The following is a 71,384-nucleotide window of genomic DNA, read 5'->3' as shown; positions in this document are numbered from 1 at the left end:
AAAAAAATATGGTAGAACCAGATACAGTGATGCACTCCTGTATAATTCCATCAATTCAGTTCAGGAGACTGAGGCAGGGGATCACAAGTTCCAGGTCAGCCTCTGCAACTTTGTGAAATCCTGTCTCAAAATAAATGAAAAGAACAGGGATGTGGATCAGTGGTAGAGTGCTCCTAGGTTTCATTCCCAGATTCCCAGTCAAAAAAAAAAAAAAAAAAAAAAAAAAAAAAAAAAGGACATGGTAGTGGTGGTTTTAAGAAGGAAAATGATAAAAAAAAAAAAAAATTGGAGGACTAGTTTAGGAACTAATATCTGTCTAAGGGAGTTTTAGAAAATAAAACAAGAAGAAAGAAGTTATCACAATTACATAGGAAAAACATTCCAGAAATGAGCCCTTTTCTGAAAGGGTTTCTCACAGTCACATGAAAACAACCTACACAAAGGCATATCATTTTTAAAGTTTAGAATACACAAAAGTAAGCACTTTGGGGCCTCACTGCATCCCCCAAAAAATATTTCCAGAGTGAGGAAAAAAATGGCCTCAGATTGGTGAATAAGAATGGAAGTATTTGTTTATTAGAAGTCATTAGTAGTCAAGAGGATAAGATGGTCAGAATTGGGAAAGGAGACTTCTCATTTTCCCATAATAAAGCTGATACTACTGTTTTACTTTCTTTCTATAATGTGCATATATTACTTTAACATCATTTCTTAAATTGAGTTATTGTCTGTTTTTTGTTTGTTTTAAGATATCAAACCCTGGGCTGTGCAAACACTCCACTACTGAGCTCCACCCCAGCCCTAGAAAATTCTTACAAGAGCTTGGTGCATTGGCACATCCCTGTAATCCTAGCAGCTCAGGAGGCCAAGGAAGGGGGATCCCAAGTTTAAGGCCAGCCTCAGCAATTTAGTGAGATCCTGTCTCAAAATAAAAAGGGACTGGAGACATAATTCAGTGGTAAAATGCTTCTGAGTTAATCCCAGTACCAAAAAAAAAAAAAGAGAGAGAGAATTCTTATAAGAAACTTAAATTTTCATGTTATTCTTGATGCCAATGTGTTAATTATGACCTACATTTCATAATTTAGATTATAAGAAGACCAGTCTAGCACCTTACGTGAAAGTATTTGAACAGTTTCTTGAAAACCTGGATAAATCCCGAAAAGGAGAACTTCTCAAGAAGAGTGGTAAGACAATGTTTTTCCCTTTTATTTAAATCCTGGTATGAGTAGTGTAAAGCATCCAGCAAATGAGCAATATTTGAGCTCCAGTCTTTGCTCTCCACCAAAATTTTAATTTTTAAAAAACTTTTTTATTTTTGTTACTGGAGAGCAAACCCAGAGGCACCTTGCCACTGAGTTACATACCCCCAGTTCTTTTTATTTTTTATTTGAGATAGAGTCTCACTAAATTGCTAAGCCTGATCTCAAACTTGCAATCCTCTTGCCTCAGCCTCCCAATTCACTGGGACTGCAGATCTGTGTCTCTGTACCCTGAAGAAATTTACTAATAATTTTTTACATATCCTTATTGTTTTTAAAAACTGAGGTTCCTTAATTTGGTTCAACACATATTTAGTAAACACTTTTTTTTTTTTTTTTTTTTCGGTACTAGGGATTAAACCCAGAGGTGCTTTACCTGAGCTATATCCCCATCCCCTTTTATTTATTGTGAGATATGGTCTAAGTTGCTGAGGTTGGCTTTGAACTCACAATCCTCCTGCCTCATCCTCCCAAGTTGCAGGGATTACAGGCATGCACCCCGCACCTGGACAGTTTTATTTTTTTGAGCTATGTCATCATCCCTTTTTATTTTGAGACAGGATCTCAGTAAATTTATAAGGGCCTCACTGAGTTGCTGAGGCTAGCCTCAAGCTCATGATCTTCCTGCCTACACCTTCTGAGTCTTTGGGATTACAGGCATGCACTGCTGCACCCAGTTTTTCAGGGTTTTTTTCCTAATATTTTTTTTAGTTGTAAATGGAAACAATACTTTTATTTATTTATTTTTATGTGGTGCTGAGGATTGAACCCAGTGCCTCACACATGCTAGGCAAGTGCTCTACCACTGAGCTACAGCCCCAGCACCCTGCACCCAGTTTTATTAAACATTTTCTATCTGTCAGTACTATGATGGACACAATGATGAATTATACAAAGATTAATTCCATATCATGCTTCTGTGCCCTTAAGAAGACTTGGTTCAAAAAAAACAATACAAGATGCTAAGAGAAATCAATCTGATTCAATCTGACAATTCATATGAAAAGGATGGCACTGGAACTTCTTTCAATGAGCTTTTATAAGAATTCTAGTCCTTGGAGTGGGAGTGTAGATTGATGAATCCCTGGGTTCAATTTCCAGTACCACAAAAATAAATAAACAAATATTTTTTTGGGGGGGAGGTGGGGGTTGAACTCAGGGGCACTCAACCACTGAGCCACATCCCCAGACCTTTTTTTGTATTTTTTTTTTAATTTATTTTTATTGTAAACAAATGGGATACATCTTGTTTCTCTGTTTGTACATGAAGTAGAGGCATACCATTTGTGTAATCATACATTTACATAGGGTAATGATGTTTGATTCATTCTGTTATTTTTCCTTCCCCCCCCACCCCTCCCACCCCTCTTTTCCCTCTATACAGTCCCTCCTTCCTCCATTCTTGCCCCCCTCCCACCCCCCATTATGTGTCATTATCCCCTTATCAGTGAGATCATTCGCCCTTTGGATTTTTGAGATTGGCTTATCTCAGCATGATATTCTCCAATTTCATCCATTTGCCTGCAAATGCCATAATTTTATTATTCTTTATAGCTGAGTAATGTTCCATTGTATATATATATATATATATATATATATATATACCACAGTTTGTTTATCCATTCATCAACTGAAGGACATCTAGGTTGGTTCCACAGTCTGGCTATTGTGAATTGAGCAGCTATGAACATTGATGTGGCTGTATCTGTAGTATGCTGATTTTAAGTCCTTTGGGTATAGGCCGAGGAGTGGGATAGCTGGGTCAAATGGTGGGTACATTCCAAGTTTTCTAAGGAATCTCCACACTGCTTTCCAGAGTGGCTGCACTAATTTGCAGTCCCACCAGCAATGTATTAGTGTACCTTTTTTCCCACATCGTCTCCAACACCTATTATTGCTTGTATTCTTGATAATCACCATTCTAATTGGGGTGAGATGGAATCTTAGGGTATTTTTGATTTGCATCTTTTTTTGTATTTTATTTAGAGACAGGGTTTCACTGAGTTGCTTAGCGCCTTGCAGTTGCTGAGGTCGGCTTTGAACTCGAGAGCCTCCTGCCTCAGCCTCCCAAGCCACTGGGATTACAGGCCCCAGCATAAATAAGTAAATATTCTAATCCTCAATGTCAGTATACCATTTCTTGAGGTATAAATAGGAATTTCACAAGCAGAGATTTGATGAGATAAGGACATATCATTAGAATAAGGCAAAGGGTGTTTTTGTTGGTTTGTTTTGGTTTTTGGTGGGGTTGTTTGATTTTTGTTTTGTTTTGGAAGGGCTAGGAATCAAACTCAGGACCTTGCACATGCTAGGCAAGAACTCCAGGAAAAGGTGATAGATTTATACAATTTGAAGAGAAATAAGAATATAGGCAAACGCTCTAACACGGAGCTACAAGCCCCCAGCCCAGAGTTTTTGTTTTTTTCCCTTTTTAATGTACTGGGGATTGAACCAAAGGGTGCTCTGCCACTGAGCTATATGCCCAACCCTTTTTATTTAATTGAGACAGGATCCCACCAAATTGCCCAGCCTGGCCTCAAATTTGTAATACCCCTACCTCAGCCTCCTACATAGCTGGAATTTGTAGGCATGCACCAGTATGCCTGGCCCAGGGTTGTTCAACCTTGAAGGAACACAAAAAGCACAGGCAGAAGTTGGAAAGCATAGTACAGGTAATCTGAGAAGAAAAGAAAAAAAGTGTTAGGAAGGGACATAAATCCAAAGACTCAGGCTCAAGCCAAAGTATAAGTATACTTGAATTTCAGACTTAGGAATTTGTGCTTAATTCAGTACAAACAGGCAAGTTATTAAAAGGCTTCTGAGGAAGAGAGTGCCATGATTTTAGCTACAAGAGTAAATCTGGAGAGAAGATCAGGGATAAAATTGAGTCTAAGAGGCCAGGTAGGCTATTGGCATTTATGACAATTCTCAAAAAAGTACCAATACTGTAACCATCCTTGAGACTTGGTAATGATTTGGAAGTGGGGAGATGAAACATGGAAATGTCACGGAAGCCAGGGGAAAAGTTTCAAGGAGATTCTCGATTATCAAATGATGAGGGTTCTGATAAAATCCTGTTGGACATAGTAACCAGGAGGAGGTACAAGAGGAAGTAATATTAAATGAGGAGTTTTTTGAACAGGACACACTTAACAGTAAGCCAAAAAGAAGAAAAGTAGGGCTGGGGAGATAGCTCAGTTGGTAGAGTGCTTGCCTTGTAAGCACAAGGCCCAGGGTTCAATCCCCAGCACCGCAAAAAAAAAAAAAAAGAAGAAGAAGAAGAAAAGCAGAGCAGCCATTCAGGAGAATGAATATAAACTCCTTTTCCACTTCCATTTTTGTTTGTTGCGGGGGCGGGTACTGGGGAACTGAACCCAAGTGTTCTACCACTAAGCCACACTGCTAGTCTCCACTTTTTAATTGTGTATTGGTTTAATTTAGTACCTAAGATAATGTCTTACTCATAGTAGATTCTCAAATATGTGCTTATAGAATGAACAGTGATGACTGCACTTGAAAAAGCCTTGTTGAGCGGGGAAGGGAAAAAATAATAGACTGAATCAAACAACATTACCATATGTAAATTTATGATTATACAAATGGTATACCTTTAACCTTTAACCCATGTACAAATAGACAAACAACATGTATCCCATTTGTTTACAATTTAAAAAAAAAAAAAAAAAAAAGCCTTGTTGAATGTGCCATTCCAGCTGGCCTTCATATTGCATACTGGTTCAGCCTGTAATGTGGACTTCAGCAAATGTTAAACAAATCTTTGTGCATGATGTGAGTTTAATAGAAGCATGAAGCAAGTTAGAATGTGAAAATAAATGGGTTTTATTTTCCTTTACTGTCCTCTGATAAAAATCTATTCTATTTTAGATTTACAAAAAGCTTTCTGAAGAAAACATCTCCCCTCAAACAAATGTGGATATCATCTATCTGCAAGCAAGGATCAAATACTTCGAGAGTCATTTAATAAATATGGCAGAACCATATATGTGTCTTAACGCTTACAGAATTTCCTTTTCTTGAGAAATAATTTATGTTGATAAGATTTCCTGAGGACACCAAAAAGACTTCTGTCAAAGTTCCTGAAAGTAATGAATAAGTGAAATGCAGATAATTTTGTAAAATTTAGTTATTATACAAAGATAATTCCAAAGCTTCTGGCACAGTCAGTTCTACCAGTTGCCAAATGGAGGGGTGAGAAGTAATATATGTTGAACTTTCATTTCATCTTACTGGATATTACCTCTGTATTTTGGGATAAATGACAGGTTTGTCCTTAAGTGATAGATACTTGTTAATTATACCTAGAATATATATTCAGTCACTTCCTAATTTTGTTCATTTATATTTTTATTGATATTGCCTTTTTAAAAATTATCTTAAACTGGGCATTTAAACACACCAAAACTTCAATTCACAAGATAGGAGTTAGGGCTGCGGATATAGCTCAGTTGGTAGAGTGCTGGCCTCACAAGCACAAGGCCCTGGGCTCAATCCCTAGCATGGCAAGGAAAAAAAAAAAAAAAAAGATAGGAGTTATTAGATGAAAATTATTAGGGCCAAGTAGAGTATTTTCTACAAATATTGGGAATTGTAGTTCCTACTTTTTCCCTTAGAGAGCAATTCAATTAGTCTACCATAAAAACAAAATTAGAATGAACAATTAACTTCACCAATATAAAAACCTGTTGTAGCTGGCCATGGTGGTGTAAGCCTCTAATCATAAGGACTTGGGAGGCTGAGGCAGGAGGATTGCAAGTTCAAGGCCAGCCTCAGCAACTTAGCAAGCCCCTAAGTAACTCAGCAAGACCCTGTTTCAAAATAAAAAATAATAAAAAGGGCTGGGGGTTGTGGCTCAGTGGGTAAGTGCTCCTGGGTTCAATCCTTAGTACCAAATAATAAATAAAACCTGTTTTGGGGAGCTGGGGTTGTGGCTCAGTGGTAGAGCTCTTGTCTGGCACATGTGAGGCACGGGGTTTAATCCTCGGGACCACATAAATAAATAAAATAAAGGTACTGTGTCCATCTACAACTGAAGAAAACTTTTTTGTTTTTAATTAAAAAAAAAAAAAAACCTGTTGTGGGCTAGGGCTGTAGCTCTGTGGCAGAGTGCTTGCCTAGCATGTGCAAGGCACTGGCTTTGATCCTTAACACCACATAAAAATAAACAAATACAATAAAGGCATGCTGTCCCATCTACAACTACCAAAAAAATTTTAAACATCTGTTGTGATTGTCAAAACACATGGACTTTTTACATATCTAGGTACTTAACTTTTAAGTTTTGTTTCATGTTTTATGTGATGGTTTCTAAAGTATCAGATTTCTCTTGCCTAATTTTACAAGGAATCCTACACAATAGTCTTAGCTTATATTCTGTCTTCTAAGAAACATTGAGAAGCAAGCTGTCAGGGTGGTGCTTCTTATAATATCAGGAAAATTTCTTTACATTTCCTTTAACATTGTTTCCAGTGTAGTCATAAAATCTTTTTTTTTTTCTTTTGGTTTATATAAAACACTTATAGTGGTGTCAACTGAGATACTTTGTATTTCTTCCTCTCTTTTTAAGATATTTAATATTTACTTTTTAAAATATTAAAGACTTATACAAAATTCCTCATTTGTGCTTCTGTGTATTATGGATCATTCTGTCTTCAATTCTAAAAACAGCCATTCAGTTAAAATTCTTGGATACAATGGACACAATGCACACATCTATAATCCCAGCTACTGGGGAGGATGAGGCAGGAGGATTACAAGTTCAAGGCCAGCTCCAACAACTTCAGGAGACCCTGTCACAAAATAAAAAGAAGTTTGGGATATGTATGGTTCAGGGGTAAAGTACCCAGGGTTCAACCCCCAGTACAAAAAAAAAAAAAAAAAAAAAAAGGAAGAAGTAGAAAGGAGTATTGTGCTTCCAATAAGAGACATGTTAAGCTTCCATTAAATGTCTTCAGTAGCTTTGCGCAGTGGCAGTATCATAGCCAATGAGGTTTATCCAAGGCGAGATTATTGCTAATTGAAAACTTTTCCCAATACCCCACCTTGACAACTTGAAATATTAAAAAAAAAAAAAAAGCTTCATATATAGTTGGAAAAACAAATACCTTGAAGGAAAGAATTCCACAGATACTGCGGTTTTAATGGATGGTTCTAATCAGTCTAGTGAGGGAGCAGACCATTAAGAAAACAATTCTAATACTGGAGTTGGGTAGCAGGAGCATACAGCATTATGACAGAGCATTAGAGAAAACACACACAAAAAAATGTCTTCAGTAAAGTATTTAAATAATTTAACATTAAAGCCCTTGGATAAAAGCTGGTATACTAGCCCATAAAATTATTAATTACAGAACACTGTTTTCATTAAAAAGAATAAATGTTACTAAAAAGAACAAATTTGAAAAAAGAACAAATGTTTGGTTCATGAAGAGAACAGAAACATGATCAAAGACTACTGACTTCCTTTTTCCCTGATTTGCCAATCCACTGATAGAAGTGTAGAAATCAAAGGTACAGAAACAGCTTCTAAAATCTTAAACTTGCCAATTTATAAAGAAACCCAAAGAAAAAGTACATCCTTCCTTGGCTATTCATTAGAACAATTTTTTTTAAAAGTCCATGGGCTTGGAGCTAAGATTGTAGCTCAGTGGTAGAGCACTTGCCTAGTACCTGTGAAGCACTGGGTTGGATCCTCAGCACCACATGAAAATAAATAGATAAAGGTATTTTAAAAATCCATGGGCTTGCTAAGGAGACAATTGGCCACTTTTCACCCTTTTTTTCTGAAGGTAAATGGACTACACTGAAAATCTTCCAGATCAGGTACTTATTTAGAAATTAATTCTATCCACAATTTTAACAGTAATAATAAACACTAACTTTTAAGTAATGTGAATATATTTAGTCTGCCTAACAATTGTATGAAGTAGCTACTATTAGCCCCATTATTCAGATGAAGAAACAAGCAAACATAGGTTAATTAAGTTGTCTAAAGTCAACCAGATGAGATCAAAAAGAAGTCTGACTTGAGTCTGTGCTTAATCACTCCACAATAGCCTCTCCTGAGAATTTCCAAATTTTCTATTCCTGATAAATTCTACTATCTAGATTAATCCTGGTCCACTAATCCTAATCTCACTTCATTATGGTAGAGGTTTTTTGGTTTGTTTGTTTTTTAATATTTTTATACCTTTATTTTACTTATATTTATGGGGTGCTGAGGATCAGACCCAGGGCCTCACATATGCTAGGCATGTGCTCTGCTACTGAGCCACAACCTCAGCCCTATGGTAGAGGTTTTGCGTGGGGTACTAGATAATTGAACCCAGGGTCACTTTACCACTGAGCTACATCCCCAACCCTTTTTATTTTTTCAGACAGGGCTTCACAAAATTGCTGAAGATAGCCTGGAATTTGTGATCTTCCTGCCTTTGGCTCCCCAGTCACTGGGATGACACCATTGAAAAGTAGAAATAAGCTAGGTTAAATCCCAATTATTTTTGGAAAAGATGATTTAGAACGATTTAAAATTAGGTTCTCCCCCCCAAAAAAACAATTATAGGCATACACTTTTTGTTTGTTTGTTTGTTTTGCTTGCTTGGTTTTTGCGCCACTGTGCCCAGTTATCTCAGATTTTAAAGCCGCTTTAATAGTGTTTTGTTTTGTTTTGTTTTGTTTTGTTTTGTTTTTTGTTTTCCAGTACTGGGGAGTGAACCCAGGGGCGCTATACCACCGAACCACATTCCCACCCTTATTTTGAGACAGGATCTCACGAGTTGCCCATGCCGGCCTCAAACTGTTTTTTATCCTCCTGCCTCGCTGGGATTAAGCCTGCCCATAGGGAAAGGGGTCGCTCGCCTCCCCTCTACTCCCCAGTTTTAAAATATCACTGCGTCTCTTAAAAGTCAGTCGTAATCGTCTTCAAGTCATTAGAACAATAGGGTTAGCTGATTTCGATAATTCAGGTTTGTATCTGGTCAGTTCTTTTTTAGAGCTCAGAAAATGGCATGGGAGTTAGGTAGCCTTTTCATTAACAAAACATTGGGTTTTACATTCTACTTCTGAACCCTGTACAGAGAATGGATTCTTAACGTGGGATCCCGGGCCCTTGGACAAGTTTCAGAATATCTAAGAAGTGCCCCAAATACCAAGCAAAACAGAACTGTTGTGTGCCTATAATTCTCCCCCGACCCCACACCCCCACCTCCCGGGGAGAGGAATCTGATTTCAACATCGTAAAATGGGATTTAACCTGGGTCATTTCTACTATCCAATGGTGTCAATACAATCCCTGGGGTTCGCTATTAGTTAATGCCGCATTTCACTGCATCAGAGTAGGGGAAACCTTAAACTGCTGTTGCTACTTTGCGGACCCGTGGGCGGGGCTCGCTTCTCCACGGTTTACCTTCGGGAAGCAAACATGCTCGCTGGAAAGGAAGGGGCGGGCTGTCCCAGGGCTGCCTGGCTACACGCAGACAGCTCCTTGCCAGGCCAGTGTGTCCGGTTCTGAATTCTTACCCTTATTTAGACCTCGTCACCACCCCCGCCCTACGAACAGCCGGCTGGGTCACTGGATAAAGGAAGTAGCTTCCAACAGCTCCTGACCCGGAATCGGATGATGGCCCCGCCCCCTCCGCGCCAGGCTTCCTTCTGCAACAGGCGTGGGTCACGCTCTAGCTCGCTCTCTTTCTGCCGCCATCTTGGTCCCGCGTTCTCCGCACAGTAAGTTCTGTCTGCGCTGCTACTCCATCCGCCACCATCCTCCTTTCTCGCGGGCTGAGCTGCCCGGGGGATTTAGAGTTAAGGAGAGTTGAAGTCTCTTTATGGCCACAGGGTTCCTACTCGTCCCTGGGTCTCCGGACAAAAGGGGGTCTGTAGTCGGTGTCCTGGGAAAAACGGGGCTTAAGGGCCCTACGGGCCAGGCCAGAGCCCGGGTATGAGGGGGACATAGGAGCCACTATAGTGTTGGGGGCAAAGGCTGAGTGCGTCTGTTGTTGGGAACTGCTTCGCGGGAATCCAGAGGAGGTTAAGGGGTCACAGCCTTAGAACCCTCAACACCGTTCTTACTGTGACAAGGGAGTGTTGGGAACTTAAGGTATCCTCTTTCGTCTCCTGGCTTTCAGAAGTCGCCAGAAGAGAGTCCTGGCGGCGCGGGGGGGACTAGCCCAGGTAGCGTGAATGTTAGGGGAGAGGGCTCAAGGTATCGTCTGAGGTTTTTCTCTTGGGTTGAGAATGCAGTGGTGATTGCTGGCCTTGTGGGATCAAGAGTAGAATACAACGAACCCCGAGCACTGGGAAGTCTGCTTTCTGCGGAACGTACTCAGTGAGGTGATTTGCTTTGTGGATATCTGAGGGTCACGTTTCCCACCTATTTTCAGTCGCTTTGGGGAAGGTTATCCCCAAACATCCTCATGATTTTTTTTTTCCCACTTAACAATCCTCCCTAGAGTTCTTAATAGTTGGCCCTGGGTTGGGCAAGTACATCCCTGTCAATTCAGGCCTCCTTTTTATTCCCTTTCTTCAGAAATGCCCGGTGAAGCCACAGAAACCGTCCCTGCTACAGAGCAGGAGTTGCCACAGCCCCAAGCTGAGACAGGTAGGTTCCTATATCTCCTGTACTGTTAATTAAGATTGACTCTAAGGCCATTTGGTGGGTGGGTCAAGTGACAAAGAAGAAATATACTTCTGCCTAATTTGCTACCAAAAAAGATGGGGTTGCAGCTTTACCAGAAAGGAGAACTTGTAATTCTGGAGGAACTTATTTAGGGAGCAAGAATAAAATTAGTATCTTTCAGATTTATGAGTGGTTAAAATTCCCCAGCCTGCTTTGTGAATTATTCCAAATGCCTCAGAAGCAGCTCTGCTGTAGAACTGCCACCTCCTGGGAAGATTGAGTGGGGAGGGGGATTCTATTCTAATAGGATTCATACCTATTAGAACTGGGTGACACACAGGCAGACCAAGGAGACCTGAGCTTTTGTGGTTCCAGCCAGCAAGTTGCATCAAGGTTTTAGATAGCAGAACTTGGCATTGTGCCTTCATCACATGTCTGAATGAGGTATGTGCTGGTGGTAAATGTGTCCTACAGAGCCTCAGAGTCCTAGGTTTGTTTAATTTGTTTTACTGGTTGATGCTGAGGTATTTGTTGAGTGCCAAAATAGTGCCTGGGCCATTGTCTGGAAACCAAAAATGAAATAAACCTCTCTTTGATCTTCATCATTGAAATTAATGGGTGTAGAATCTAAGGTGAAGGCAAGTTTTTAATTCCAGTTAAAACACATCTCTAGAAAACTTGAGAGGAAGCAATGAAAAGATGTAAAATGATAGTCTTGTTGGGTCAGTTGTGCAAACTAAATGAAGGGAATCTTAAGGTTATAACCTCTATCCTGTTTTTTTAATAGTAAATTTGATTTTTTAATACTATCTGTCAAGGGCAATTTCTTTCACCTTTTTTGGAGTTAAAGTTTGTTTGTAGTTGAAAACACTGAGGTTCTTCCTCCCCACCTGTCCATTTTAGCAGCTGAAGGGATTAGAACAGCTGCTAGAAAAGAAAAGGGAGGGGGCCCTCAGCCGGGAATGAGCAATAGAAAATCCTTTAACTACAAGAGATTTATGAAATGCGATGATAAAGGACTGATCTCTAAAGATCCTATAGTTCATTGCTAAATAAGACTTTAAACAGTGTCTCAGTCTCATTAAACCACTTAATTTTTCAAACGTGGAGACTGAAATTTGGATAAATTTAGAATAATCTGGTTCCAAACTTCAAAACTTGACTTCTAAAGTAACCATTAGTGCTATTAAACATTCTGATTAATACAGAAAGTATCTAATACTGAATACCTGTGATAACTCCTCAGAATTTTATCTGTAACTACAATTAAGTAGTCTGTTAGATGAATGGATAAGCTGATGCAGGAAATTGGTTGTGATGGCAAAGCAAGTTATTTGGGCTTTATCCCATCTTGAGGTCCAGTAAAAAGAAAAGATATTCTATGTCTTAAATTCTTGTTAATGTGTTTGAAAGGTGTGTATGTGTGTTTGTTTTGGTGGTGGTGCTGGGGATTGAACACAGGGCCTTAAGCCTTGCAAGGCAAGCAAGCACTCTGCGAACTGAGCTATATCCCCAGCCAGCCCCTTTGGTAGTATTTTTTACTGTAATCATAAGATCTTGATATACCAGTTCTCCTGAGCCACCTGACTTTAACTACATAGTCAGACACTGTAAGAATTAAGATTAATTGGTTGAATTGTGAATTTGGGTGCTATGGTCTCTCCCCCCTCCCCATTTTAACACTCCCTTTTAGGCATTGAGCATTTGTTGATTTAATTTGATGTTCTTCCTAAAAGCCACACATGGTATTTTTTCCCTCCTCTGGAAAACCTCTCGCTTAGTTTTACAATAGTGTCAAATATTGGTCTATTTTAACCGACCAGAATAAGAATACTTATTCAGATTAAGAGGTGAGGACCTGTTATATTATTTGCACTCTACAGCTTGCCTTCCAAAATAGAACCATAGTCTGGTTTAACAAGTTGGGTAGAATTTCATAATACACTCCCTACCCTAAGTGACTAAGCGCTCTCCCTAGAGGTCTAATTCATCTTGGATTGAAGTCTATAAAGAGCTAACATTACTGAGGAAGGGTAGAATATGAAGTCCAACCCATTTATGGCTCGGTTTTTTTGTTCTAGTGTTGTTGAGTAAGTAAACTGAGGCATAAGGAGGTAAAGGGCTGAAGAGTTTCCACTTTGATAGAATGAATTATGCCAGATACCCTCTTCCTAAAACTTCAGTTTAACAGAGTGATCTTTTTCTTGGCCTAGCGGAAACCTTTTTTTAAAAAAAAAACTTTTTTTCTCATTCAGCTGATTCCCTGTTAATACTGACTGCCGACAGCCATCCTTATTCCAGTGTTCAAAGCGTTTTAGTTTGTGATCCTTGGGTAGACATGGTAGCACAGCTAGTCCAGTGATAATTCCATTGACTGTGAGAAAAGACATAGGAATGAGGTTCCATTTCAGGAGGAAAGGGAAAGGCACAACTGGAAAAGGATAAAAAGTATGTTGTTCCCAACCCACTCTTGAACTTCTGTTCCCTAGTTAGAGATAAGCTACTTTTTAACTGTTTTCCCATCCTGAAATTGTTGATTTATTTTGGTAGAACTTAGAAAGTACGGAAGATAAGAAGGATGTATTCTCAACTTCACCACTGAAATGTTTGGGGAATTTTGGTGTCGCTTGTCACTGTTGTCTAATCTGTGTGGTGACTTTCATTCTCAGATTTAAAACTCCATTGTCTCCTGTGAGGCATGTTGTACCACATTGGGCTACATAACTCACTTTTTTTTTTTTTTTTTTTTTTTTTCCCCCTTTTCCTTCTTTATCTCTTTTTTGCTTTTCTCCAGCTGTGCTTCCTGTGCCTTCAGCCTTGAATGTCACTGCTTCCTTAGGGCAGTCTAGACCAACCCTTACCCCTCCTTGCTCCCTCACCCCTCAACAATGCCCTGTAGCAGTTGCTAACCAGCCTTCCCCATTTCCTTCTCCCTCTACTATTGCTTCAACCCCTTGTGAAGCTCCTTTTCCCCAGCCATCCTCTGGAACTGCCGTGCCTTTGGAAACTGTCCCTAACACCCCAACTTTCCTACCACACCTTATAGGGCCTCCCATCTCCCCAGCTGCCTTAGCTCTGGCCTCTCCCATGATAGGGCCAACTCTGAAAGGTGCCCATTCCTCTTCAGCTCCCTTGGCCCTCGTTGCATTGGCTCCCCACTCAGTTCAGAAGAGTTCTGCTTTTCCACCTAACCCTGTTGCCTCACCTCCAACAGTTGCTGTGGCTGAGTCAGGGTCAGTGACATGTCTACCAACTCCCATTACTCCCTCAGAACCAAAACCCTCTCCTATTCAGGTTCCCTCTCAAGTACTCCCTAATCCAAAAGCTACTACCCCAAGTTCAGGTCCTCCGGGTATAATCAATGCTACTCCTTCCCTTGTTGTAAATCCTCTGGCCTCTGTTCAATCTGCAGTAACCTCTTGTCCTCTGACACCATCCATTACTCCCTCAACCATTACTTCCCAGATTAAAGGTATCCCCATTTCCTCAGCTCTAATCCCACAAAACCCATTAAGCCTCAGCCTGAAGGGGCCTGTTAGTTCACCTGCTACCTTATCACTTTCAACTCAGTCTATTCCTGCAGTGGTCTCTTCTCAAACTGTGGCTCCCAGCATCCCATCAGTTTTCCCTAGCTCTCTGGGCTCTCATCTTGCACCTTTACATCAGAGTTCTTTGGGTTCTTCTCTCCAAACTTTAGGTCAGGCAGGTCCTAGTACATTGTCAAATCCTGCAGTGAATACCATTTCTTTAGATCATTGTTCCTTGGGGACCTCTTATCCATCTCAGAGATCTGTAATTCCTCCCCTTTCTTCCAGAAATGAGCTGGTTACTGGTACTGTGGCTGCTCTTCCAAAAAGGTCTCCAGCTTCCTCTCTGGATCTGTCTGTTGACAAAGGCCCCTCTACAGTGACTGGCATAGCCTCCTACCCTTCTGGCTCTTCAAATGTAACTACTACTATGTCATTATCTCCTTCAGCCTTGCTCATTCTTAAAGATTCTCCTAATGCCACTCATCAGCCTTTGGGGACTCAGATTCTTGCCTCTCCAGGAACAGACTTGAAAGAAACACCTATCTCCTCTGTTGGAACTACCCCACTTCTGATGACTAGCCCTTCTGTGATTTCTGCAGCACATACTACCCTTGAGGTAGCTGCTACTGTGTCTCCTCCAATTTCATCAGGTCCCATAAGTAGTGGAGAACCAACTTCCTCCACTGCCTTGGTTATGTCACCTGTGGCTCAAAAAGAGCTTCCTTCTTCTCAGATAGCAACTACTCTGGGTATACCAGTCTGTCCTCTGCCAGCTCTTATATCTCCAGCCCAAACAGGACACCCCACCAAGGAAAACCCTACTCTACTACCTTCGGCCCTCTCAGCCCCTAAAAATTCCTCCTCTTCCCAAGGTACATCATCTTTGGAGATAATTCCTCCTGAAAGCACTGTACCAAAGAAAACCCTTGTAGGGCCTCTCCCTGTAGCTGGGGCAGCCAGTGCTACTGCATCTTCTCTGGGTGTTAACTCCCCAACCTCTATAGTCAAGACAGATGCTTATACAAGCCCAGACCCTGTTAGTCTGCTTCTTAAAAGTTCTGTCGCTGCTCCAGCAGTGGCTCAGGTTCCTTTGGAAAATGTTGATCATGTGGGGATGGCTCCTAAAAGTTACCCAAATGAGAAGGACACTTCTACTCTTGCTTTTTTACCTTTGGTTTCTCCAGCCTCTGAATGTTGCCCGGTGGCTCCATCTATGACTTTATCCTCCGAGAATGTTTCTGTTTCTGCAGTAGCATTGGCACTGGCTCCTGAAATTCCCAAGTCTGTGCCCTTTTCCACTCTTCCCCCAGCTGGGATTGCTCTGTCCACTGCAAAGAATGTTGATGGTATTTCTCAGACCTCATCATTGGCATCTTCAGCTTCCTCTCCTGTGTGCCCAAATGAGGACCCCAGTGATTCTAAGTCTTCCAAAGGAATTATAACTTACATAGCTGACTCGCCATGTCCTTTAGGAACTGATGTGTCTCCTCAGACTAAAAGACCTCTAACCAAGAAGGGTTCTCCTAGCCCTGATGTTCCTGCTGGAAATCTATCTTCTATTTCTCCAGTTGAAGCTTCCTTCCTTCCAGAGGCCAATATTTCTTTTCAAGGCCCTAAAGGCTCACTAACCAAAAAGGATTCTCTCACTCCCAAAAAGGCACAAGCAACTCTGGCCCCAAAAGGGGTCCCCATTCCCCCAGCTGTTGCTCCTTCCTTGACCCAAAAGACCCCAGCAAGCCCATCTCCAAAAGGGACTCCCACTGCCCCTGCTGTGACTCCTACCTCCCCCAAAAAGGACCCAGTAACCACAGCCTCCAGTGGGGTCCCCACTGCCCCAGCTGTGACTCCTTCCCCAAAAAAGACACCAACTCCATCCCCCAAAGGGGCCCCCACCCTGCCATCTGATGTTCCTCCCTCTCCCAAAGAGTCCCCCACTGCCCCAACCGTGGCTTCTCCCCACAAAAAAAAGACGCCATCCCCCAAAGGAGACCCCACTCCCCCAGCTGTGACTTCTCCCTCCCCCAAAAAGCCACCAAGAACTCCATCTCCCAAAGAGGCCATAGTAACCCCATCCCCCAAAGGGGACCCCTCTCCCCCAGCTGTAACTCCTCCCTCTCCCAAAAAGACCCTAGCAAATACAGCCCCCAAAGAGGTTCCCACTCCCCCATCCCCAAAAAAGGCACTAATCACTCCATCCCCCAAAGGGACCCCAACTGAGACTCCTCCCTCCCCAAAAAAGACACCAACAACTCTATCCCCCAAAGAGACCCCAACTGAGGTTCCTCCCTCCTCCAAAGGAGTCCCCGCTCCCACTGCTGTGACCTCCCCCTCCCCAAAAAAGCCACCAACAACTCCCTCCCCCAAAGAGACCATGGTAACCCCATCCCCCAAAGAGGTCCCCACTCCCCCAGCTGTAACTCCTCCAACTCCCAAAAAGACCCCAGCAAATACAGCCCCCAGAGAGGTTCCCACTCCCCCAGCTGTGACTCCCCCATCCCCAAAAAAGGCACTAACCACTTCATCCCCCAAAGGGACCCCACCTGCGACTCCTCCCTCCCCAAAAAAGGCCCCAACAACTCCATCCCCCAAAGAGACCACGGTAATCCCATCCCCCAAAGGGGAACCCACTCCCCCAGCTGTGACTCCTCCCTCCCCAAAAAAGACCCCAACAACTCCATCCCCCAAAGGGACCCCAACTGAGACTCCTCCCTCCCCAAAAAAGGCCCCAACAACTCCATCCCCCAAAGAGACCACAGTAACCCCATCCCCCAAAGGGACCCCAACTGAGACTCCTCCCTCCCCAAAAAAGGCCCCAACAACTCCATCCCCCAAAGAGACCACAGTAACCCCATCCACTAAAGGGGTCCCCACTCCCCCAGCTGTGACTCCTCCCTCCCCAAAAAAGACCCCAACAACTCCATCTCCCAAAGGGACCCCAACTGAGACTCCTCCCTCCCCCAAAGGAGCCACCACTCCCCCAGCTGTGACTCCTCCCTCCCCAAAAAAGGCCCCAACAACTCCATCCCCCAAAGGGGTTCCCACTCCCCCAGCTGTAACTCCCCCCCCCCCCAAAAAAGACCCCAACAACTCCATCCCCCAAAGGAGCCCCCACTCCCCCAGCTGTGACTCCTCCCTCCCCAAAAAAGACCCCAACAAGTCCATCCCCCAAAGGGACCCCAACTGAGACTCCTCCCTCCCCCAAAGGATCCCCCACTCCCGCAGCTGTGACTCCCCCTTCCCCAAAAAAGGGCTCATTAACTCTATCCCCCAAAGGGACCCCAACTGAGACTTCTCCTTTCCCCAAAGGAGTCCCCACTCCCACAACTATGACTGTCCCCTCCTCAAAAAAGGTACCAACAACTCCATCCCCCAAAGGGACCCAAACTGAAACTCCTCCCTCCCCCAAAGAGGCCACAGTAATCCCATCCTCCAAAGGTGACCCCACCCCCCCAGCTGTAACTCCTCCCTCCCCCAAAAAGGCCCCAGCAAGTACAGCCCCCAATGAGGCCACAGTAACCCCATCCCCCAAAGGGGTCTCCACTCCCCCAACTGTAACTCCTCCCTCTCCCAAAAAGGCCCCAGCAAATGCAGCCCCCAAACAGGCCATAGTAACCCCATCCCCCAAAGGGGTTTCCACTCCCCCAACTGTAACTCCTCCCTCCCCCAAAAAAGCCCCAGCAAGTGCAGCCCCCAAAGAGGCCACAGTAACTCCCTCCCCAAAAAAGGCCCTAGCAAGTGCAGCTCCCAAAGAGGCCACAGTAACCCCATCCCCCAAAGGGGTTTCCACTCCCCCAACTGTAACTCCTCCCTCCCCCAAAAAGTCCCCAGCAAGTGCAGCCCCCAAAGAGGCCACAGTAACTCCCTCCCCAAAAAAGGCCCCAGCAAGTGCAGCCCCCAAAGAGGCCACAGTAACTCCCTCCCCAAAAAAGGCCCCAGCAAGTGCAGCCCCCCAAAGAGGCCACAGTAACCCCATCCCCCAAAGGAGTCTCCACTCCCCCAGCTATAACTCCCTCCCCCAAAAAGACCCCAGCAAGTGCAGCCCCCAAAGAGGCCACAGTAACCCCATCCCCCAAAGGGGTCTCCACTCCCCCAGCTGACACTCCTCCCTCTCCCAAAAAGGCCCCAGCAACTGCATCATCCAAAGAGGCCCCTGCAACCCCATCCTCCAAGGGATCTGCTTCTCCCAAAAAAGCCACAGCAACTGCAGCCCCCAAAGAGGCCTCTACTCCCCCTGTTGTGACTCCTCTCTCTCCCAAAAAGCCCCCAGCAAGTGTAACCCCCAAAGATGCCCAAACAACCTCATCCCCCAGAGGGGTGCCCACTCCCCCAATGGACACTCCTCCTACTTCCAAAAAGGCCCCAGCAACTGCAGCCTCCAAAGAGGCCACAGAAACTCCCTCCCCTGAAAAAGACCCAGCAACCACAGCCCCCAAGGAAGCCCCTCCCAAAAAGTCACCAGCAACCCCATCCTCCAAAGGAATTCCCACTCCTCCAGACACTACTTCCCCTCCTAAAAAGGCCTCAGCCCCCAAAGGGGCCTCCATTCCCCCAGCTGTCACTTCTCCCTCCCCAAAAGAGGCCCCAGCTACCCCATCCTCCAAAGGCTTTCCCACTCCCAGAGCTGTGAATCTTCCCTCTCACCAAGAGGTTTCATCCCCTAAGGAGGCCCGCATTCTCCCAGGCATTGCTCATGCCTCCCCCAAAGACTCCCCTAATTCCCCAGTGTCAGTTACATGTACCACAGGGGCCATTGCTCCTAAAGAACCTGAAGGTGTCCCCTCAAAGAAAAGCCCCAGGGCTCTCAAAGAAGTACTTGTTGCCCCAGCTCCAGAAAATGAACACATCACAGTTCCCACTCAGAAAGGCCCAGGAAGCAAGAAGAATTCGGCAGCTTTGCCTCTTAAGTGCTCAGATCCCTCAACTAAGAATGATGCTAAAGGACCCCTTTCTACAGTGACTCCAGCTCCTCTGCTGATGGACCCTGTTTCTCCTGCAGAAAACAAAGATCCTTTTCACTCCCCTCTGTCAAAGATATCTACCCCTCTAGCAGGAGTTGCCTCTGAGAAGGTCCTTCCTATAGCTGGATCAGCATCTGCGTCTCCAGCACACACCCCACCAGTCTCCCTGCCTCTTGCTCCTTCCCCAGTTCCCCCTCTGCTTCCTAAACAACAGTTTCTGCCGACCTCCACTGAGCTGGTGCTGGAATCACCCTCTAAGCCCCCAGCCCCTGCTGATGAGGATGAGCTGCCGCCTCTGATTCCCCCGGAACCAATCTCTGGGGGAGTGCCTTTCCAGTCCGTCCTTGTCAACATGCCCACCCCCAAACCTGCTGGGGTCCCTGCCCCAACCCCCTCTGCCAAGCAACCTGTTCTGAAGAACAACAAGGGTATTTGCCTTGGTTTGCTGTGTGCATGGTGTGTTGCCCACACCCCTCTTGGGGGCTCCCCACCAATACTAACACTAGGATGCGTCGCTTTCTCCAGTATATCTGCTTGAATTTGGATGTAGTACGTAGAATTATCAAGTGCAAAAGCTCTAGGAATACAAAACTAAATCTTGGTTTTCATCACGTCAGATAGTATTTAGGGTCTTGTGTGATATGGTCTAGACTGAACCCTGGATTGGCCATTCTTTTTACCTAACTGATCTGACATTGGAAACCAAGACCTATCAGACTTCTAATTTGCTCTAATCCTTATCACATCACTAACCTTGTCCCTGGGCCTGGGATCTGCTAAAATATTGGGAAATTTGGAGCTATTGTATTTGTATTTCTTAGTAATTACCAATTTCCCAGGGACTCCCTTTTCTTTGAAATATAGATAACCTATTTTTCCTAGCCTGAGAATAGTACAGGTATATGCTTTTTTTTCCCCTTGGTAGTGTTTATCGATGCTCGGCCTTTCAATGTGTGACTTACATTCAGAAGAAATGGAGAAGTCACAGGCAATATCTAGTAGAGAAGGTGGCTATTAGAATTTGGCGTAATTGAGAATCTTCTAGCAGTATTGATCAGGCCAAATTACTAGGGTTGAAAATAGGCCAAATGTGTGTACACAACTGCTTCTGGCCTCCTTCATAAGTTTAAATGATAGAGGGAAAGTGCCCTGCCTCTTCTGCCTCCACCTTGTGATTTATTTATTTAGTGCTGGGAATTGAACCCAGCGTTGCTCTACCACTAACTATATTACCAGCCCTTGTTATTGATTTATTGTTTTGTTGTTATTGTTTTTCCCACTTAAGTGTGTCTGGAGATCCCTTTGGCCAGAACCTTTCTGGGGTGGATAGTAGATGGGATATAGGGTAAAATTTGAAGTTCTTTGGATGCTTAGTGTTTGTGCCAAGAAATGAAGATCTTAAGGGAAAGAGAATAATTGTAGTACATAAAGTGTATCTTTGATTATCCCTCGTTTCTGGGGATGGTTCTTTAATAGATGTGTACACACTAGTTTGTGACTAAGTTGGCTCCCAAACTGGCTTCATATATTTCACTTTGTAAGGCCTAGCATAAAGCAGTGACCTCTAGTCCAAGTAGGCCATAGCGAGGTATGACCTCCTTAAAATTTCTACTATAAAAATAGTAAAAGAAGTTTGTCATCTTAGGGTCTGGAACAGAATCTGACAGTGATGAATCAGTACCAGAGCTTGAGGAACAAGATTCCACACAAGCAACCACACAACAAGCACAGGTGACTATTCTCTTATTGATTGGTATAAATACTTGGGTCAAGGAAGCACTGGAGAACCAGAATTGATCAGGGCTGACTCTTGTATTTGGAACTGTGAATCTTAATAAAGGGAAAAATCATACAGAGATTGTGGTATCCAGATCTTGGTTTCTACTTAATTTGTTTTGTCTTCATAGCTGGCAGCTGCAGCTGAAATCGATGAAGAACCAGTCAGTAAAGCAAAACAGAGTCGGAGTGAAAAGAAGGCACGAAAGGTAAGATGTTAAGTTAAACACCTCTGGTGGCACTCTTGGTATAGTAGTAAAGTACTGTTTTAGTAACAACCCAGGAGAGCTGAAAAACTTTATACTTTTACTTTTTTTTTTTTGTACCTGGGATTGAACCCAGGGATGCTTAACCACTGAGCCACATCACCAGCTCTTTTTCTGTATTTTATTTAAAGACAGGGTCTCACCTCAGCCTCATGAGCACACACCACCTTGCCTGGCCCTTTTATATCTTTTCTTAACCCAAAAAAGTCTGCTTTGGATGTGGTATTATTGTTGCAGTCCTTGCTTTGTGAAGCTGATTCCAAAGTTGAAATTTTTAATGTTCTTTTCTATTATTTAGGCTATGTCCAAACTGGGTCTTCGACAGGTTACAGGGGTTACTAGAGTCACTATCCGAAAATCTAAGAATATCCTCTTTGTCATCACAAAACCAGATGTCTACAAGAGTCCAGCTTCAGATACCTACATAGTTTTTGGGGAAGCCAAGGTGAGTTAAGTTTTCTTCAGTTGCTCTAGATCAACACTGTTGATATTTGGGGTCAGATAATTTTTTGTTCTAGAAGGGCTAGCCTATGCATTGTAGATGTTTAACAGCTTCACATCCAGTGTGATAATCACAAAAATCTCTAGACATTGCCGGATGTCCCTTGGGAGGCATAATCACCCTTAATTGAGACCTAGACCTAAGCTAGTTTTTTCCTCTGGTTATAGTCATAGGGCAGGCAGTTTACCGTTATATGCTAACTTAACCTGAAATAGATTTAGAATGTATTAAATAGATTTAGAGTATTGAAAAGGTATCAAAAGGATATGTAATTTTTCATTTATAGCAAACTAATCTGCTCTCATGAATCACTGTTGTTTGCTTTGTAGATTGAAGATTTATCTCAGCAAGCACAGTTAGCAGCTGCTGAGAAATTCAAAGTTCAAGGTGAAGCTGTTTCAAACATTCAAGAAAATACACAGACTCCAACTGTACAAGAAGAAAGTGAAGAGGAAGAGGTATGCCAGAAAATCTTTTATAATCCTCTGTGTAGTGATATGTTTGCTGTTGGTAGATTATTGTTTTAGGCATTCAATCCCTATTATTTATACCTGTTTACACCTATAACTAGATTCAAGGGACTCTGGCTCCAAAGAAAGTTGTTCTTATCTGTAATTTATTAATTTATTTTTGGTTTTGTTTTGTTTTCCCCTCTCTTTTAGGTTGATGAAACAGGTGTGGAAGTTAAGGATATAGAATTGGTCATGTCACAAGCAAATGTGTCAAGAGCAAAGGCGGTCCGAGCCCTGAAGAACAACAGTAATGATATTGTAAATGCTATAATGGTAAGTGTCCAAGTCTCCAAGTCTTTCTTTTTTTTTTTTTTTCTCCTGGGTTCTCTCTTCCCTAACCAATGAAAAGTAACTCTTAAAAAAAAAAAAAAAAGGTAAAAAAAGCTGGGGAGATAGCTCAGTCGGTAGAGTGCTTGCCTTGTAAGCACAAGGCCCTGGGTTCGATCCCCAGCACCCAAAAAAAAAAAAAAAAAAAAAAAAAAAAAAAAAAAAAAAAAAGGGAAAAGTAACTCTTCTCTGTTTGGTATCAGCCATTTTGGAAGTGTCATTCCAAATCCTGTTCTGATTTGCCTTAGGTTTTAATAGCCAGAATTCTCCCACTTCACCTATAACCACCTTATGTTTTTTTCTCTTACAGGAATTAACAATGTAACCATCAAAGCCAGGACCTTTTTCTGGTGTTTCAAAAGGGTAACTGCAGCTTGGTTTGAAATTTGTACTGTTTCTATCATTAATAAAGTTATGGCTTCTTGTTGGATGAATTAGTGGGTGTTTGGTCTCTTTTTTTCCTCCTCCAAAAAAAGGGCTCTAGTACTTCATGAATTTTTTAATGTTATTGTATTTTTTTATTTCGTTATTTTTATGAGGATCGAACCCAGGGCCTCACACGTGCTAAGCAAGCGCTCTATCACTGAGCTACAACCACATCCCCATAATTTATTAATTTTAGACAACCTTCAGTTAGGGTTAGGGAGGGGGGCAAGAATGGAGGAAGGAAGGACTGTATAGAGAGAAAAGAGGGGTGGGGGGAAGGGAAAAAATAACAGAATGAATCAACATTACCCTATGTAAATTTATGATTACACAAATGGTATACCTTTACGCCATGTACAGAGAAACAACATGTATCCCATTTGTTTACAATAAAAAATAATAATAGACAATCTTCAGGTGAAAAATTTTCATGCCATAGATTCCCCACTTAAAATCTCAAACTTTCCACTTCTTGTGAGGAGTTAGGTGGCACAGACCTATAAGTCCAGCAACTCAGGAGGCTACAGCAGGAGAATCACAAGTTCAAGGCCAGCCTGGGCAACTTAACAAAACCCTGTCTCAAAACAAATAAAAAGGGCTGAGGATGTAGCTCAGGGGTAGAGTGCTGGTGGGTTCAGTCTCCATTACTGCAAAAAAAAAGAGTTATGCCATTGGGACATATGTCTTCAGAGAAGACAATTTTAACTGTTAAGTTTTTCATTTCTAATTTCTTCCCCAGTTGTTAATCATTAGCAGATCCACCACCTCTCCCCCCCATACTGCAGTAGTACTGAGGGTTAAACCTAGGGATGCTCACTGGCCTCCATCCCAGTCATTTTTGAGAGTATCTCCCTAAATTGCTGAGTCAGGACTTGAACTTGATCCTCCTACCCCAGCCTCCCAAACAGTTCAGGCATGCGCCACCACACCCAGGTGAAGGAGAGCATTTTGCCTAGGCACAAGCTGGACTATTGCAAGCAAACTGGAAGGTAAGAAAAATAAGCTTATAAATACTTAAGTTTCTATAAATAGACCTATATGAGAATCCCAAGGAGAGTAAAGTGAGTTGAACTGTCAAGAATGAGGCGAAGAGGGCTGAAGCTTAGAAATAGGAATGCTACAAGTTTATGTAGAGGCAAAAATTTTTAAATGAATTAGTGATAATATGCCCTAAATAGAGATTAAAATGGGAATAAAGTTAACATGGAAAGTTTTTATAATTAAGAAATTTAGGCTTATTTTAAGAGAAATAGCCCGTTCAAGTCCACTTGCATCATAAGTGCCACCAGTGTTTTATGTATTATTCCCATCTCAAGGTACCCAGTTATCTACTGTTCATTAATTTCTTCAGTCATTTTTTTCTCCCACATTTGGATGCAACTAGCATCATCCATCACCAGAATGAAGTTTTTGATTATCAAATTAGGAATGTATAGTTCAAACAAATGTCTTAGAGAATTACTTCTTCCTGACTCAGCTGAAAAGCAGGGCTGGGAATGGAACTGAAGGGTAGAGTGCATGCTTAGTATGCCTGAGGCCCTGAGTACCTTTAACTCTGCTTTTTTTTTTTTTTTTTTTTTTTCCTTCTTCGTCTTCTTGTGGGGGTAAGGAAATTGGTCATTACAGATACACTATGTACCTTTAGTGTTATTTCCTTCCTTCAAGGGTACCATCTATCAACTGGTATTTACAATTCCTAGACATGAAGTGATGTTTTTAATGCATATGTATAGTAAGTGATCCCAGCTACTGAAGAGGCTAAAATGGGATGATGGAGATTGCAAATTCAAGCCCAGGTTCTGCAACTTTGAAGCATTTTGCAATTATTGGCTTTAAAGTAAAATGTAGGGTGGGGGTTGTAGCTCAATGATAGAGTGCTTACCTAGCATGTGTGAGGCACTGGGTTTGATTCTCAGCAATAAATAAAGGTCTGTCAACAACAATAAAGTAAAATGTATTGTGCAATACATATCTTACTGTGAATTGCTAAATTCAATTGTTTTCCAAGGTTTATCTCTAATGATATATATACCTCTATTCATTTCCCTTTCCAGTCTACTATAGTCTGGGACTTTTTTTTTTTTTAAATATTCTTTAGTTGAAGACGGACACAATACCTTTATTTTATTCAGAGATAGGGTCTCACTGAGTTGCTTAGCGCCTTGCTTTTGCTGAGGCTGACTTTAAACTCTAAATCCTCCTGCCCCAGCCTCCCAGGCCGCTGGGATTATAGGCCTGCATCACCGCGCCCAGCTCTTCAAACTCATTTCTTTGACGCCATTTTGTTGGTTTCTCATAAACATAAAGCTGGTTTGCTTGGTGTTTTTGTTTTTGTTTTTGGGGGGGGGGGTTTGTTGTTGTTTTCTTTTGGTACCGGGGATTGAACCCAGGGGCATTTATCCACTGGACCACATCCCCAGCCCTTTTTTATATTTTATTTAGAGATGGTCTTGCTGAGTTGCTTAGGGCCTCTTAAGTTGCTGAGGCTGGCTTTGAACTCAGGTTACTCCTGCCTCAGCCTCTCAAGCTGCTGAGATTACAGGTGTGTGCCACAGTATCCAGATATAAATCTAGTTAAATTTCAAAATGCCCAACTTAATTTTCAGGGCTGGAGGTATAGTCCAGTGCTGTAACTAACATGCTGAGCGCAGGAAAGGTTCTGGGTTCTATACCCAGCACCAAAAATTGTGAAATTAGTTTGAATTATCTTCCCTATTAAAAAAAAAAAAAAATGTTTTTCCAATCTTCGGTGCATGCCTGTGATCACAGCAGCTTGTACTGGAGGATTGCCAAGTTCAAAGCCTGCCACAGAAACTTAGGGAGACCCTATATCAAAATGCAAAAAAGAAACTCTGGGGGCAAGGCCAGATTCAATTGCTGAGGCAGGAGGATCAAAAGTTCAAGGCTAGTCTGGGACCCTGTCTCAAAAAATAAACTGGGCCCAGTGGTGCATGCCTGTAATCCCTGTGATGAGGATGAAGCAGGAGGATGGAAAGTTCAAAGTCAGTCTTAGCGATTTAGGGAGACTGTATCAAAATATAAAATTAAAAAGACTCAGGATATGACTCTGGTGGTAGTGGTGGCACACACCTATAATTCCAAAGACTCAGGAGACTGAAGCAGGAGGATCTCAAATTCAAGGCCAGTGTGAAAAACAGACCCAGTGTCAAAAAGGGATAGGGATAAAGCTTAGTGGTAGAGTTGGGTTCAATCCTCACTATCACAAAATAAAATTAAAGAACTTAAATGTAAGGCCTTAAAATTCACAATAGAACATGTTTCATGACATGACACCAAACATTAAAAGCTCTTGGTAACAAAAAGTTGATAAATTGGACTCCATCAAAACTTAAAACTTGTCAGATATGGTGGTGCCCACCTGTAATTCCAGCTATTAAGAAGGCTGAAGAAGGAGAAACAAATTGGAGGACTGCCTGGGCATTTGGTGAGACCCTGTCTCAAAGGGTTGGGGTTGTGGATCAAGATCAGTGGTACAGTATCCCTGGGTTCAATCCCTCTTGGCACTGCAATCAACAAAATTTTTTAAATTAAAGAAAAACTGAGCTGGAATCATGGTTCAGTAGTAGAGCACTTGCCTAGCATGTGTGAGGCACAGGGTTCAATTCTCAGCACCACATAAAGGTGCATTGACAACTAAAAAAAATTAAAAAAAAAAAAAAAAAAAAAAAGAACCATACTATATATGTTTTGGTACTGGGGATTAAACCTAGGGTACTCAACCACTGAGCCATATCCTCAGCCCTTTTTTATATTGCATTTAGAGACAGGGCCTTGCCAAATTGCTGAGGATGGCTTTGAACTCCTAATCCTCCTTACCTCAGCTTCCCAAGCTGCTGGGATTACAGGCATGTGCTACCACACCCAGTTTAGATATGCTTTAATTTTTTTTTTTTTTTAGTTGTCAATGGATCCTTTTTATTTATATATGGTGCTGAGTTTGAGCCCAGGGCCTCACACATGCCAGCCAAGCACTCTACCACTGAACCACAACTCCAGCCCCTAGATATGCTTTTTATCTAATCTATTTTTTTTTTTTTCTTTCGGTACTGGGGATCGAACTCAGGGCCTTGTGCTTGTGAGGCAAGCACTCTACCAGCTGAGCTATCTCCCCAGCCCGCCTAGATATGCTTTTTAATCTGGCTTATTTCACTCAGATTTGTGTGTGTGATGCTTTGGATCAAACCCAGGACCTCCAGTCAGTCAGCTGAGCAAGTGTTCCATCACTGAGACATATCTCTGGGCCCACAGATTTTTTTTTTTTTTTTTTTTTTTTGGTACTAGTGCCAACACACCCAGTAGAATACTTATTTGTGGATTCATTCCTATTACTGGGTGAAATATGGTTTTTTTAATACATTTTTTAATGATGCTAGGGATCAAACCCATGGCCTTGAACATGCTAGGTAAGTGCTCTATCACTCTGATCCATATTCTCAGCCCCATTCGTCTTTTGTTTTTCTTTTTGGTACCTGGGATTGATTTTCTTTTGGTACCAGGGGTACTTAACCACTGAGCTGCATCGCCAGTCTTTTTATTTTTAATTTTGAGACAGGGTCCCACCAAATTGCTTATGGCCTAAATTGCTAAGGCTGGCTTTGAACTTGTGAGCCTCCTGCCTCAGCCTCCCGAGTCACTGGGATTATACGTGTGCACTGCTGTGCCAATCCAGACTTCATCAATTTTTACATGTACTCATCTTTGTAATGTGTAATAGTCTATGCAATTTTTTGCATGTATAGCTTCATGTAGCCACCCATTTACTTTATAATTCACATACCATTTAATTCATCCACAAAAGTACACAATTCAATAGTTTTAAGTAAGAATTGTGCAAGCACACCACAATATTAAAATACTTTCATCAACTCCAAAAAAAAAAAAAGACCTAAAAACCCCATACATTTTAGAAGTCACACTCTATTTCTTCCCCATCCCAACCCTAGGCATCCATTAATTTACATTTTGTTGGTTCCACAGTCTGGCTATTGTGAATTGAGCAGCTATGAACATTGATGTGGCTGTATCTGTAGTATGCTGATTTTAAGTCCTTTGGGTATAGGCCGAGGAGTGGGATAGCTGGGTCAAATGGTGGGTACATTCCAAGTTTTCTAAGGAATCTCCACACTGCTTTCCAGAGTGGCTGCATTAATTTGCAGTCCCACCAGCAATATATGAGTGTACCTTTTCCCCACATCCTCTCCAACACCTATTGTTGCTTGTGTTCTTGATAATCGCCATTCTAATTGGGGTGAGGTGGAATCTTAGTGTAGTTTTGATTTGCATTTCTCTTATTACTAAAGATGTTGAACATTTTTTCATATATCTGTTGATTGCTTGTACATCTTCTTCTGTGAAGTGTCTGTTCATTTCCTTAGCCCGTTTGTTGATTGGGTTATTTGTTTTCTTGGTGTAGAGTTTGAGTTCTTTATATATTCTGGAAATTAGTGCTAGAACTTTTGATTTTAATGAAGTTTATTTACCTTTTTTTCCCTCTTTCGTTGCTGTTAGTCTGTTCTGTGCTACAAAAACAGAATTCCACAGACCATGTTCTATGGTCTGAATATTTATCCCAAAAGTTCATGTGTTGGACACTTAATCTCCAAATTCATATGTTAATGGTATTTAGAGGTGAATCTTTTGGGCAGTAATTAGATGAGTTCTGTATTGTATGACTATGAATATGTAACAAATCCAACCATTATGCACAACTATAATGCACCAATAAAAAAAATGGGGGAAAAATTAGATGAGGTCATGAGAGTACGTGCCCATGATAGCATTAGTGGCTTTACAAGAAGAGGAAAAGAGACTCAAACTAGCACATTTGCTCTGACTTGTCCTATGATGCCTTCTGTCATGTTATGATGAAGCAACGAGCCCTTGCAGATGCCAATTGGTCTTGGATTTCCCAGCCTCCATAACCATGTTAAATAGGCCACCATTCCTCATAAATTACCCAGTCTTGGCCACATGTACTCCTGTAATTCCAGTGATTCAGGATTCAATCTCCTGTACCACAAAGCAAAGAGTGGAAGGGCACTGGTCAAAGTGGTACAAATTTATAATCCCAGTGACTCGAGACTGTGCCAGGAGGATCTCAGGTTCGAGGCCAACTTCAGCAACTTAGACCCGCTAAAAAAAAAATTAAAAGGGTTGGGATGTAGTTTTAGTGACAGAGAACCCCTAGGTTCAGTACTCCAAAAGAAAAAGAAGAAGAACAAGAAAAAGAAAAAAACAGAAGGACAAGAGAGCTTGAGAAAGAGAACAGGAATGAACTCATAGCCTCAAGCCCTATTATAATTAGCATTAATGCATCTGAGGTTGGAGCACTCATGATTTAAACATGTCCCTCAAGGTCCACCTCTCCACACTGTTGCATCATCAATTAAATTTCCAACACATATTTTTTAGGGAAAATATTCAAACCATGAAAGTTGTTTAGGCATTTGGTTTTAAATCTAAGAAACCATCACCTAACCCAATGTCTCACATGTCAGATTTATCTAAGATTTTATAGTTTAAGACACTTAATCTCTGACCCACTTAGAGGTACTTTTTGTTCATAGTTTAAGGTAGAAATCCAACTTCATCCTTTTGTATGTGGATATATTAATTTTCCCAGCATTATTTCTCCAAAAGACTCCTCTCTTCTATTGAAATGTCTTGATATCTTGTCAAAAAATCAACTGGGCCAGGCTGGGTTTGTGGCTCAGTGGTACAGCATTACCACTGAGCCTAGCATGTGTGAGGCACTGGGTTCAACCTCAGAACGACATTAAAAAAATAAATTGTGTCCATCCACAACTAAATAAATAAATAAATAAGTAAATAGGACCAAATGAGCAGGAAATAAACTTTTCAGCCACTAAAAAAATAAAAATAATAAAATAAAATAAAAACGGAAAAGAAAAAGAAAAAAATCAACTGGATGTTGTTCAAGGCCAGCCTCAGCAACTTAGAGAGGTCCTAAACAACTAAACAACTTAACAAGACCCTGTCTCAAAATAAAAAAATAAAAAGGGCTGAGGATATCGCTCAGTGGTAAGTGCTCCTAGGTTCAATCCCCAGCTCCAAAAATAAATAAATAAATAAGCTGGGAATGTGGCCCAGTGGTAGAGTCCCTCTGGGTTCAATCACCAGTAACAAAACCAAAACAAACCAAAAAAAAACTTGGTCATAAACTCTAGACTCTTAATTCTAGTCCATTGATCTACGTGTTTATAGTTATGCCTATATCACACTGTCTTCATTTCTGTAAGTTTGCTGAAAATTTTGAAAACAGGATGAGTTCTTCAACTTCATTATTCCTTTTTAAAGATTATTTTGACAGTGCTAGATTACTTGCATATCACATGGATTTTAGTTATTAGATTGGAAATTTCTGCGAAAATTCATCTGGAATTTTGATAGGAATTGCATTGATTCTGTAGATCAATTTTGGGAGTACTGCCATCTTAATAATAATAAGTCAGCCAATCCATAAATTTGGGGTGTCTTCCCCTTTATTTATTTACTTATTTATTTTAACTGGGGATTGAACATAGGCAGATCTACCACAGAGCTTCATCCCAGCCCTTTTTTTTCATATTGAGACAGGATCTCAATAAGTTTTCCAGACTGGCCTTGAATTTACGATGCTCCTTCCTCAGTCTCCCAAGTTGCTGTGATTATAGGTATATACCAGAACACCCAGCTGGAAATGTTTTTGTTTTGTTTTTGTACTAGGGATTGAACCCAGAGGTGTTTTACCATGGAACTACATCTTTAGCTCTTTTCAAAATTTTGAGACAGAATCTCTCTAAATTGCCTATGACTCGTTTAATTGCTAAAGCTGGCCAGGAACTTGTGATTCTCCTGTCTCAGCCTCCCAAATTGCTGGGATTACAGGTGTATGCCATCACATCTGGTTCTTGGATACTCAAATTGAGGATGTTCCTTCCTATTTCTAGTTTTAAGTGTTTCAGACAGAGTACTAAATTTATCTGCAACTATTGAGATAAATTGTGTGTTTTTGTCCTTTGCTGTCTTAATGTGGTGTAAATGTGTTACATTAATTGAATTTCGGACATTACACCAAATTGCAGTCTTGAGATAAATTTCACTTTGTAATTGGTATAATCATTTTTTAATGTTCATCCATTTATTTTGAACCTATTTGTCTCTGTATTTAAAGTGGGTTTCTTGTGATAACATAATTAATTGAATCTTGCTTTTTTATTAATCTTTATCTTTTTTTAAATTGCCATGAACATTTATTGGTTTGACTGATTGCATTTTTAAAAGTCTATCAGTATAATTAAGACATAGTGAAATTCACCTTCGTCCATTTTATCAGTCTGTGAATTCTAACAAACCCATACAGTTTTGTAACTACCACTGTAAGACATACAACTTTTCTACCAGCATACTCACAATGAGAATGAAGCTGGATTTATTTATTTATTTTTGTGGTAGTGAGGACTGAACTCAGGGGCACTCTACAACAGAGCTATATCCCCAGCCCTTTCTTTTTTTATATTGAGACAGGGTCTCAATAAGTTAAAGTTGGCCTCAAACTTGGGATCCTCCTGCCTCAGCCTCCCAAATAGCTGAGACTACAGATGTGTACCACCACATCTGACTCCTAGAACTTTTTCTAAGACATTTCTCTGCTGCTATCTGAGTTCTGCTTCTATATGTGTCATATCTCAATTCAAATATAGCTGGGAAGAGACCCTAGAAGAATTGATTAGTCTTTAATTATTTTTAATTTGTGTGTGTGTGTGTGTGTGTGTGTGTGTGTGTGTGTGTGTGTATGTGATTTTGTTACTGGAGGTTGAACCTAGGGGCACTTCGCTGCTGAGTGATACCTCCAATCCGTTTATTTTTAATTTTGAGACTAGGTCTTACAAAATTGTCCATGCTGGCCTTGAATTACAATTCTCCTGCTTCATCTCCCAAGTCACTGGGATTTATAGGCAGGCCTACACCACTTACTGAAAATTGCTATCTTAAGTTGCTTTGGATTTGTTGTATCATTTCATTCTTTGTTCTTTATAGGGAAAATGGGTTAAAACAAAATTAGAAACAATGAGTTTCTAGCAGTAATGTGTAAATTAAAAAAATGTAGGTGTGTTGGAGCATGCCTGTAATCCTAGCTACTTAGGAAGGTGAAGCAGGAGAACTGCAAGTTCAAGGCCAGAATCAGAAATTTAGTAAGAAATATTTACCATTGCTTCCAATTAGAACTAAAATTAATTTAAAAAATTTAAATAAAGTAATAAGTATCCTGCTGCATTAAAACAACAAGGAGGGCTGGGGTTGTGGCTCAGTGGTAGAGAGCTTGTCTGGTATGCTTGAGGCACTGAGTTTGATCCTCAGCACCACATAAAGATAAATAAATAAAGGTATTGTGTCCATCTACAACTAAAAAAAATTAAAAAAAAAAAACAAGGAGTGGGGATAGGGAAGAATAGTTACTTTATATTAGGTAGAGGGGAGTGAAAGGAGAGAAAGGGGTATGAGGGAAGGAAAGATAGTAGAGTAAACCAGACATTATTACCTCATGTACATCTATGACTGCATGACCAATGTGATCCTGCAATATGTATAATCAGAAAAATGAGATTATACTTTATGTATGATCTGTCAAAATGTATAAGTGGCTTCTGTCATGCACAACTAATTAAACAAATAAAATTTATAAAAATTGAAAACAACAACAAGGGCTGGGGTCCTGGCTCAATTGTAGAGCACTTGCCTAGCAAAGGTCCTGGGTTTGATTCTCAGTACCATATAAAAATAAATGAATAAAGGTCTATCAACACCTAAAAAATATATACATTTAAAACAAACTTAAGACAACAACAGTATAAGGGTTGGGAATTTGGCTCAATTGAGTGGACGAATACTCACCTAGCAAGTGCAAGGTCCTGGGTTTGACACTCAGTACTAGGGAAAACAAAACAAACAAAAGATAAAACAATTTATTCTTATGATGGAAAATTTTCCACTGAGCAATTAGTCATAGAAAACAATAAACTTGGTCAACCTTTTGTAATCCAGGTCATATTAAAACCATTTTCTTTGTTTACCATATATATAAATTTACATACATAAACCAGGCACAGTGGTGAATCCCTGTGGTCCTAGCTACTTGGGAGGCTAAAGCAAGTGGATTCCTTGTGTTTACAGTTCTAGACCATTCTAAACATAGAGAGAACCTATCTCAGAAAAAAAAAAAAAAATCATTGTACAAATTTTTTATTTTTGTTTGTTTTGTACCAGGAATTGGACCCAGGGCATATAAACCCTGTGCCACATCCCTAGCCCTTTTTATTTTTTATTTTGAGACAGGGTCTTGCTAAGTTGCTGAGACTGGCTTTTTTTTTTTTTTTTTTTTTTGGTACCAGGGGTTGAACCCAGGGGGGTATTTGATCAGTGAGTCAAATTCCTCCCACCCTTTTTTTCCCCTATTTTATTTAGAGACAGGGTCTTGCTGAGCTACTTAGCAACTCGCTAAATTAATGAGGCTGCTTTGAACTCCCAATCCTCCAGCCTCAGCCTCCTGAGTTGCTGGTATTACAGGCATGCACTACCTCTACTGGCCACAAAAGTCTTTTGTTTTTGTTTTCCAGTATACATAGAGGTTGGAGTAACTGCTTAACAAAAAAAAAAAATCTATAAAATGAAAAAATCTAAAAAATGAAATCTAAAAAATCTAAAAAATGAAAAGAAAGGGGGAAGGTGGCAGGGGGAGGAAAGATAGTGGAATGAGACAGATATTACCCTATATGATTACATGAATGGTGTGAATCTACATCATGTACAACCATAGAAACGAAAAGCTGTACCCCATTTGTGTACAATGAATCAAAATGCAATCTGTAAAAATAAAAAAGAAAAGAAAAAAATAGAATCAAACACTTTTCTGCATTTTTTATTCAATAATGCTTTATAAAAATCTATTGAAAGCAATTTGTATAAGCTTTTGTTATTAGGTACAAAATAATACTGAAGATATGGCAATTTGTTTTATTTCATTTGTGTGTGTGTGTGTGTGATACTGGGAATGGAATCCAGGGGCCCTTTACCACTGAGCTACATACCCAGCTCTTTCTATTTTTTATTTTGAGACAAGATCTCACTAAATTGCTGAGACTAGACTAGAATTTACAATCCTCCTGTCTCAGCCTCCCAAGTAGGGAATTACAGGCATGTGCCACCACACACAGCTGGATGTGGCAATTTATTGAGGTATTACTCCTTTTTTTTTTTTTTTTAATTTGCTTCTGGTGTGGCAGAACATCATGATAAAAGAGTGTGATGGTGAAAAGTGACTCAGGACATGGCCACCAGGAAGCAGAGAGAGCTGAAACATTACTCTTGATGAAATTCATGTTGTTTCCAGGTTTTTTCCACCAGGAATAATGCTACAAAATACATATTTGGTTTCTGTAAATTTCTTGTTAACTTCTAAGTATTTTATGTGTTTGGCACTGGGAATAGACTATTCTTACCTGGTCTTCCAGGTGTCCATTGTTAAAACAGGGAAAAGATACTTATTTTTGTGTTTTCATTTATAAGACATTGTCTCTGATAAAGTAGAAATAGGGATAGGGAATTAGGGAGCTGAGGATGATTATTTTTTCTTTTTCTTTTTATTGGTACCAGGCATTGAACCCAGGGGTGCTTAACTACTGAGCAACATTTCCAGCATAACACCCGCCCCACTTTTATTTAAATTTTGAGGCAGGGTCTTGCAAAGTTGCTGAGGCCGGCTTTGAACTCACAATCCCCACAATCCTTCTAAACTATTGGGATTACAGATGTATGCCACAGTGTCCAGCTTTTTTTCTTATCATGTATTATAGAATTAGCTGACTTTTTTAAAGCATGTGCATGTGCAATATTAGTTTGTTATTTTTCAGTGCTGGGGAAAAAATTCAGGGCTTTGTGCAAGCTAAGCAAGTGCTCTACCACTCTACCCCCAGTACTTGTAATTTTGAGAAAAATTGAAGTTTAAATATAAAGTAATAACTGGCAATAGTAGGTAATCCAATAAGTTTCTAATTTTAACTAAAATACTTTGGTGTTTTACCATTTAAACCAGGTGCAAAGGCCCATGCCTGTAATCCCAGTGACTCAGAAAGTTAAAGCAGGAGGATCACAATTTTGAAGCCAGCCTAAGCAATTTATCAAGGCCCTAAGCCCCTGAGAAAGATCCTGTCTCAAAATAAGCAGTGAAAAGGGATGGGGATGTGTCTCAGTGGTTAAGCTCCCCTGGGTTCAATCCATAGTACCAAATAAAAGAAAATAAAATAACTATAATATTTGCTTTTTGTTTAGATACAATAACCTTTATTATATGTGTTTCCTTGAATTTTTATTTAGTTATTTATTACATATTGTTATTATGCATAGATGCTGATTTTTATCAAAAGATTTTCAGAACTGAGTATGTAGCTCAGTGTTAGAGCACTTCTCTAGCATGTACCATACACACGAAAAAGCCTAAGGAATACACAAAACAACAAAACAAATTCCCAGATTTCATGGAACTACTATTTATTTATGGATTAAATTTAGGACTTGAACATGCAAAGCACATATTGTACCACTGAACGACATCCCCAATCCATACAAAGAATTCTTTTTGTTAAATATAAGAATTTATTTATTTATTTTTAAGATTTTTTAGTTGTCAATGGATATTTATTTATATGTGGTGCTGAGAATTGAACCCAGGGCCTCATATATGCCAGGCAAGCGCTCTACCACTGAGCCACAACTTTGTCCCCAAAGAATTCTTCGAGTCTATATCAGGACTCCATCTGAAATGCCTTTATTTCTGTTATTGGTTATCATCAATACTTATGTAAAGTTGATTAGCTCTGTATCAGATCATCTTTTCTAATCTTTTTTTGTGCGTGGTACTGGGGACTGAACTCAGGAACTCATGTTAAGCAAGCGCTCTACTACTGAGCTACATTCCCAGTCCTCAACCATATTTTTGATACATACCTGATCATCTTTAGCAAATCCCCAACTATTACATTCTAAGATTAGAGTTTCAAAATAGATCTAGATATATAAACTACACAAAGATCTTCTTTACAAGTCAAGCCTTGAGTTCTTCTGTGTGTGAAGGCATTTAGAACTTGTATGTACACACACATACACATTTAAAAGCCCTCAGACTTATTTTTCCCCTTTCCTAGGATCTTCTTCCTTTCTTAGTTTTTACTGTCTGCTACCTCATGCAAGAAAGACTCTTGTTCTGTTATCCTGCCTTTTTCAACCCCTACCTTTCCGATGGCTTCTCCCACCCTTCAAACATAATACCTTCCCATTTCTAAACAACCCCCCCCACTCCTTTCCCTCAACTACTAAATATATACATTATTAAATTATCTCTTTCAACTCCTTCATCTGTCCCTTTCAGTCTCAACTAATCGTGTCACATTTCAACCAATCTGCCATACTAGAAACCTCTACCTCTTCCTTTTTCTAACTGGTCTTCAAGGTCAGAAGCATATTGAAATTCTGGATGAACTTTTCTCTTTATTTCTACTGCCACTGTTTTAGTTCCAGGTCGAATCTCTTGCCTAAATTACCATAACTGGTCTGTCTGCAGTTTTTCGAAAATCCAGATGACAAAATATAATCAAAAAACATTTTTTAAACATACTATGTGCCAGGCATGGCAATTACAAAGATAACAAGTATAAATCAGTCCTCACACTCAAGGAATTTGTTCACCCACCTTATGATAAGAACTATTTTCCTAGGCTGATGTGTTAGCCTTTTGTCAACAGTGACAAAATACCTGAGAAAAACTGCTTAAAAAATAAATCTTGAGGGAAGATGTATTTTGGTTCATAGTTTCAGAGGTTCCAGTCCAGTCTCTTAGCCGTGAAATTTTGTACTGTTGTGAGGTTAAACTTCATGACCAGCAAGCAAGAGAGGAAGAGACTGAGGTCCCCAATATATGCTTCAATAGTACACCCCCAATAACCTTACTTCCTCAAATTAGGCCCCACTCTCCTAAATTTTTGGCTACCTCCAATGGCACTGTCATCTAGGGACCTTCAACACAAGAGCTTTTATAGGACATTTAAGATGCATACACTAACATCTAGGGTGTAGCTTAGTGGTACAGCACTTGCCTAACATGCATGAGTTCCTGGATTCTATTCCCAGGATTGCAAAAACAAAACGAAGCCAGCAGCAGTAGTGTATGCCTGTTTTTTTCAGTGACTGAGGACACTGAGGCAGGAGAATCAAAAGTTTAAAGCTAGTCTCTATAATTTATTGAGACCCTCAGCAACTTAGTGAGAACTTGCCTCAAAAGAAAAAAAAAAAAAAGGCTGAGCATGGTGGCACATGTCTGTAATCCCAGTGACTCAGGAGGCTAAGGCAAGAGAATCACAATTTTGAGGCCAGCTTCAGCAATTTAGCAAGGCCCTAAGCCACTGAGAAAGACCCTGTCTCAAAATAAAAAAGTTAAAAAGGTTAGGGATGTATCTAGGTGGTAAAATGCCCCCGGGTCCAATTTCCAGCATCAAAACAAACAAACAAACAAACAAACAAATAAAAATAAAATAAATAAAAAGAAAAAAAGGACTGGGGATATAGCTCAGTGGCAAAGTACCCCTAGGTTTAATCCCTGGTACCAAAACCAAACCAAACAAAAAAAAGCGTTTTCCTAAACACACACACACACACACACACACACACACACACACACACACCAAAAAACAACCACCACCCCACCCTCAAAAACAGACTGGGCATGGTGGTATATATGTAATTCCAAGACAGTGTAAGCTAAAACAGGAGGATCACAAATTCAAGGCCAGCCTCAACAATTTAGTGAGACCTTCAGCAACTTAGATCCCATCTGAAAATTAAAAAATAAAAAGGACTAGGGGTGTAGCTCAGTGGTAAAATTCAATCACCAGTACCAAAGTCAAAACAAAACAACAAAACCCTCTGGCATCAGACCCACTTAAAAACTTCTGGAGCACTGTTGGTTATCTGTAATCTGGCTAAATAGCTAATGGGTTTCATTCCAGTGCTACAGTATTCCAGGGACACGTGACAGAATTGGGGCTTTCAGTTTCAGCTCTTAGAGACAAAATAAAAACAAACTTCTGACTTTTCGTTGTCTGTAGAATTAAGTTCAAACTCCTTATATAGGCATATAGGGTCCTTCCCCATCTCACCTAAACCTCTCTTCAGCCTTGTATCTTACCACCTTCCTTTATTAACATGTCTCCTGAAGGCCAGTCACCTTGAACTTTGCAGATTCCTCAAAATGCCATTGATTCTGTGCCTTATAAGCATAAGGCCCTGGGTTGTGTAAGCATAAGCACCCAAAAAAACAAAACAAAACCAAAAAAACCTTCCATTGATTCTGTTTTACATATGTTTATTCATTGCCAGAAATACCCTCCTCTTCTATTGGTCTAGGAACGACTTATTCAGCCTTTGACACTCAGCCCAAATGTTACCCCTCTTTCACACTTTCGCAGATTCCCCAGACTTCATGTTGGGGTTTCTACAGTACTTTGTTTATAGCTCTAATGTAGTACTTACTACAATTTAGCCATGTATTTATTTTAATGCAATGCTGGGAATTAAACCCTGGGTCTAGTACATGCTAGGCAAGCTATATTCCACATGCTAGGTGAGCTACATCCCCTCTCTAGCCCCTGCCCCTTTTAAATCTTGAGATGGTATTGCTAAATTGCCTGGGCTAGTCTTAAATTTGTGATTCCCCTGCCTCAGCCTCCCAAGTAGCTGGGATTATAGGCATGTGCTGAGTATCCATTTGGACACATAATTTTAGAGGTCAGAAAAATATCAAAAGAGAAAAAACATGAATACCACTTTTTTAAATTTTCAGACAAGGTCTCACTAAATTGGTAAGGTAGGCCTCAAATTTGCAATCCTCCTGCCTCAGGCTCCTGAGTGACCAGGATTATAGTTCTGAATGGCTAGATACTACAATTGTAAATGACAGAATGTTTCTACATTTAAAGTTTTTTTTTTTCCCCTACATTTAAAGTTATTTTGTTTCTTTGAGATGGGTTCTTGAAATGTTGCCCAACCTGGTCACAAACTTGGGAACTCAGGTACCCCTACTAACACAGCCAAATAGGTGGGATGGAATATAGGCATGAAAAAATAATTTGACCTGGTAGTTTCTTTTCTTTCATGAGATTGTTAAGAACTGAACTTGTAATTTGAAAAAGAAACCCGGCACAGCTTGAATTTGAAAAAATATCTAAAGGCACAAATAAACCTGATTATGAATTATAAAGCTGGATAGAGAAGCCATTTCCAGAACCATTCTAACTTGAAATCCCTTGAAATATGTTTAGCAAAGAATGAGCTGGTGAGGTAAATAAACCAATAGGGGACAGGGAGGTAATAAATTATGAATTAGGATGCAGTTGGCCTGAATTTTCAAAAATGCCTTATGAAAAAGCAGGGTTTTTTTAAAAACAGTTTTTTTTAGTTGTTAATGAACCTTTATTTATATGTGGTGCTGAGAATTGAACCCATTAACTCTCACATGCTAGGTAAGTGCTACAACCCTAGCCCTGAAAAAGCAGTTTTTTACCCACAACATTTTTTTTTTTTTTTCAAACAGATCATCCTAAATTGCCCAGGTTAGCTTCAAATTTGAGACTCATGCCTCAGGAGTCCCCAGTAATTAAGACTACAGGTGCCTGGCTACAGCATTTTAAAAAAAATTTTGGTTTTATTGGGGATTGAACCCACAGGTGCACTACCACTGAGCTATATCCCCAGACCTTTTTTTGTTTTGTTTTGTTTTGAGACAGGGTCTTACTAAATTTCCCAAGCTGGTGTCAAATTTGTGATCCTCCTGCCTCAGTCTCCTGAGTCTCTGGGATTTCAAAGTGGCAGATGTGTACCACTGTGCCCAGCTTCGGCATTTTTTTTTTTTTTTTTTTTTTTTTTTTTTTTTCCAGGGATTGAACAACCCAGGCATGCTGAACCACTGAGCCAGGTTCCCAGCCCTTTTTCAAATTTTATTTAGAGACAGGGTCTTGCTGAGTTGCTGAGGCTGGCTTGGAACTTGGGATCCTCCTGCCTCTGCCTCCCAAGCTGCTGGGATTATAAGCATGTACTGCCATTCCCAGTTTAGCATTTCTTTTGATAAGTGAATTTGCCAGTGGGTTTGCAGTCTTGTAAATTCTCTTATATTCCTCCATTTTTCAATCCATTTTATATCTTGTTGCCAGATTAATCTTTATAATATATGAGTTAGTCCCCTACCTAAAAAAAAAAAAGTTGCTTCCCATTGCCAGAGAAATAGAGAAATAAGGTGTACACAGTTAGTCCAATATCTTGCCACCATTAATTTGGTAACTATTTTGCTACACTCTGGACTACTTAGAACAGAGTTGGCAAACTATGGCCTGCTGACCAAATCGAGCCAATCCTCTTTTTGTCTGACTAGTTTTACATTTTTAAGTGGTTGGGGGAAAAAAAGAATATCGTGTGACATGTGAAAAATAATTAACATCCTTAGTTTTATTAAACACAATCACCCTCATTCGTTTACATACCCTTGCTTTCATGCCACTATAGTCAACTTGCAAATTATTTTGTAGCCTTAATCTGCCTCTTATAAAAACGTTGTCTAACCCTTGACTAACACACATTTTTCTTTTTCATCTTCTCACCTATCATGACTTCTGATGTAAGGAAAAAAAGAGAGAGAGAGAGAGAGAAAAGAAACTATCCCCACAGCAGGACTGGAGGGAGAGGTGTAATTGCTTGTAATCCCAGCTACTCACAAGACTGAGGCAGGAGAATTACAAGTTCAAAGCCAGCTAGACAACTCTAGCCTGGTAGCTCAAAATAAAAAGGATTGGAGATATAATGTAGATACAGTGATAGAACATCTGGAGTTCCATTCCTGGTACCCACGAGGGGTGGTGGGGATTCTGCTGACCCTCGTTATGAGGCTGTCAAATTAGAATTTAAAAACAAATGAAAACACTCTCCCCAAAACATGATATTCCCATAAACAGTGAGGCAAACATTTAACGCAATTGTTGAATGGTAAGCAGGTTCCAGGAACATTTAAGAAACAAGGTGTTTACAGGAATAAAAAGAAATAGAATATGTTTGTAGGGTAAACAAATCTGGTCCATATCCTACAGAGCAATAAAACCATAAATTTGTAGTTTTGTAGTCAGCTTCTTTATGAGACAAAAATCTACAAATTAATTTCACAACGTCTGAACTCTACATATAGCTAGCAAAGTGTAAACAGGTATCTTCCAGAGAATTAACGGGCAGGAAGGTTAAACAAGGTCCTAGGTGTCCTTATTTTCATCCATGTCTTGAATTCGGGTCCTCCAATTGGACCCCGGATTAAAACCAGGTCCATTTTACCACTGAGCTACATCCCCAGCCCTTATTCATTTAGGTGGTTCATTTAGATAAACCCAAGGCCTTCCACATACTAGGCAGGCACTCAACCACTGAACTACATCTCCAGCATCTCCCGCCCTTTTTATTTTGTATTATCTTGAAACAGTGTCTTGCTAAATTGTCCAGGCTGGCTTTGAACTTGATCCTCCTGCCTCAGGATAGCCCGGCGCTAACAGGGTGGATAACTTTTTTTTTTTTTTTTTTTTTCCGGTGCTGGGGATTGAACCCACGGCCTTTCGAGGCAAGCACTCTAACAACTGAGCTATATCCCCATACCCCCCCCCCCCCCCGCCTTTTTTTTTAAATCAGGGATTACATCCAGGGGGTGCGGTGCTTAACTACTGAACCACATCCTCAGCTCTTTTTTATATTTCATTTAGAGACAGGGTCTTGCTGAGTTGCTTAGGGGCCTGGCTAATTGCTGAGGCTGGTTTTGAACCCGCAATCTTCCTGCCTTAGCCTCCCGTGCCTCTAGGATTATACGCGTGCGCCACCATGACCGGCTGGTAACTTTCCTTAAGGCATGTCCTGATTCTTCCAGTCAGATAGACTTCACTTTATGCTCCCATTACTTTTTGTACTTCCACTGTAGCAATCAGTTGATTTGAGTATTTGTTTTCCTCAACTGATAGCAGGCTCCTTAAGAGTTGTAATAGTTAAAAGTCGAGGCTTTAATTCCCCTTTTAGTGGGATTTGAGCCTAGGAACCAAGTTGCACAGTAACCAATACCGTAAGTACCGTATGATTTAAAACGACGCCTCCTTGTTTCCAAACTTCTTTTTGGCAGCGCTGGGGGCTGAAACCAGCGTCTCATTCTAGTACATCCCTAGTCCTTCACAATTTTGTTTTTGGTACTGGGGAGTGAACCCAGGGGCACTCAACCCTTGAGCCACATGTGCCATCCTTTATAGTTTTTATTTTTATGTCCCGCTAAATTGCTGAGGCTGGCTTTGAACTTGTGATCTTCCTGCCTCAGCCTCCAGAGTCGCTCGATTAAAGGCGTATGCCGCCGCGCCCGGTTTCCCCAACGTTTAAGGGAGCTTTCCTCCAAGTCTCCTTTGTGTTCTAACTAGCTGATTTTCTCCATTACTACTCCGTCGTTAAGTGGTCTCTGGTAGGACAGGTTTTGTTCCTCTGGGTTATTATCCCACACTAGACCTTATCCCAGTGCATCGCCCCAAGCCACAATCCAAGAGCTAATAGCTTAAAACGGACAGATGGGCAGCCAGCCCGCAATCATGTGCGTGGAGACCCCAAGGCTACTATGAGATGCCCCTCAAATAGCCTCACCTACAGCATTCAAGTCTCAAAGCAGAGGCCAAGGCCCGCCCCCAAACACAAGTCCTCGCACTTTCGCTGCCCTGGACAGGGTCCCCAGTCTTCAGGAAAGCAGCTAGGTGGGCCCACGCCCTCGATTCTGGAGTTAGCCCTTTTCGGCAAATTTCACGAGCACAGGCTTTTCACATCTTTTTGCGATGGACTGTTTCCTCAGTGGTCTCATTTATCCATTTAACCAATGCCCCGTTTCACTCATGTAGTCCCCCGACTCTGCGTCCCTGCCTTCCTCCCGCAGCAAACGCTGCCGTTTGGTCAGGGAAATCGCCCAAGGCGCGCGGCTGGACAGTTAGGCAGCCAACGGTTTTCTAAACGCAAGAGGGGAGCGCGGGAGCAGAGGCGGGAACAAGTCAGCCACCGAAGGCAGTGAGCGGGCGAAGGGCGGGGCCAGCGCCGGGAAGGATCGCGAAGGAGCTGGGTGGCTCCGCCCTTTCCGTAGATATCTCTAGAAAGCCGCGCAGGAGCCCGAAAACAAAGACTGCGCACGCGCGGCTGCAGGGCCCGGGCATTTTGCTGCGTCACCAGCCGCCGCCCGGCCTCACCACCCCTCGCTCGCACGCACGCACGTTCATTCTCCGTCCTCGCGCCCCTTTTCCTACACTTTCCTCTTCTCCTCGGTCGAGGAGCCGCTCTCTCTGCGCGGTGCATTCTGGGGATCTAGGTCGAGCCCGCTGCCGCCGTCGCCTAAGGGGAGCGACTAGAGGCCGCGATCGGGAAGAAAACGCAGGAGTCGCCATCGGAGAGGAGCCGACTCCCCAGCAGCCGCCGCTAGAGAGGCCCGCCCACCCGTTCGCCCGTCCCCCTGCCCCGTTCACAATGTGAGTGCGACATCCCGCCGTGGGAAGGTCGCCCCGGAGTGAGGCCGAGGCCGTTCTGGGGGCTCCTGAGCTGCCGGGAAGTGGCTCTCTGGCCTCCCCCCGCTTGCGGCCCCTTCGGCTTTTTTTCCTCAGTGGTGGCAGTGGTCCCTGCCCGGGGGTGGGAGGTCCGGGATCCTTGTTCCGGTTACCGTTGGCTGGTGGAGGACATTTTTTCTCCAGATGTCTGCTTCCCCCACCTCTAAATCGCCCCTCAGCGGCCCCCGCCCCGGCAGAAAGCTCACTTTTCCCCCTCCTGCCATATGGGTCGCTCGTAACTCTCTTAACTTAGCCCTGGGTCCTAAGCTCCTGTGAGCTTTTGCGGTGCGGGCGCCCTGGAGGCGTGGACCCTCTGGGATTGCATTTGACCTTTTTGGGCACTCTGGTTCTGCCGCTTCGTGACGCTGGGGCCCGGCCCTGGGTCACGGGTACCTGTGGTGGGTGCCGTCTGAAGCCGATGTTGCTCCTGGTATTGCACCACGCGGCCCTCCGCCGTGAGCGGCGCGTTCTGCTAGGCAACTAGAGGGAGGCCATGCCGTCACCACAACTTACTTCCTCTTGTGTCTTGGTTTCTTGAGCGTGGGTTCTTCCAGGACGTTTCCTAACTCCCAGTTTCTTGAAAAGAATGAAGGTTGCCCAAACTCGGCCCCTTCCCTGGCAGCGAGAAGTTTACCAGGTAGCTGGGCACGTGTCGAGTCAGAAAGATGTGTGTGGACGTTTTCTGTGTTCCACGTTAAACTTTAGGTGAGGTTTCATTATCCTCTCAATGTGAGGATGAAATAGGTAATGTAATGACCTTTTTCTTAAAATGCTTAAGTGTATGTTTATAACAGGTTCATTAGCAATGTTTTTTCTATTGCGGTGTTTGGGATCAAACCCATGCCCGCACATGGTAGGCAAACGCTTTACCATTGAACTACATCCCAAGTTGCAGCTTCTTTAGGAATCTTAATTATGGCAAAGGAAAACCTTAGTGATTTTAATCAATTAAGAATTCTTGGCACTGTTTTCCAGGCCTTACTTTCTCATGGAAAGCTTGAAATTTTTCAGGTATGAGAATATATTTTACAGTGTGTGTGTTGGGGGGGGGGGGGGCAACTCAAAAGTCAGGTATGGAGAACATTTTTTTCTATAGAAAGCAATACACTTTCAAAGGTTTAATTACGTATTTTATAAGACTAGAAATCTAGATGAGTAAGTATGGGATACACTGCAGTTAATGACTGAGACCTCCAGGACAAAATCTGTATTACTTACTATAAGGGTGTATATTAGAATTTTGCAGGATTCCCGACTGCCTCCAAAGTGACTTGTAATAGAGTTTACTTTTCAAGAAAATTTAAATTTATATAAAACGTCTTCTCTTTTTGTCTTCAAAATTTAATGTAACAAGGATTCTTGGTCTTAAAATGCCTTTTTTAAAAAAAGTAGCAGGGATTGAACCCAGGAGTATTTTAACCACAGAGCCACATCCCCAACACCTTTTTTATATTTTATTTAGAGACAGGGTCTTGCTGAATTGCTTAGGGCCTTCCTAGTTGCTGAGGCTGGCTTTGATCTTCCTGCCTCAGCCTCCTGGGCCTCTGGAATTACAGGCGGTCTCCACCATGCATGATGACTAAAATGCCTTTTACACTTTGAAAATTATGAGGAGAAAGTGAATTGTTGGATAAAGCATAACCAACTTAACAGTAATGTCAAAATATCTTTTCACCAAGAAATAACTATATTTGAAGTGGCTTGATTTGAGAACACTTTCTGGATATTGGATAAAATAAGTAAAATATCAAGTTATGTAAGTGTATGAAATGTAACAGTCAATATTCCTAAAAGCATTCGTATTACAAGAATGCTACCTTCATATTCGTTTTTCGAAGAGACAAGGTACATTTCTTTAAAAATGCTCAGTGTGTGCCATCTTGTAAACTCTTCAAGACATCTTATCCAGCTGTTGGCTTAGGTAAGTTGAATCTTATGAGTCAGTTTTTTGGATTGGAAGAGACCTATAAGGGGTCATCAGTTCTACAAAGAATCCATCTGATGAGTTCAGTTTGTTGATGTCTGTTGTGAAGTTTTTTAGAGGCGGAGAGAGATTTTATGCTGGATGTCTTGAGGGTCCCCCCCCCCCATGTAAAAACTATTGCTATTTGCTAGTTGAAATTGTTAGATTACAAAAAAGTACTTTATGTAAAATCTCTTGATTTGACATCAACCTTGGAGAAGGCTGGTTTTTTTTTTTTTTTTTTTTTTTTTTCCCCCCTCCTCTTTTCTTTTTCTCTCCTGTGGATCTAACCCAGGGCCTCCGTGTTGCTGTGCTGCATCCTATCCCTCAAAACTGGAGTTTTAATATCTCTCTCTTTAAGACCTTGCAGACACTGAGCATGACAGAACACTCGAAAGCTTCTCCCAACGCTGAGGCAGGAGGATCACAAGCTTCCAGGCAACTTAGAAACTGATTTTTCCATTTTAAAATTTTATCCATTTAAAAACTTTATCCATTTTAAAAATGGATAAAAAATATAAGGGTTGTTGTGTTACTCTGATAAGAGTGCTCACCTTGCATGTGTGAGGCCTTGGGTTTAATCCCCACTGTACCCCTCCCCCCACAAAAAAGGTCTTGCATCAACTTAATGTAAGGCGTGCTACTTTGCACTTATACATTATTACCATGTAGGGGCCGTTTACAATAGATGATGAACTATTCAGTTTTACTTACTTTTGAGATACTTGGTGCCTATCTTTCAATACGTTTTCTGGAAACAAACTGTGTGACTCCTAATATTGTTTAAAATCTTATTTTGTTTATATCACACAGCTTTGTAGGATTAAACCCCCAAAATAACATGATCAGTTTTTAACCTTCAGAATTGTCATAGTGAATGTATTGTATATAGTTAATTTCTCTAAGATAGAAAAGAGTGATGTTGGCCTTTGTTCAATGTTGATTTCCTAACCACTGTAACCCAGCAACTGGATTTCCTTTTTTCTTGCTCAGTTAGACTTTAACTAGAAGACATGAACTGAAAATGACAAAATCACGTGTGTGCAAGCCATTATTTTATAAGATTGACCTGTTTAATTTTCACTTAAATTTAAAAATTTAGGTGCCCTTAACCATTTTGGAGTCTTCCCTTTTCAGGAAAACCTACTTTTGTAATATCAACTGTTTACAATCAACCTGGTTTTAAACACTACAGATTGTATTTTATCTGAGGTTCTCCCTCACCTTTTTTTAGAAGTTTTTTGGTCGGTACTGGAGATTGAACCCAGTTCCACATAAACTGGGATTGAATTTGGGATCCTCCTGCCTTACCTCCCCAATAGCTGGGATTAAAGATATGCACCATTGCCCAGGGTTTAATCTGAGGTGTTTGTTTTTGTTGTTTTTTGGTGCCTGGAGTTGAACCCAGAAGCACTTAACCACTGAGCCACATGGCCAGGCCTTTTTATTGAGACACGTTGTTGCTAAGTTGCTTAGGGCCTCACTAAATTTTAAGGCTGCCTTTGAACTTAAGATCCTCCTTCCTCAGCAGCCTCAAGGATTACAGGTGTCTGCCACCTCACCTGGCCTTATCTGAGTTCTTAAATGGAGTACTGTTATACCCAGTAATTTTGTTATCAAAATACAGAGTATGTTGTATTAAAACTTTTTTGTTTATTGTGTGGTTGTATGGCTAGACTGTGATAGATTTTATAGATTTATTTATTTTGGTATCAGGAATTGAACCAGGTGTGCATAACCACTGAGCATATCCCTGACACACACAACACATGCCCTTTTTTTTTTTTTCTTTTTTTTTTTTTCCTTCCCTCTCGTAATTGTGAGACACAGTTTTTTTTCTAAATTGCTTAGGGCCTCACTTTGCTGAGGCTGGCCTCAAACTTAGTGATCCTCCTACCTCAGGAGTTATTTCAATCAGGTGCAGCAACCATACTTTATTGATAGTGTTCATTTCAGGCCAAGCACAGTGGTCATCAAAACTAAAACATGTGCCCAGTGGCGGATGCCTGTGATCCAGCAGCTTAGGAGGCTGACACAGGAGGATCTCAGGTTCAGAGAGCATCAGCAACTTAGTGAGGCCCTAAGCAAATCAGTGAGACCCTAAGTAAAATTTTAGAAAGACTGGGGATGTGGCACAGTTTATAAGTGCCCCTGGGTTCAATCCCCATACCAAAAAAAAAGTATGTGAAGTTGTGTACTGGAAGGGAGTGTATTATGCCTCCGGTATCTTACATGTTTAAATATCTAAATAAAGTTATTGGGACTGGGATTGTAGTTCAGTGGTAGAGTGCTTGCATAGAACAAGTGAGGCACTGGGTTTGATCCTCAGCACCACATAAAAAAGTAAAGTATTGTGTCCATCTACAACTAAAAACAAAAAAAAGCATTTCTTAAAAAAATAAAATTATTATCTAAGTACTTAAAACCAGTTAGATTGTTAAAATGTGCCATTTACTTTTCATCAATAAAGATAGACTAAACCAGGAGTGATGACACCTATAATCCCATCTACTCTTGAAACAGGCAAGAGGAATCCAAGGTCAAGGCCAGCCTCAGCAATTTAGCAAGAGCTGTTTCAAACTGAAAGATTAAAAAGGGTTGGGGATGTTTTGTTTTTTAGTTGTAGGTAGACACAGTACCTCTATTATATTTTTATGTGGTTCTGAGGATTGAATCCAGAACCTCATCCTTGCTAGGCTAGTGCTCTACCACTGAGCTACCTCAGTCCTGAGCTTTCTTAATTATGTCAAAACTATAGAACCTTAGGTTCCCTTCATCTGATTGTACCTGTTAACCGCTTACCTTTGTTTTTCTTTGTATAAGGAGGTTGGCTTTTCAGTAAAAATTCTTTTTACGTTTTGTTTCTGGTTAATTTCCGTATACAGATAAAATGGCTTTGTGTGTGCATGCCTATGCACTTGGTATTAGGAATCAAATCCACAACCTCAGCAAATGCTGGGCAAGCACTCTACCACTGAGCTGCATCCTCACCAAAACTTAATAGACTTTATCATTAAAGATTGTTGTTAAGTTGGGTGCAGTGGCTCAGGAGGCTGGGGCAGGAGGATTGATTGCGAGTTCATTGCCAGCTGCAGCAAAAGCAACTCATTGAGACCCTGTCTCTAAAATAAAATACAAAATAGGTCTGGAGATGTGGCTCAGTGGTCGAGTGCCACTGAGTTCAGTCCCCAGTAGCAAAAAAAAAAAAAAAAGAATGTTGTTAAGAGTATCTTTGTACCATGTTTATAGTCCCTTAGATATGCTTACAAAAGAATTCCAGAACTCCCCACCCCACCACCCACCACTTATTTTGGTGCCACAGAGTGACCCCAGGGGTGCTTAACCACTGTGCAATATCCCACAACCCTTTTTACTCTTGAGACAGGGTCTCACCAAGTTGCTGAGGCTGACTTTGAACCTCCTCCTGAGCCTCTGGATTACATGCATGGGCCACTGTACCTGGCCTCACCCTTTTTATTTTGAGACTGGGTCTTGGTAAGTGGCCCAGGCTGGCCTCAAACTTGGGATCCTCCTGTCTTGATCTTGCCAGTCGCTGGAGATACAGGCGTGCACCACCATGTCCAACTGAACAGTTTTATTAAATGACCATTTTTGCTCTTCTCTCCAGTACTTTTGACTGTAGATTAAGATGCTAATATTTTGTGACCAGACGATAGCATCCTAATTTTTTCCGCAGAGATTTTGAGTAAGAATTCAGGTACTGCAATGATATGTACCACCTTTGTATATATAGAAACTTCGATTTGTGTATTGTTATTTTATTTTTTAATGGACATGTAATTGTACATACTGATGGAGTACAATGTGATTTTTTTTTTTTAAATTCTTTTTAGATATACGTGACAGTAGAGTGTATTTTGACATATGTACATGAAGTGTAACTTACTCTAATTAGGATCCCGTTCTTGTCATTGATTTGTGGGCTGAGGTTGTAGCTCAGTAGTAGAGTGCTTGCCTAGCATGTGTGCGGCATTGGGTTCAATCCTCAACACCACATAACAAATAAATAAATAAATGGTATTGCGTCCATCCACAACTAAAAATATTTAAAAAAGAGAAAAAGCAACTAGAAAAATTTGCCATGTGGTATGCGCCAGGGGCTTGGGAAGCAGAGGCAGGAAGATCAGGAGTTCAAAGCCAGCTTCAGAGCGAGGAGGTAAGCAACTCAGACTGTTTCTAAATAAAATGTTTCTAAAAAAAATGTGGCTGGGAATGTGGCTCAGTGGTCAAGTGCCCTTGAGTTCAATACCCAGTACCCCCCATCCTCCCACTTCCCCCCATCCCCCACAGAAGAAAACAAAAACAAACCAAAACTTGATCTGTAATGAAACTTATCTGGACATTGCTGTGAAATGAAAGATTTTAAAAATAAAGGGGGGATATGCCAAAATGATAAGGAATTCTGTGTGAAGGAAATCTATACACACCCACATATGTATGTATATATGTATGTACATGTGTATATGTATATGAGATCGAGCTAAATGTATTTCAGTGAGTCAGATTTGAGTTATAATAGTAACTAAGATAGGGCTGGAGTGATGGCTCCGTGGTGGAGTACGTGAGGCACTGGGTTCAAGCCTCAGTACCACATAAAAATAAAATAGGGTATTGTGTCCACCTACAACTAAAAGACTTTTTTTTTTTTTTAAAAGTAAGATTTATAGGACTTTCGATTTTTCATATTCTAAAAAAAAAATATATATATATATATATATTTTTTGGTGGTGTAGGGGATTGTACCAAAGGTGTTTTGTCCTTGGTGTTAGACATGGTGACAAGTGATGTGCTGTAGAATTCTATTATATCCAGTATACCTTGAGGATAGAATCCAGGGCTTTATACATGCTAGTTGATTGCTTTGCTGCTGAGCTGCGTCCTATACTCAGGCCTGCTTTGTTTTGTTTTGTTTTGGTACCTGGGATTGAACCCAGGTGCTCTAAACTACTGAGCCACATCCCAGCCCTTTTTAATTTTTGAGACAGAATCTTGCTTAATTGCTTAAGATCTTGCTGAGTTGCTGAGGCTGGCTTTGAACTTGGCAGTCCTCCTGCCTCAGCCTCCCAAACTGCTGGGATTAGAGGCTTGTGCCACCACACCTTGCCCCACAAATTATTTTTAATATTTCTATTTTACCAGTTCATAAAAAGAATGGAAGATGAGGGTGTTTTTTTAATGGTAAAATATGTCTTGCACATATTAAGCTAGCAAAGGTATTTTCCTTGGCAAATTACTGCATTTAGCATCCCTGGTGTGTCTGTTTTTAAACTGTATGGTGCTTGTAATTTTCTGCACATTAGGATTAAAAGCTACCTGATTAAGAACTATAGAAAAGAATTGTAGGCTATGAAAAATTTAATTCCTTCAATGACATTATATAACCCTAATACTGAGCTTAGAAATGCTGGTCAGAAGAGCATGAAATGTCCCATTGGGTTTGCTTTATTTTTGCTTTAAGTAGTGGACTTACATGGTGTATGGAGAAGTGTAAAACAATTTTTACATCTGTAGATACATTTTTATTAAAGTGAATTAATACATTCGCACTGTGGTGTGAATGCTAGTTATAAAGGCTCAAGATGAATAGAATATAATTAGTTTAGGACCTTGAGTTAAAGCTGAACCAATCTTCTCTCTTTGGGATGATAGGAGAAAAGGAGATGTTGTGAACTTCGTATAAGACAAAAGGGCATTTCCTAAGGATTTGGTTCCCTTTTCAAGTAAGTGATATATGTATTTATTACCAGTTCAGATCAAGTGTAGGGCAGTCAGTTCCCCATCCCTGAATTGTATTTCTCCCCATTTTTATTTTTAGCAACCATTTAAAAATGTAGAAGCCATTTTGTCTTGGGGCCTTATCCCATGGCTTAAGTAATTTAAATTTCTTTATTGCCTAGGAAATTACTGTATTAGTTTGAAAAGGCGACCATAACAAAGTATCACAGACTGGGTGATTTTATAGGAGGTGCAGATAATGGGGATTGAACTCAGGGACACTTGGCCGCTGAGCCACATCCCCAGCCCTTTTTTGTATTTTATTTAGAGACAGGGTCTCACTGAATTCCTTTTAGCACTTTGCTTTTGCTGAGGCTGTCTTTGAACTAGTGATCCTCCTGCTTCAGCCTCCTGAGCCACTGGAATTATAAGCCTGAGCCTCCACTCCCGGTAAATTGGGTGATTTAAACAACAAAATTTATATCCTCACTGTTAAGGAAGTCCAAGATCAAGGTTGTCAGCAGGGTTAGTTTCTTCTGAGGCCTCTCTCCTTACCTCTTTGGTTGCCATCTTGTGTCTTTCTTGTAATTATATGTGCCTAGTCCCTTCTTATAAGGATGTTATTCATATTGGATTAGAACCTACTCTCCAAGATCTTGTTTTCACTTAATTACCTTAAAAAAGGAAAATCTTTTAAGGTTGTTTTTTTTTTTTTTTTTTTTTTTTTTTGGTGCTGGGGTTCGAACCCAGGGCCTTGTGCTTACAAGGCAAGCACTCTACTGACTGAGCTATCTCCCCAGCCCCAGTAAGGTCACTTTTGAGGTACTTAGGATTGGGACTTCATATATATATTTAGGGGGAAAACAATTCTTCCCATAATAGTTATATAAATGTAGATTACTTGGTGTGAATCTGAGGAAAGTATATTGGTTGAATCCTTGTTCTGTTGTCTTTGGGTGGGGATTCCTTGTTCTGTTTTCTTTTGGGAATTAAACGGAGGGGGGGGGGTCCTTAACCACTGAGCCACATCCCCAGCCCTATTTTGCATTTTACTTAGAGACAGGGTCTGAGTTGCTTAGTGCCTTGCTGTTGCTGGGCCTGGCTTTGAACTAGACTTCCTCCTTCCTCAGCCTTCTGAGCCAGTGTAATTACAGGTGTGGGTCAGCATGCCCAGCTTGTTCTGGTGTTTTTAATATGAACAGAACTTGGTTATAACTTTCCCATGTTTATATATGAATCTGTGACCAGTTTAACTTCATGTCATGTACAACCACAAGAATGGGAAGTTATTCTCTCCATGTATGTATGATTATATCAAAACACATTCTCCTATCATGTGTAACTAAAAACGACTAATAAAAATAAAGAGCCGACTTGCTTTTCCTCCTCCTCGCGTTCCACTCTCTCTAGTGCGCACCCTTTCTCTTTCTTTTCTCTTTTCCTCTCCTTTTCCCTCTTACCCTGCAGGGAGATACCCTGTTTGCTTAATAAATGCCCTTATGTGGGGGAAAATAAATAAATAAATAAATAAATAGCCATTCATACACATACACAAACACAATATGAATAGATACTGAAGAGCTGATGCATTCGGTTTAACCAGGCCACTGTTACTAGAGGCTTTGTGTGTGTGTGTGTGTGTGTGCGCGCGCGCATATACTAGGGATTGAACCCAGGGATGTTAAGCGACTGAACCAATCACCAGTCTTTTTTTTTGAGACAGGGTCTCACTAAATTGCTGAGGCTGTCTTTGAACTTGGCTATCCTTGTGCCTCAGCCCCGCAGTCACCAGGATTACAGGCATGTGCTACCATGCCTAGATCTCTAGGCCCCTTTGTAAAAAATGTATTTTATTTATTTTATCCTAATTTTTTGTACATGACAGTAGAATGCATTTATACGTTCTAATAGCTCATACATAAATGTAGTGTAATTTCTCATTTTTCTGATTATACATACTTATAGGAACACATCAGTCATATATGTGTGTGTGTATACACACACACACACACGAGGTAATAATGTCTGTTTCACTCTACTATTTTTCCTACCCCCATACCCCTTCCCCTCCCTTTACTCCTTTCTACCTAAGTATTTATTCTTCCTTCCCTCTCCCTCCTATTGTGAATTAGCATCCACGTATCAGAAAACATTCAGCCTTTGGTTTTTTGAGTTTGGCTCATTGCACTTAGCATGATATTCTCTTAACTCCATCCATTTACCAGCAAATGCCATAATTTTCTGAGTTAGGTCCTTTGGGTGTAAACCGAGGAGTGGGATAGCTGGGTCAAATGGTGGTTCCATTCCAGGTTTTCTGAGGTCTTTCCATACTGCTTTCCATAGTGGCTGCACCATTTTGCATTCCCACCAGCAATGTATGAGTGTTCCTTTTTCCCCACATCCTTGCTAACAAACCTACATAAATTTTGTTTATTAGTAGTTTTTAGTTATACCTGACAGTAATGTCAATTTTGATATTAACATTTATATAACATTTATATTAATAGTATATCTTATTTTCTTATTAGGATCCCATTCTTGTGGATGTGCATGATCTATAAGTTCTTAATACACACATCTCTTAGCTGTTATTTAGTCAGGAACAATTTTTTGTTACACAATGGTCAGGATTTGTTACTCACTGACCTGAAAGAGCTAGTTAATGGAATCATTTAACATGTTCCTTTGCCTCATAGTTCATCTAAGCTGGAATTAAGCTAAGGATGGTGGTTTGGTTGGTTATTGATTTATGTATTTAGTTTGGGTACTGTGGATTGAACCCAGGGTTCACACATGGTAGGCAGGTGCTCTTGTTTGTTATTAGCTACATCCCCAGCTCCAGCAGTCATTCCTTTGTGTGCTCAAATGATCTTTTGCTAATGGCAGGAACTTTATGGTGCCGCTTGTTTTTATTTTGCATAGGGGGATTGAGCCCAGGGTACTTTACCACTGAGCTACATTTCCAGTCTCCTGTTTTGTTTTGAGACAAAATCTCAGAGTCTTCAAACTTGCTTCTTGCTTCAACCTCCTGAGTTTTTGGGCTTACAGGTGTGCACCACTATGTCTAGCTGTTACTTCCTGTTTTGACTGACCTCATGGTCTTCAGAGCTTCATTTGCACCCAGTGGATGCCTGTGATCCAAGTGACTTTGGAGGTTGAGGCAGGAGGAACACGAGTTCACAGCCAGCCCAGCAAAAATAGAGCCACTAATTAAGCAACTTAGTGAGAGTGACCCTGAGTTCAATCCTTGGTAATCCCCCCCCCCAAAAAAAAAAAAAACAAAAAAAAAAAACAAAACAAAAAACTTCATTTGCACAAAATGTCCCAAGTTCATATGGATCAGCCATTCAGCTCGTTCTTTTTAGTTGCGAATGTTATTTTGGTACCTGGAGAGTTCTTCATTTCTGGTTGTTTAATGCCTGGGTTGTATTTTTGTATTGTTGTTTTGTTTTTCTTCCAGTTCTGGGGATTGAACCCAGGACTTTTGTGCATACTAGATGAGCATTCTACCACTGAGCTAAATCCCTAGGTTCATTAATGCTGTTTTAAAAATAGGACTGTGAGGCATTACCATGGGTTTTTTTGGGGGGGGGGGAGTTTGGGGGATGAAACATGGGGTCTTGTACATGCTGAGCGCATGCTTTACCACTGAGCAATACCTACCCCCACCATAGTCCCTAGTTATATATTAAGGCAGCAAGTATTTTCCATTAGCTACAACACGTTATCACATATAAAGAACATTGTTTTGACAAGAAAATTAGTTCAGCAATAATATGTGGTCTGTTCAAGAAATAAATCATTGATTAGATATATTAGTATACTAATATTCTAAGTTGTAATTCCCTATTCCTCAGAGGTTTGGGAAGACTTTTTCCACATTTTTTTTAATTGGTGCATTACTGTACATAATGGGACTCATTGTTACATAATTGTACATGCATATATGTAACATCATAATTTGGTCTGCATAGCTCCCCAGCACCTTCCTTTAATAGCTTTCTTTTTAAGGGACATTTACAACCTTAAGTCGTAGTTGTTGTTGTTTTACCTGCAAAATGGAGTGGGGATGTGACTTAGTGATAGAGAACTTATTTAACATGCACGAGGCCCTGGTTCCATCTATAATACCACCACAAAAATTCTGCCAGTGGATGTCTAGAAAGATAGTTTTCTGTAAGTTACCAAAGAACTGCGACCTTTCTGCCTTGGCTTTTTGAGGTGTTGGGATTACACTTTTCTATACTACATGCAGCAAAGAGATAGTTCTTTACCCTTGCTAACTTGCTGGTGTCTTAAATTTGGAAACAACCAAGTATATTACTCAGAACAATAAGAGGAGGAAAACTTGATTTTGGGCTCACAGTTTCCGCTGGACATTCATGGTGGTTCAACTCCATTACTCTGGAACTAAGGTGAGGTGCAGAACCAGTGGTGGGAGCTGGGAGGTGGTAGGAAGCAGAGAGAAAAGGGAAGGGGCCACAGGGAATATAAATCTTCATAGGGCATGTCCCCAGTGATCCATCTCCTCCAACCATGCCCACCTGCTTACAATTACCATCCAGTTAGCCCATTCAAAGCAGGATGAACTGAATAGGTTATAGTTCTCCCAATCTGAATAGATTCACTCCTGAATATTGCTGCATTAAATATGAACCTTGGGGGGGGGAACTTCACATCTAAGCCATAATATGTAAATTTTTTTGTTCTGTTTTTAAATTATTATTGATATATGATATCAATGTGATTGGTCAAATGCATTATATAGAAAGATCTTTTTGTTATTGGTTTGTTTTGGTATCAGGGATTGAACCCAGAGGCGCTTAACCACCAAGCCACATCCTTAGCCTGTTTTTATGTTTTATTAGAGATGTGGTCCCCCTAAGTTGCTTAGGGCCTCGCTAAGTTGCTTTGCACTTGCTATCCTCCTGCCTCAGCCTCCTGAGTCAGTGGTATTACAGGCCTCTACCATGGTCTTGGGCTTGTTGTGTTATTTTCTTTAAAGATAGCATCTCCTTGTATTGTGCAGGCTGGTCTCAGCTTCCTGGGTTCAAGTCATCCTCTTACCTCAGCCAGCAGGGTAGCTGGTATTAGAGGCAGTCAGGCAGGTGCCTGGTTTAAAGTGTTGGGAATTTCAAAATTTGGAAAAGGTTGTCTTGAGTTATGACTGGCATATACATATAGTTTAGTTGTAGGTGGACACAATACCTTTATTTTATTTTTATGTGGTGCTGAGAATCAAACCCAGGACCTCACATGTGCGAGGCGAGCACTCTACTACTGAGCCACAACCCCAGGCCCCTAGCTCTTTTTAATGTGTATTTTGAGACAGCTTCTCCAAGTACAAAGAATTCAGTAATCCTAACAGTTGAGAATGATGTGGTTCTATCTCCTGTCAGTCATCTTTCTAGCTCATTCTTTAGAGCCAAATGCTGTTCTGTGCATTTAAATTCTATTTTATTTTATTTTATTTTATTTTATTTTATTTTGCGGTGCTGGGGATTGAACCCCCCAGGGCTTTGTGCTTGCAAGGCAAGCACTCTACTGACTGAGCTATCTCCCCAGCCCTTTATTTCTTTATTTTTTTGTGGTGCTGAGGATTGAATCCAGTGCCTCACACGTGGGAGTCAGGCGTTCCACCACTGAGCTACAACCCCAATCCTACATTTAAGTTCTTCTAAGAATTTGATCTTTCCCCAGTATTGAGGATTGAATCTAGGGCCTTGTGCATGTTTGACAAGCATTCTACCTTATCACCCAGTACTACAGATTAAACCCAGGTGTGCTCTAACATTGAGCTACATTCCTCAGCCCTTTCTTTTTTGAGATCTCGTCTCAGTAAGTTTCCCAGGCTGGCCTCAAACTCCTATCTCGGCCTCCTGAGTCATTGGGATTACAGATTATAGGTGTGTGCCACAGGACCTGAGGGAGGTTGATGTCCTTCTATAACTAAACATTGCCAGAGCCCTGTTTTACCTTGGAATGTAGTTGTACCAGGGATTGAACCTAGGTGCACTTAACCACTGAGCCACATCCCCAACACTTTTTTTTTTTTTTTTTTTTACTTTGAGATAGGGTCTCACAAAGTTGCTGAGACTGGCTTCGATTTTGGGATCTTCTTTCCTCAGCCTCCTAAGCCACTGGGATTACATGGGTGCCACCATACCCAGCTACTTCACGAATCATTTTAATGAACTATCAAAGTGGCGCAGGACAATATTTTTGTTATTTAAAAAATTTTTTAAAACAAAAACCAGAATAAAAAAATCAGGCATATTGGTGTATGCTTGTTATTCTGATGACTGGGGACACTAAGGCAGAAGGATCAAAAGTTAGAGGCTACTCTCAGTAATATTTTGAGAACTTCAGCAACATAAACCACGTCAGAATAAATAAGGGCTGGGCATGGTGGCACATGCCTGCAATCTCAGCAATTTAGCAAGGCCCTAAGCAACTTAGTGAGACCCTGTCTCAAAATAAGAAAGGGCTGGAGATGTGCCTCAATGATCTAAGTGTCCCTGGGGTCAGTTCCTGGTTCCAAGAAAAAAAAAGTTTAAAATTAAGAGTTAAACTGCCTCAAACTAGTCAATACTATAAGGAGTAGAGAAATGTATTACTTATGTACTAAACTCTGGATATTAAGTAAATATTGTTATGAGTTCCAACTTAACTTCTGATTTTCTCTTTGTAGGCAGCCTGCTTCTGCAAAGTGGTACGATCGAAGGGACTATGTCTTCATTGAATTTTGTGTTGAAGACAGTAAAGATGTTAATGTAAATTTTGAAAAATCCAAACTTACTTTCAGGTAAATTGCCATTTTACAACATCAGGTTAAAAGTTTTATTTCCTATCACTGAATAACTGGGTTGCTTTTTTTTTTTTTTTTTTTTTTTTCCCCCTCTCTCACTGAAGTTGTTATTAATCTTTAAAGAGATTTACTTTTTTTCTCTTTTTTTATACAGTTGTCTTGGAGGAAGTGATAATTTTAAACATTTAAATGAAATTGATCTTTTTCACTGTATTGATCCAAATGTAAGTAGTCTTAATGTTTTTATCCTGATTTAAGTGGTGGAAAAATGGACATCAAGTGTGCTAAGTTGTTAATTTATTTTAACAGTTGAAAGGCTAACTTATATTTTGCAATATCTCCTTTTTCTGCTTATTCTTTTTGATCTTACTTTGGTGCTTGGACTTGGGGCAGTAGTCTTGAGGCTTGTCTCATCTAAGAATAGAATCCTTAAACCATTCTGTGGTAATGCCATATTTAGTCAAGTTCTTAAAGGTTTTATATCACCTTGTGCAGGCAAGGAAAAAAAAAAAATACCAGATTAAACTAGAACTTGGGAGTCTTCCCCTCAACCCCCAGTTGGATAGTTGGAAAGTTTTAGCAATCAATTTAGGATTAAGAAATGAAAAAAGGGGCTGGGGAGATAGCCCAGTCGGTAGAGTGCTTGCCTTGCAAGCACAAGGCCCTGGGTTCAATCCCCGGCACCGCAAAAGAAAAAAAAAAAAAAGGAGAGGTGAGAGCCAAGTGGTGGTAAATACTTGTAAACATAGTTACTCCTGAGACTGAGGAAGGATCATCAGGGAGTCAAAGCCAGCCTGGACAACATAGTAGCTAAAGACCTGTCTCAAAAAAAAAAAAAAAAAAAAAAAAAAAGACATGAGAAAGAACAGGCTACTTGAGTGATACTGAAATGATAAATGGTTTGATGGTGCTTTTGATTTTAGGATTCCAAGCATAAAAGAACGGACAGATCAATTTTATGTTGTTTACGAAAAGGAGAGTCTGGCCAATCATGGCCCAGGTTAACAAAAGAAAGGGCAAAGGTAGGCTTTCGTTTTCTTCTATTTTAAAAAGTTAGTATTTTAAATAATGAAAGATAACACTTTTAATGATAACACTTTTAATATATATTTCATTGCTCAATATAAAGACTCATACTCTTTTTTCTCTAACACCAAATGTGGTTAGAAAATCAGTTTCTAGTTGATATAGAATCTTCTGCATTCAAGAGAAGACTTTGGGACTGGGCATGTACATCAGTGGTAGAAGGTGTGTTTTGCATGCACAAGAACCAAAGTTTAATCTCCTATACCACAAAAAGGAGGGAATGCACACATAAATAGACACTGCATAGAAGAAGACTTTATAAATTACTTGCTTATAATGTGTGAACCTGGTTTGGTCACTGCAGAAATAAATTATTCAAGTATGTGAGAATGGTTCCTACCAATTTTTTTTTTTTTAACAACTGAACCTCATTGATTTGATGCTGATTTTCTATTTTTTATTGGGTTTGTGTGCATATGGATGCCTGCACCTGTAATAGATGTGAGCCTGAAGTTCAAAAAATGTCTTTGAGGTGCAAATTAACCTAATCACAGGGTGGTGTTTGTATTGATCTATAGCTTAATTGGCTTAGTGTGGACTTCAATAATTGGAAAGACTGGGAAGATGATTCAGATGAAGACATGTCTAATTTTGATCGTTTCTCTGAGGTAAGTTCTTTTAAATGCATTCTTTAATCCCCCGCCCCCAGTAAAGTTTTTTAATTTGGTTTCAAGCACCTAATGGAATTCAAGGTAGGCATTTTATTTTCAGGACCATTCTTTGGTATCATCAGATAAGATCTCAACAATAGTAATTTAATCTTAAAAATTTTTTAAAAAGATTAAGTTCTCAAGTTGATGTATAAAGATAAAATAAGCTGTACAGTCATTCAAGCACAGCTATTCTAGCATTAAAATGAAGTTTTTTAAAAGCATGAATGTACTACCCATTTTAGAGCTATGTAGTACAGTATAAACATTTAAACCAAGAATCATAGTGACTTTTTCACTCTGAGATGTGTACCTATTTTTTTGTGTGTGTGGAGTGCGCAGGAAGTGCTGGGGATCCAACCCAGGGCCTTGTGCCTGTTGTATGCTGTGCAAGTACTATACCACTGAGATATATCCATATCCCTGTTAGCCATTGCACTCCTGTTTTCTAAGATGTCACACATACATGTTAACATGCCCAAATTTAAAAAAAAAAGCTTAATCACTGGTGGGTAGAAGAGACCTTTCCAAATGTGCTGGAATAATCCTGATTAGAAAAGAGAATATTAATTAGGACTGGGGATATAATTCATTGGGCAGAAGGCTTGCCTAACATTCATGAGGCCTTGGGTTCGATCCTAGCACCACAAAAGAATGAATTTGCAATTTGAAATTTTTTAATTAACTAGATTTTATTTGTATTCTTCCATGGAAAATTTTTTTTAATGTTTAGTTTTAGTTGTAGGTGGGCACAATACCTTTAATTTATTTTTATGTGGTGCTGAGAATTGAACCAGGGCCCCTCTCATGCTAGGTGAGCACTCTACCGCTGAGCCACAACCCCAGCCCCCATGAAAATTTAGTAGAGTTGTTTCCAGCTTCTTTACTTATTTAACATCTCATCTGACTCTGGCACCTTGTTTCTGCAGGAGGAGAGGATAGTGTTAAGTGCTGTATCTCTATTGCCATTGTATCCTAAGTACTTACCATTGCACGTGGCATATTTTGAACATTTTTTCCTGTTTTCAAAAAAATAATAAAATTCAATAAATTTATAGCCCTCAAACAGTAGGGAAACTTATTACCAGTTACTCATGTCATTCAAGACCAGATTGTGTCAGATGTGGTGGTACATGCCTGTAATGCCAGCTATTGAAAGCTGAGGTGGTAAGGATTGAGTTTGAACTCAGCCTGGGCAGCATTATGAGACCCCATCCCAAAAAGAGACAATGATGACTAGGTTGCAAAGAATTTTTATACTATGATTTGACGAGGGGTCTCTTTTTTTATCTGTTTGTTTGTTTATTTTTTTGTGTGTGAACCTGGGGATTGAACCCAGGACTTGGGGCAAACTAGGCAAGTACCACAACTGTTATACCCCTATCCTGTCCCATCCTCCTCTCCCGTTTTTTGTACCTGGGATTGAATCCAGGGATGCTTATCCACTGAACCACATCCCAGTCCTTTTCATTTTTTATTTTGAGATGGTGTGTCACTAAGTTGCTTATCCCTTTTATTTTTGAGGTTAAAAAAAACAACATGGGATCTGTCTCTCAAATTTGTGTGCAGTACAGTAGTAACTGTAGGCACAGTAGTGTACAACAGATCTCTGCAATTTGTTGATCTTATTTGTATAGCTGGAACTTCATAACTGTTGAACAGAAACTCAAATCATTTTCTCTTCTCCCCACATAACCTCCCCCATACCCCCAACCCCAGCTCCTGGTCACTACTATTCTGTTCTCTTTCTGTGCATTTGAACAACTGATATAAGCAGAATCATTCAATATTTGTCCTGTGATTGCTTACTTTATTTAACAAAATAACCTCCAGGGTCATCCATGTTGCATGAGGCAGGGTTTCCTCTTTGGTGTCTGTGGTGCTGGGGATCAAACCCAGGCCCTTGCGCATGTTAACAAGCATGCATTCTCACTGAGCTATGCCCCTGTCCAGAATTTCTTTTTTAAGGGTGAACATATTACATGGTATGTATGACTTAAGCTTAAGGATCTTTCCAATTCTAAAAACTGGGTAAGCATATAATTTAATAGTTTCAAGTTTCATATTTTTGTTTATAGAGTTATATGGCTATGTACATGATTTTATTTTTTAAGTTTAAATATTAATAAAACAATTTAGGGGAGAAAAGTCCCTGTGATAATAGTTGTTTACTGTTGGATTACCTGTATCTCTTAAATTAATATACTTCTTACTTTATACCAACTAAATATGGGAAATTACTCTTTCATGTAAGTATGCTCTACTGTTAGTCCCAGTTTATTGAAATCAAGGGCATTTTCCATAGTGTGTACCTCTCAAATTATGCAATATCTTCATAGTTAGTGTTAATCATCTTTTGTTTGATATTCAGGCCTTTGGTACAAATTAACCATCTTAAAGGTCTTTATTTTAAATCATTGTATTGGCTCTTCACAACATTTAACATCATAATGAGAATACCACAATACACATGTCAAGTAGCTTAATACACAGAGCTTTTACAATTGCAAATGAATCCCATTCTTATATCACAGAATTTAACCACAATACATAGAATTTTGATGTTCACTTTCTCTTTCATATATGGGTATCTTGCTGAATGAATTTTAATAACTTTTCTTCAGGGAGAACCTAGGCTTAATTTCCCATTAAGTTCTGACAATTTTGTGAAATTACCTAAAAAGCTACCTTCTCCAAAAAGGCAAGGTTCTTAAGATTCTTCTGCATTTTTCATTTGTGAAAACTGTGAGAAATGCTTAGGGTTTATTCTGGAGTGTGCAGCCTAATTACTAGGGCTTAATTTAACATCATTTTTAAAACTAATTTTTACACTTCAAATAGATGATGAACAACATGGGTGGTGATGAGGATGTAGATTTACCAGAAGTAGATGGAGCAGATGATGTAAGTCTACAAATGCTTTTTTCTGTTTCCTTTAATAGTGAGAAACAATGCATTTATAGGTTGTTTTATATAGATTCAAGGTTGCTTTTTTTGCTGCTTGTTTTTTCCTAAAAAATATATAGGGAAAAGCAGTTTTTAAAAATGTGCCCATTTTTGATGGGTATCTACTAGGGTACTGGTGTTCGTGGACCATTCTTAAAGGGGTTGGATTTCATGAGAATCATTGCATAGATGCCTCATGTACATTATTCAGTTACTTTATTCAGTTAAGAGTAAGTTTAGGGCAGGGTACTATGGTGTACCCCTGTAATCCCAGCATCTCAGGAGGCTGTGGCAGGAGGATTGCAAGTTCAAGGTCAGCCTCCGTAATTCAGTGAGCCCCTAAGCAACTTGGTGAGGCCCTGTCTCATAAATAAAAATAATAATAATAATAATGGGGATGTAGCTCAGTGGTAAATTACCCCTGGGTTATTTCCCCAGTACCCCCCCTCCCCCAAGAATAAGTAATTACTTTGATTAAGAATGTAAGTTAAATAGATGTAAAAAAAAAAGGTAAACAGATGGACGTTGTAAATCTATAAGAGGAGAATATGCTAATTAGACCATTTTCTCAACATCCGGCATTCTGTTACTATCATCTGGAAAATTATTCAGTATAGTTTGGAAAATATTTCAATTATTTTAGTATCTAGAATTAAAATTTATTGTCTTCTATCTCTTCATTGGCCTTTGTATTGAGCCATTTTTCTTTTCATTGTATGCCAAGAGTGAAGAAGACAGTTTATGGAGGAATTCAAACGGTGTGCTAAATTTTCATCAGAAAGCATACACCAGTTTTTACAAGAAGTTAGATCCTCTGCTGTACATCCATTTTACTTAGTTAGCCAGTAGACCTTAAGTTCACTGATTAAATTCCTCTATTCAATATAACTGAATATTTTTGCTACTTTAGTTAAATACAGTGCTTTAGCTTCTTCAGGTAAACTGATTAGATAATGGGATTATTTGGTCAACTTGGTAACTCTTATTTCTCCTTCTGTAGGATTCACAAGACAGTGATGATGAAAGTAAGTATTTTCATAAAAAGTATGTTTATACAATGATGTTTCATGTCAAAGGCCAAACTTTCAAAGTGGAAATGTTAGCTTGCTAGCTGTTTTTGGTAGAAAAATGATTGTTTAGTTTTTATGGTATTGAATAAATAGCCAAGGTAGAAATGTGAATTATTTGATCTAGTAAGACAAGCAGTTACTCACTGGGAAACATTTTAACTTATTTTGGCTGCTTTTCCTATAAGAATATTAGTAAGTTGTTCCCTTGTGATTTATACTAATGTTTTAAAAATCCTTTCAGAAATGCCAGATCTGGAGTAAGGAATATTGTCGTCGCCTGGATTTTGAGAAAGAAAATTACTTCTCCACAAGATTTCATAATTGAGAAAATTCCTGAGTTGATAGCTCTAAAGGCAGATGCTGTATTTGCCTCCTTTAACCCATTTTTCAACCTGTTTTTTTTTTTTTTTTTTTTTCTTTCTTCTTCCCTTTTTTTTAAAGGCTTCACTATGGGTTGATAATGTACCATTGTATGGGGCAAATTTAAGTCAGCTAAGGCACTCTTCTTATGCATGAACATTTCCCAGACTTCCATGAAGCTGTTGAGGTCCTAGGCAATTGATACAGCAGTTGTGATAAGTAAAAACATTTCACCTAAGTCTGTTTTACTTCATAACATAATTACTGACATGATAGGAAGCTCTCAGCTTAGGGAAAGATAACTAAGTTTTAGGTTTTAGGATATGGACTCAAAGTGGCTGAAATAAATTGGCTGACATCTTAAACTGATAACCTTCCTTTCCTCTGGTGTACCCTACAGGATTGTTCCACTAAAGTTTATTTTTCAAAAAATTTACTGCATATTGTATGTAAGTGATTACTTGTCAGTGTTCCAGATGTATCTTAGCTAAAACTAGTGAATGCCCATAACTTAGATGGTTTTTGAAGCCTATACATTTGGTATTGTTTGGCCCTTAAGCTTTTACATCTCTTAGCATGGAGGACGAAGAAAGCTGTACATTGTTGCTTGAGAGTTTGTACATTTAGACCAGATTTGTATTTGCACTGTCAGTATGGCAAATGGGTGAAAAAATGTTAATACACTATTGGATTTTTTTTATTTCTTTTTTTTTTTTTTTTTTCTGATTCAGCTTATATCTGGCTGAAAAACCTCAATATATGTTCATGACAGTGGGGATTTTTTTAAATGTCTACATTCTTTCTAATAAACTGTTGGAAGACTTCTTGGCTGTCCTTTTAAGTGTCTGGTTTACTGTAACTTCATGTATTTACCATTTACTGGAATTGAGTTTTTATTTCTGAGGAAGAATTTGGGGCTGTTTCTCTGTTTGAAAAAAAAAAATGAGGCTTGCTGTAATGTCACAGGAAACGTTTTTAAAGTGAATCTGTAATAGAAAATTGTAGATGAACTTTGCAGCGGCTGGAAAAGAAAGTGTTGTGATTTGATTGAAATAAAACTAAATGTGTTGTCCTCCTAAATCTGTGGGCTTCTGCATTTTGGCAGTTTCATTCCCTCACAGCTTTTGTATTTACAATATTTTGTATTTATAATAGCATAGAAATGCTTTGTATTTCAGCACTTCTTGGAAGTGCTGGAGATACAAACATTAGTCCCTCCGGTGATAATACTATATGTGGGCAGGTTGTAGGCTAGGCCATGGGAACAAATATATTGGAGGAAAAAAATAAGGTTTAATTGATGTGCATAAGGAATTAAGAGATTTAAAAAGAAATCTAAGACTTAGTTTGGTGTATGTCTCTATCAAGTGATATCCAAAACCATTTTGAAATGCTACTAGAAAATCTTGCTTTTCAAAGCAGTGCAGCACAGCTTTGGGCACAGCAACTTTTGGCATTTCAATCTGATCCTTTGAAGAAGTATACCTCACTAGGTGCAGTGCACATACGTTGAATCCAAATGGCTCAGGAGGCTAAGGCAAGAGGATTGCAAGTTCAAAGCCAGCATCTCAGCAACTTAGTAAGGCTCTAAGTAACTTAATCCTATCTCAGGAATAAAAAAGGCTGGGGAAGTGGCTCAGTGGTTAAGCACCCCTTGGTGCAATCCTCAATACAAAAAAATAGTGTAGTTCACTGGGCACTTGGCACAACATGCCTGTAATGTCAGCAACTCAAAGTTGAGACAGGAGGACCTCAAGTTCCAGGCCAGTCTCAGCAATTTAGCAAGACCCTGTCTCTCCTTTAAAAAATAAAAGTACCAGCCAGGTGAAATGAAGAACGCCTACAATCCCAGTGCTTGGGAGGCTGAGTCGAGTCAGAAGGATCACAAGTTCAAAGTCCGCCTTACCAACTTATTGAGACCCCGCATCAAAGATAGGAAAAGGCCTGGGGATGTGGCTCAATGGTTAAGTGCCCTGGGTTCAGTCCCCACTATCTTACCCTAATAGTGTATCCAGAAGAGAAGGCATGTGCACAGTGGCACATGCCTGCAATTCCAGTGGCTCAGGAGGCTAAGACCTGAAATTCAAGGACAAGGCAATTTAGCAACACCTGGGGATGTAGCTATGTAGCTCACTGGTAGAATGTCCATAGTATTGGGGGTAGGGTAGTATAGCTTGGATTCTGGCCCTGTTAAAGGAATACAATTTCTTCAAAGCCATAGTGAACCCTGAGACAGGTTTCTCTAAGTTGCTTAGGGCCTTGCTAAATTGCCAAGGCTGGCCTTGAAATTGGGGTGCTCTTGCCTCATGGATACTTCCTTGTTTTTTGTCATGCACCATCAGATCAGCCAAATACCTATATACTAGCCTCTACTTTCTCTGGAGGACGCTGAAGGCATCAGCATGACTAAAGTATACTATAGCTCTTAGCTTAAATGAGGAAAATGTTAATGTTAAATCTTTTTATGCTTTTGGAGAGAGTGTTCTGGAAGTTAAGAATTCATTGACTTATTGCCAACTTTTTTTTTTTTTTTTAAATAAGTATTAAGAAACTATACCTTGGTGCTGTGATTCTGATTTTTTTGTAGTGGGGAGGTACCCGTGATTGAGTCCATGGGCACTTAAAACACAGCCACATCCCCAGGTTTTTTTTTTTTTTTTTTATACAGGGTCTCACTAAATTGCTTTGGCTGGGCTTGAACTTAGTCTCCTGCCTCACCCTTCTGAGATGCCGGGGATTACTAGTGTAGACCACCACCTGGCCTGATTGCATTCTTACAGTTGTTACTTAACTAATTTTAGAAATTTCCTGCAATGCTGATAGCAAACCTAAAGTCTTGCATGTATTAGGCAAATACTCTTTAAATTTTTTTTAGTTATATATGAACACAATGCCTTTTATTTACTGTGGTGCTGAGGATCAAACCCAGTGCCTCAACACATTCGGGGCAAGAGCTTACCACTGAGCTACAACCCCAGCCCCTGGGTGAATACCCTTACTACTTAGCTATACATTCATCCCCCTTCTTAAATTTTAAAAATCTATTTTGTGTTTGAAGAATTTCATCAATGATTATTGCTTGTTGCAATACTTGATCCTGGTGTTTAGGGCTTTTAACATTTCCTTTTGAAAAGATGGATTGGCAAGCCAAAACTCATGAAGCTATTTGGATCTCAAATTAAAACTTAAAAGAAATTAGTTAATGGGCCTGAGGTGTAGCTCAGTAGTACAATGCTTGCCTAGCATCTGCTAGGCACTGGGTTTGATCCCCAGCAGTACAAAAAGTTATTGGGAAAGGGAAATTTATTAGGGAGAGTTTAGATGAATGTATGGGAAGCATTCTGTTTTTTATATATGGTAATCAGTTATCAGATGATCAGTTTCCTAAATCTAGCTCCTTCAAGTAGGGAGGAGAGGATAATTGATGGCTATAGTAGCATGAAGGTTTTTGTCAACCACTTTAGTTTTGGACTAGTTTTTAGCAGGATTTATTCTGATAAATAGAAATAAGTAGTATGTTTGTATAGCAAGATAAAATGCAGTGTGTCCAGAAATAGTGGCACAAGCCTATAATTCCATCCTCCTTATGTGAGGCCAGCCTCAGCAATTCAGTGAGGCCCTGTCTCAAAGAAGGCTGATAATGTAGCTCAGTGGTAAACACACTCTTGGGTTCAGTCCCCAGTGCCAAGAAAATTGTTTTTGGTGTAATATTTTTACTCAGCATTACCAAACATAGTAATATAGAATAGGGATGTTACTGTCACAACATTTTCTAGGTGCTGTGGTTGAGGGAGCTTGAAGATACTAGTAACTATGGGTGGGTGTTGTGGGTTAGTAATTCCCAGGTGAATTTTTGTGTATACGTGGTACTGGGATTGAACCCATGGCTGCTTTACCACTGAGTTGCATTCCCACACCTTTATGATTTTTTTTATTTTTAAAGACGGGTTTCGCTAAGTTGCTAAGGTTATCCTCAAATGTGATCCTCTTGCCTCAGCCTCCTGAGTTGAACCCAGCTTCCCAGTTGAATCTGAAAAGTAGAAATTAGTAGTTTGTGCCCTTCCCCCCACCACCCTGCTTTTCAGATTTGTTGGCCTGGCTGAAAGCACCACAGTTGAATATTGCATATTGAGTGTTTATTTCTACCAGTGAGGGATATTATATATCACCATAAAATATTTAGTCCTTAGCACAGTGCCTGATGGGCTGAAGACTACATAAATGCCTATTGAATATGTTTCAGAAATATTCTGTGGGTAATGTGTTGCAGGTGGGTCTGGGGGTGAGGAAACAAGTTTGTGAAGTAATTTAAATGTTTCAGACATGATAAAGATTAAAGGTTTTAAACTTAGGCACTGGCATTGGTGTCCAGATTTCAGAAATCTGTTGATCATTAGGGCTTGATGACAACTCGGGATACTGGCAGGTTTATTTTGTACTTGACATCAGCTAACCTTTTTGTGTTGGGGTTGGGGGAGTATTACTGGTGATTGAGCTCAGAAGTGCTTAACCACTGAACCACATCCTCAGCCCTTTTTATATTTTATTTTGAGACAGGGTCTTGCTAAGTTGCTTAGGACCTTACTAAATTGCTGAGGCTGGCTTTGAACTTGTGATCCTCCCAGTTCAGCCTTCTGAGCCCCTGGGATTATTGGCATGGGCCACTATGCCCTGCCCAGGTAATCTTTTCTTAAATGAAAAACAAATCATATCATTTGTTTATGATTCATATTGTCAGCCTGAGTTGAACATGTCTGGAACTATTGCTATTGCTAAACAAATGCTAAACAAAAATCACTGAGCAGCACCCCTAGCCCTTTTTAAGTTTATCTGGAGACAAGACACAGGCCGGCCTCGAATTTGTAATCCTCTTACCTCATCTTCATAATCACCTGGGATTACATGCCTTGCTCCTAAAGCCTAAATTAGTTGGTTTATTTATTTACAGCACTGGGGTGAACCCAGGGCAGTGCACACTATGCAAGAACTATACCACTGAGCTACATCCCCAGCTTTTGCAACTTAAATTTCTTAACCTCCCATCCAGTGGCCTTCATCTTTCTTCCCTGTTTCTATAGTCCTCTGGTGGTTCTCAATTTATCAGAATCATGGATTTCTTTGTGAGTATATGGATGTATATGTCCAGTCCTAAAATAAGCTTTAGTAGGTCTGTGTGGATCTGGGGATTTCAATTAAGTAACAAATTCAGTGGTTTCTAAACTGATCCTAGATTTGTCAGAAATACTAATTCTGGACCCCCAGATACCTAAATTTGAAAGTTGGAAGAGAGGGCAAGGTTCATGAATCTTTCCAACCCTCCGGGATTCTGAGGTATGCCACAAGTTTGACAACCACTGTTTTAGATCTTATATAAAGTGACTTTGTGACAAAGGAAATATTTTGTGGGGGGCCAGGGGTGTGGTTACTGGGGATTTAACCAAGGGACAGTTTACCACTGAGCTACATCCCTAGCCCTCTGTTATTTATTTATTTTTTAAGACAGGGTCTCACTAACTTTCTTGGAGCATGGGTATGTTGCCAAGGCTAGCCTTGAACTTGAGATTCTCTGGTTACAGCCTCCTGAGCCACTGGGATTACAGGTGTGTGCCACCTCATCCATCTGGAAGGAAATGTTTAATCTCCAGTGTCTGTTAAGGTAACAACTAGCACATTGAGGATCTGAAAAGTTGGTGTGACTGAGAATTTTTAATTTTACTCAATCTAAATTCCCCATATTGGATAGTACAGATTTAGATGACTCCAGTTCTTACCTTCCTAGGTAATACGGGGAAATCTTTTCAATCAGGATTCTACAAGGAAAAATTAACCTCGTTAAATATGACAAAGCCCAACATAGAGGTGTGTGCCTGTAGTTCCAGCTACTCAGGAGACTAAGGCAGAATTACAACAGGGGGAAAAAAAATAGGCAAAGGAATAGGTGATTCTTTGAAGAAATATAGTGGCTGATAAACATGAAAATAGGGATGCGGCTTAGACTCTGGGTTCAATTGCCAGCACTGCTAAATGGTGTATGTGTATAAACTATTCCACATTGTTAGTAACTAGGGAAATGCAAATTAAGGTCAATTTATTACTGCCTTTAAAAAGAAAGTTTGGCAAGGATGCTGGGAACCTTGCAAATTAGTAAGATTTTAGAAGATTGTCAGAATGCTGTTTAAATGGACATATTTAAGCCATTATTTGTAGGAATTCGTATATTAAAGTAATACTAAGGGGTGTACACAGTGATGTCACATTCAAGCTTTTCTTTTCCATTAAGTGTTGTATGTACTTATTATTTGAAACAACCCAAATGACCATTCATTAATTAGAAATCAGTTATTACATGTACTTTTATGGCATAATATGCCCCATAGTCAATAAACAAACTTGTATACTGACACAATTCTCCAAAACACAAACATGAGAAAACTTAAGTTGACCATAGTGTGCTTCCATTAAAGTTTCAATAAACTTTGTATGTTCCATATAGAAAGTGAATGGGGTGAGCTACGTGCCGTGGTGCACACTTGTAATCCCAGTGACTTGGGAGGCTGAGACAGGAGGATCGCAAGTTTGAGACCAGCCTCAGTAATTTAGTAAGGCCCTAAACAATTTAGGGAGACCCTCTCTCTAAAAATGAAAAGGGTTGGGGTTAATGGCTCAGTGGTTAAGTGCTCATAGGTTCAGTCCTCAGTATCAAAATAAAATGTAAATAGGATGTATATAAACATTTTTTGCCTTTTATTTAAAAATTTTTTTTTGTGCTTCTGAGGATTGAACCCATGGTCTACCTGCATGCTAAGCAAGCACTCTACCATTGAGTTACATTCCCAGACCTTTTAATTTTGAGACAGATTCTCACTAGGC

At 40.2% G+C, this 71,384-nt stretch overlaps 3 protein-coding genes across 17 annotated transcripts in view; all 3 read left to right on the top strand.

Moving 5' to 3' along the window:
- The window catches only part of PRIM1 (DNA primase subunit 1), a 20,759-nt gene extending 13,866 nt beyond the window's left edge, over positions 1 to 6,893 (top strand). For 2 of the 3 annotated variants that reach the window (XM_079141583.1, XM_079141584.1), the window contains 2 exons: positions 1,089 to 1,187; positions 5,148 to 6,893. In XM_079141583.1, the coding sequence (XP_078997709.1) occupies positions 1,089 to 1,187; positions 5,148 to 5,167 (119 nt within the window). In that variant the 3' untranslated portion in view covers positions 5,168 to 6,893. The remainder of the gene's footprint in view (positions 1 to 1,088; positions 1,188 to 5,147) is intronic. The other variant, XM_079141585.1, reaches the window with a different exon arrangement.
- A 2,950-nt stretch (positions 6,894 to 9,843) lies between these two features.
- NACA (nascent polypeptide associated complex subunit alpha) lies at positions 9,844 to 23,198 on the top strand. 12 transcript variants are annotated; one of them, XM_079141576.1, is made up of 13 exons: positions 9,845 to 10,001; positions 10,804 to 10,875; positions 13,688 to 17,265; positions 17,368 to 17,423; positions 17,692 to 17,709; positions 17,812 to 18,325; positions 18,474 to 19,809; positions 21,027 to 21,112; positions 21,289 to 21,366; positions 21,722 to 21,868; positions 22,255 to 22,383; positions 22,588 to 22,710; positions 23,075 to 23,198. In XM_079141576.1, exons 2-13 carry the CDS (start codon positions 10,806 to 10,808, stop codon positions 23,087 to 23,089), a joined length of 6,150 nt encoding a protein of 2,049 aa, XP_078997702.1. In that variant the 5' UTR covers positions 9,845 to 10,001; positions 10,804 to 10,805; the 3' UTR covers positions 23,090 to 23,198. The 12 variants fall into 12 exon arrangements, with proteins under 12 accessions (XP_078997696.1, XP_078997691.1, XP_078997702.1 ...); XM_079141575.1 differs by lacking the exon at positions 17,692 to 17,709 and adding an exon at positions 17,590 to 17,607; XM_079141572.1 differs by adding an exon at positions 17,501 to 17,562 and having other exon boundaries at positions 13,688 to 17,457.
- Positions 23,199 to 43,686: 20,488 nt separating this feature from the next.
- On the top strand, positions 43,687 to 65,338 carry PTGES3 (prostaglandin E synthase 3). 2 transcript variants are annotated; one of them, XM_079143270.1, is made up of 8 exons: positions 43,687 to 43,820; positions 58,286 to 58,399; positions 58,557 to 58,626; positions 59,326 to 59,424; positions 60,007 to 60,096; positions 62,980 to 63,042; positions 64,085 to 64,109; positions 64,396 to 65,338. In XM_079143270.1, coding segments are annotated over exons 1-8 (483 nt in total). In that variant the 5' UTR covers positions 43,687 to 43,818; the 3' UTR covers positions 64,416 to 65,338. The 2 variants fall into 2 exon arrangements, with proteins under 2 accessions (XP_078999396.1, XP_078999397.1); XM_079143271.1 differs by lacking the exon at positions 62,980 to 63,042.
- The last annotated feature ends 6,046 nt before the right edge of the window (positions 65,339 to 71,384 follow it).

Source organism: Sciurus vulgaris (assembly GCF_902686455.1).
Source record: "Sciurus vulgaris genome assembly, chromosome: 5".
NCBI lineage: Eukaryota > Metazoa > Chordata > Mammalia > Rodentia > Sciuridae > Sciurus > Sciurus vulgaris.
This window is presented reverse-complemented; position numbering and strand designations above follow the sequence as displayed.

Excerpts from the sequence above, each read along its gene's own strand:
- PTGES3 (XM_079143270.1), top strand. Across the intron at positions 63,043-64,084 it reads AAGTAGATGGAGCAGATGAT|GATTCACAAGACAGTGATGA; the intron begins GTAAGTCTACAA and ends CTCCTTCTGTAG. Across the intron at positions 64,110-64,395 it reads ACAAGACAGTGATGATGAAA|AAATGCCAGATCTGGAGTAA; the intron begins GTAAGTATTTTC and ends AAATCCTTTCAG.
- NACA (XM_079141565.1), top strand. The coding sequence starts at position 10,806 with ATGCCCGGTGAAGCCACAGAAACCGTCCCTGCTACAGAGCAGGAGTTG. Across the intron at positions 10,876-13,687 it reads ACAGCCCCAAGCTGAGACAG|CTGTGCTTCCTGTGCCTTCA; the intron begins GTAGGTTCCTAT and ends GCTTTTCTCCAG. Across the intron at positions 17,458-17,500 it reads CAACTCCATCCCCCAAAGGG|ACCCCAACAACTCCATCCCC; the intron begins GTTCCCACTCCC and ends CCCCCAAAAAAG.